The 72089-nt window shown below is 37.0% G+C and overlaps 1 protein-coding gene across 1 annotated transcript; it reads right to left on the bottom strand.

Moving 5' to 3' along the window:
• Positions 1–20137: 20137 nt before the first annotated feature.
• Positions 20138–65271, bottom strand: barx2 (BARX homeobox 2). Its single transcript, XM_028810344.2, has 4 exons — positions 64677–65271; positions 29539–29848; positions 22720–22804; positions 20138–21591 (listed from the first exon to the last, which is right to left on the bottom strand). The coding sequence occupies exons 1-4, from the start codon at positions 64861–64863 to the stop codon at positions 21313–21315; spliced, it is 861 nt and encodes a 286-aa protein (XP_028666177.1). The 5' UTR covers positions 64864–65271; the 3' UTR covers positions 20138–21312.
• Positions 65272–72089: the final 6818 nt, after the last annotated feature.

Raw genomic sequence — 72089 nt, 5'->3', positions numbered from 1 at the left:
TTTCAATGTATTAATTTACCTTATTGCACAATATTACATTTCATTTTATAGAGCTTCTAGTTGTATTAGTGACCACCATAACAATTTTTTTCATATTTTTGTATAGTGAAAATGGCCCAGCTATAGGTCATTTCACTGTGGGTCATGTTTTTGTATGGTATTATCATTGCATATCTGATCACACTGCTGTGTCCACCCCGTGATTAGTGGAGAGCTCTGTTTGACTGTACCCAGAGTGGCGATTTGCAGCATATGCAATTAAACATTTCACTGTACTCTGTACCGGCTTTGAACATTCTGCCAGACTCTGTATTGGAGCAGAGTACCACACACTGTCCATTCTCCCTGGCATCGGCAAATCAACATTGTGTTCATTTACATCAAGAAGATGGGGTTTGGGGTGGGTAAATTTCCAAATAATTCAGATTTAAGCTTTGAAAAGCAGATCACTTTCAACTTGCATATGACTCGATCGGATTTGGTACTGTAATAAAATTTGAACTGAATAAAATATTGACTACAAAAGTGTGATTCCATTTGTTCTTTGCTGTTCAAATATCTTTAAATCAAATCTGATCTCAGACTCAACATACTGTGCCTATAAAAAATATTCACCCCTTGGATGTTTTCACATTTTATTGTCATGCAACAATGAATCATAATGAATTTAATTAGGCTTTCTTGATACCATCAAATCAGAGAAAGACCATTAAATGTCAACGTGAAAACAGATCACTGTAAAGTAGCCTAAATTACTGTAATTACAAAATATAAAGACAAAATTTAGTAGATGCACCTTTGGCAGCCATGACGGTCTTGAATTGATGTGTGCAGGCCTCTCTCTATCAGCTATAGCTGGACAATGCCATTTTACTCCACTCGCTACAGAAGTGCTTAATCTCGGTCAGGTTGCATGGAGATCATAAGCAAAACAGCCTTTTTCCAAATCCAGCCACAAATTCTCAAAGAGATTCAGACCAGGACTTTGACTTGTCCTCTTTTGAAAATTAAGAGTCATTTTAAGCAATCCTTGTGTAGCTTTGGCTATATTCTTGGAGTCATTGTCTTGTTGGAATGGAGGCTTCCTGCAGACAGCATCATGTTTTATTCTAGTATTTCCTCTGTATTTTGTTGCATTCATTTACCGTATATACTCGCGTTTAAGTTCTCCTGCAGATGAGTCTGGGCTTGATTTTACTGTATAATTTCTGGTATTTTATAATGTCAGTTGTATAATTTGAATGCGGAAAACACACGATCTTAGTCCAAGAGTTTATGATATGCTTTTTATTTCTATGTATTGTGTCTATGTGACCACACAGTAATACCCGAACTATTCCAAAGTGACGTTTACACTGTTTCGTGTTTTTTTGTATCTCACACCCTCATACACCTTTATCGTCAGAGCATCTCTTATCTACGTTCGATCAGAAGAAAATATGAAGCTGGTTTTAAATTTAAGTCGTTGAAGTAGCGAAAGAAATTGGTAACGGCGCTACTGCAACAAAATTCAATGTGTCTGAGAAACTGGTGCGAGATTGGAGGAGGCAACAAGATGTAAAAAAAAAAAATGAAGTGTCATATTTTTGAACAGGCATATAAGTCGGGGGGGGTCTGATTTTATGATCGATTTTTCGGGTTTCAAGATCTGACTTATACCGAGTATATATGGTAACTCTCTACACTCACAAGCCTGCTGCAGAAAAACATCCCTACAGCTTGATGCTGCCACCACCATGTTTCACATTGGGAATGATGTGTTTTTGGTAGTGTGCAATGTAACATGGAATTTAGTCTGTCGGCCAAAAAGCTCAAACTTGATCTCATTAGATCACAGAACTTTCTTCCAACTGACTTCATAGTCTCCCGTGTGCCTTCTGATAAACCCTCTGTGAAAGCAGAGTGGCACTGGACTTCTCATTGCTATTCTCCCATGAAGCTGTGCCTGGTGAAATACTCGGGCAACAGTTGTTGGCTACACAGTCTCACCAGTCTCAGCCGCTGTAGATTATAACTGCTTCAGAATACTCTTGGATCTCCTGATGACCTCCCTCACTGGTTTTCTTTTGCACCATCACTCCAGGCTTTGTGGATGACCTGTTTTAGCAGATTTACAGCTGTGTCATACTCTTTCCATTTCGTTGATTTTACTTGACTCCAAGGGATACGAGGTGAGACACAAAAATAACCGGACTGGGCTTAGGGCTTTCCTGGAAAACCGTCTGCAGGTTGGCCGGACATGAATCATAAAACTATATCCCCTCCTACATGCCCACTCAAACCACCGACTAGCTAGGTATATCCAGTGAATAGCCCAGTCAGTATTTGTACAACAATCGCTACACGAGTTGCCGTGATAATATCAGGTGAAAATATCGAACAGCAAATCAACATCAAATTCTTGTGAATTTTCTCTTTTTTCCGTAAAGCAGTTTTTGACTGACAAAAACATTTCTGTCCTCGACCATCCTCCCTATTCACCCGATTTAGCTCCCTGTGATTTTTACTTGTTCCCAAAAATCAAAAGTGACCTGAAGGGAACACATTTTTTCTTTAATGGATGAAGTGAAGACAGAAATGTTGAAGAGCCTCAAGTAAGAAGATTTCCAGCACTGTTTCAATCAATGGAACATATGTATGGAGCAGTGTAGAGATCGGGAGGGGGATTATATATATAAGGTGACAAGGTTTAGAATGCTAGAATTCATCAATAAATATTTTTTTTACCAATCTGTTTATTTTATATCTCACCTTGTATTTTGGTTATTTGGATATTTTCCTCTCTCCTTCCCCTTACTTGTGCATTTACGTAATTGTTTGTTGTATTCTTTAATCTTAAGTGTCTTCATTGAACTAATTCTGTGACTTATAAAACCAACTGACTGTACTAGTGCTTAGTTAGGCGAATAATTATGCGTCAGTGACTTTGTATTTTATATCTGTAATTAATTTAGACCACTTTGCAGTGATCTGTTTTTACTTTGACATTAGAGTCTTTTTCTATAGATCAGTGTGAAAAAAGCCAGATGAAATAAACGGTAACTCAATGTTACATAACAACACAATGTGAAAACTTTGAAGGGGTTGAATACTTTTTAAAGCCACGGTAGTTTATAGATCCTTTAAATTGCTCTTCATTTTCCTACCTCTGTAATCTTTCTTCTGTATTTCAGAAGCATTTTGCCACCCAAAATGAGTCTTTCAGCCTCACTTGCCACCACAAACCGTATGTGCATTGCTTTTACTTATTTGTAATCTTAGAGGGAAAAAAAGTTCATGTTGAGTATGTATTTTGAAATTTTCAAAAAATGATCAAACTTGCATTTGGACTTCCTGAAAATATGAACTTCATTTGTGGCCACACTCTGGCTGCATCCCTTTACATGGTAGAGACAATCAATGTACTCTTAGAGTAACTCAAGCTTCTGTTTCTAAGCTGGGTAACTTGTGATTCTGCCAGGAACTGCAAGTCTATTTACAATTTATAGAACATGAAATTGTCTGTATTAGCTGTTCTTGTGATATTTTAGTGAAGAAGTATCTACTTGTTTGCAAAGTGCTTTACCATGTCCATGTCCGCCCAGGTCACCAAGTTTCGGAAAAAGAAAAAGTGGAATGTAGGAACCACCTTAAGATGAGATGGCAGTCCATTGTGTAGTACCCACATACCCACTCACTAAAACATTATACATGGCATCTTCCTGTTGATCAGTTTGGACTAAAGATCATTAAAGGTTGTTCTCTGCAGGAAATACCCATATAAACATCAGTCTGTCCCGTGTCATACTGTCTAAACCATTCATCTGAGGGTAAAGCCACAGTAATGAGTTACTGTCAAAGCAGAGTAACAATATCCAGCTGATGTGAAACTGATCTTGATAACCCACTTGTCACTAACAGAATGTCTTTCCATATCCACATTCAGTACTTTGTTTTTATGGTAGTGGCTGCCATCTGCCTGACAGACAGCTTATTAGCAGCGGAACTGTTTCAGGCAAAGCACTTCCATTATTCTGAACCTGAAGAGTGTTGGATGAGCTGATCGACTTTAGCCAAAGGCTATAAGGCATGAAAGACTGACTTGTTTGTATCTCCCCATGAAACACCTCCTCAACCCAGGGCACAAACTGATATAAATCTTGCAATAAGCCCGTTATTATGTGTTGAGAAATAGATGATCCTAGAGTGACTACTGTCAGGTACTTCCTTTTGATTAATGGGACATATTTACAGTAACGCCGTAGGAACAGGGTATGTTTTTTTTATTATTATTGTTGGGTATTTGGGGGAGGGGAGGGTGGATTTTTTTGGATGTGGCACAGACCATTACCAGTACCTTTCTTAGTAGCAAGGATGCCTTTACGCTAACACACCGCATTCCAACAGCTGGAAAAACAAAGGTGTGCCGTGATCTGTAATAATGCTTTTTTTTATGTATTGTTTTTCAGTGTCATTACTTGTGAGTCTCTCTTCACTTTTTCAGGTCATCCCATACATCCATCCATCAATCCATCAATCCATCCATTTGCTCATCCTGCTTGTTCCAATTAAAGAGTCACAGAGTTTACCCCTTGAAGATTTACCTAAACTTCACGGCTTTGGGATATGGGAGAAAAGACATGCAGTAAAGGCCACAGCAATATGGGGAGAACATGCAGACTCCAAACAGGATAGGACTTACACCAATTCTCATTCAGCTTGAGTTGCCAGTGGTAACTGTGGCACAAACGTGCCACCCCCTCATCTAGTAGACTACAAATCTGAACAATCCAATGCAATTCAGAGTGTCCTGGGAAGCATATCAGGGACCAACAAGGAACCAGTTCATCACATGGCACACCACAAATTTTGAAATTTAAAGTAGCATCATCTCAAATACATTATACTACAGACAGATGAAAATGGATATTATCCAAAAATAAGCTGTAAACTATCCACCCAGCCATCCATTTCCTTTAATCCTTTACTGACATTTTTTAAAATAAAATTATTGTTATTATTATTTTTTTTTAAATATCATTCACTAGAAAAGGTTCACATAGCAGGGCAGGTTGTGGTTCTGATACCACACAAGCATTAAAAAAGCAAAATAAAAAGCTTAAGAGAGAAGGTACTTTGGGGATCTTTGGCGCTAATTACTCGTAGGTATCAGAACTGACAGCTGAAAGAATGCAATACCTCCCTCCTCAAGAAGAACTTTTCGTTGTTCGTATTTTGACCGCAGCATGAACTTCTGCCTCAGAGAAAATTACAGGGTTTCCAATGAGACAACAGATATCGCTGCAGGCTTTCTCGGCAACATGCCATTTACCAAACATTAACAGGACAATTACTTAGGTGGAGATAGCATTTTCCTGCTAAAACCTGTAGTTCTAAACTATACGTTACTGGGCTACAGCAGTATAATAACAAAAAAATGTTCCATTTGTATCTCAAAATGGCAAACAATCCTGCTCATTCATGGAGAGTTAATAGTAACTTATATCATTATTCCGATGAGAGTGTGAAACTTCAAACAGTTGGCTTACAAACTCATATAGACACTGCATCACCATTTAATCCACGGGGTCAGACAGACAGCAAGTGACCAAACCAAGATATAATCTGATATATTCGTGTGAAACAGACGCTCCGTTTTGAGTGACAAGGCCCACACACTCAGGTAATCAGTAATGACAGTGTAGCTAGAACTTAACTTTGGGCCTGCCAATTTAACATATCCTCTTTTGGACCACCAGTAAGAAGTAGAGAAACATAGACATCTCATAGTCTTGAAAGGAGTCAGTGACATGGAATCTGAACAAGATGGCCACCAGTGTTAAACTCTTCACAGTTTGTCTTGATTTCAAAAAAGCTGACATTTTTACTCACTCGGATCCACCTGCTTTCAGGTTCAGGTTCAGGTTCAAAGCCTCTTAACCAATAAGCAACTTCTGTATGTTCAGAGAAGTTTTTCATCTTATCACACTTGATTGTACTAAGATATGAGCTGGTAACATACTAGTTGTAAACCTATTAACCTGCAGGTATGCAGCATCTTCATTGTGTGAAGTGGATCATTTTTAATTGTTTATTATTATTATTTTTGTGTCACCTTGGTGATGATGTCATTTTGTTACATCATGCCATCTGTCTACATATAGTTACATGTTGGCGTGGTGCCTTTGTGAATGTGTCAATTGACACCATGATTGCTACATGGTTAATCTGTGAATAGTGATTAACAAAACTGACACATTTAATTTTGCATGTAATTTTTATGATACTGATGTTAAAATTTATTTTGTATGTGATATTACAATCATATTTTTTTTTAGTTTTGGGGTAGAAAACAAAGACTATTGCTCCAGATGGCCTCATTCACCCTTCTGTTTTTATTTGTGTTTTTTCAGCAGCTGCATAGGACACCAGTCAAATCAGTTCTAGACAATCGCATATCATTATGGAGGAGTGCAGTGTGTTTATAAAAAGTGTGACATGCTGCATAACTTCAACATGAAGACACACCGCAAAAACACACGCTGGAAAATTGAGTAATTGGAAAATAACCCTCATATCCACCTCAAACCACCACCAAGGCTACCAAGAAATGACCCTTTCATGTTTCTGGATACATGCAAATGAAGATATTCACATTGTAAGCACCTATGGATCTTCAAGTTTTGTTTCTGTCCTAGACTCATCTTTAGGATTGGCAAAGTGGGCATTGAAAGTCTAGAACAATCACAACACATATCTCATGGCTCAGCTTCTTCTGTTTTGTTGTCATTTTTGAACATTTTCTTTTTTCCATTAGAGGGTTTTGAACATTGTTTTTGCACTCGAATTTCACATGGGGATATTAAACGACCTTGATTTTAGTTTGGGTCTTTTCCAAAACATTTACAAGGGAACCATTTTCTAGGATCTTTGTATATCGTTGCTTAGGCTGTTGTCACCAAAGGATGACCGAAAGTTGTGACCTGTGATGTCATCATGTCCGCAGTTCAAATGTCATCTCTACTCACCTTCCTGGTATCTGAGTTTGGATTAAAACGAAAGACTTCTTCATTGGTGTATGGATACCATGTTTGATATTCTGGTACTAAAAATTCTTGCTTTGTTTTCCTACTTTGAATTTTTGATTATGATTAACTGCTTTGTTGAAAGATGAGATGTCCTTTGGTTATCAGATTTAGGCAATTTCATGTTTAATGTTTTTTTGGTCATTATTTGTCTCTGTGTCTGTTTAACTGCAAACATAACAGTTTATACAATGGCACAAAATGAGTTCAGTGATTGTTTCTTATTTTTTCCCCCCAGTTTGAATTCTTTTGGCACTAAATGCAGACAAGGATTAAAACTTTAATCCTATCTCAATTGCTCAAAACACCATTTATTATGTATTTATCTTTATTGTAACTGAAAACTTTGAGTTTTGCTATGAATTTAATTTTACACAAATTGTTTCATTCCATCAACATCTATAAACAAACGGCTGCTGTAATGTTTCTCAGAAATTTACAAAAAATGTAAAGGATAAACTATCTGCATACAGAAAACGTACACCTACAGTTCCTGTTTGTGTTCAGACCTCTGGCACTGAGCTCGATTTGCTGTCATTTATGAAGATGTTCTCCCTATGCTCACAACTCCTACCTGATGAGTCACATTACATTACAGCGAGCATACCATCATACAAGAGTTTGTGGTCAGAAAGTGACACCCTTGTTACTGTCCAACATTTACTAATGTCATAAAAGGTATGTTGCGCTGATCACTCAGAGTCATCTTCCAACTCATCATAATAGTAGCTCAACAGGATTGCCTCTTAGGAGATCTGAATCTGAATTTTAGAAACACAACATGTTCACACTGAAGCTCAACTCTGAGTTTCATTATTTATTTATTTAGATCTGATATTTTTAAGAGAAGTATGAATAGCAAAAAAACACACATGTAATCACACATTTTTAGGTTGGATTCAGACAACGTTTTTATGTAGTACCAAATCTGATACAGACATTTGCAACTTGAATGTCACCTTTGTTTGAATCTGAATCGTCTGGAAATTTATGTTTCCCCAACTGGACATTCCAAAGATCATCATCTTGTGGCTGCCTGATGTAAATGAACAGACGCAGTGTTGATTTGCTGACAAAAAGAGAAAAGCTAAGCGAGAGTATGGCCCTCTGCTCCAATGCAGTGTCTTGAAGACAGATGTTGGCACAAGTAATCGAATGCCCCCATCAACATTCTAAAATTGTTACACCAAGTTGTCCAGATCTACCCCCGCATCCCTCCCTCTTGTGTCCACATGGAATCTATGTACAGTACACATAACATATATGGCAATGATAACTGCCACTCAAACAACAGTTGTTAATTTTCTACTTCTCATCCCTGAAATTACGAGCTGATGAATTAGCAGACATCTTGCACTGGAAACTGGTGTTCATGTTGGTCTAATAGGGACACATTTCTCTGACATTTTTTTTTAATTAATTTAACGTATACAGGGGTACTCCCAGGATAGATAACTGTTCATAGTGTGGCGCATGGGACCCGGCCAGGATGCCCCTTCACTGTATATTCAGGGGGAGCAGCCCTGGACAGTGCAATACCTCCCCCTGAATGCTGGATGGCCGCCCCATTGGGTTGGAGCGGTGCCTCAGCTTCCCGCAGGGCTCATGGGAGATGGAGTTCTCCACAGCTCTGTTGGAATCTGGCGGTGGCCGCCAGGGGGCACTGCATGGGGCCCTGAGCTTGGCTGGACAAATCTTCAGTCCCCACCCGGAAATGCAACCGGAAACAGGTGGTCAAGCACCTGGAGCACTTACGGGTGGGATATAAAAGGGGCCAGCAACCACCACTCAGTGGCCAGAGTCGGGAGGAGGAGGACGAAGCTTGCTGGGAGGAGTGGTGGTGCCAGAAGGGAGTTTTGTATTGGTGGATTGTGCTTTTTGGGACTGTGTGGACGCAATATAGCACCTCTATTACAATAGTCATATTGAATTTGAATCGCGTGAAAAGATCCAAAGAAAAAAAACAGATTTCATCCAAAAATCAGAATTTTAGCTATAGTGGCCTCTACATTTGGCTTGGAACAGCATTTCTATGTAAAGACTGCACTCCATGACGTGTAGGGAGTACATTATATGGAAGTTACCTAATGGTTATGTCAGTGTGTATGACAGCTGTTAGAAAATGGCTGGTAGTAGGTCTCTAATCAGTAACAGCTCAATTCATCTTATTACACAGTTGTTCAACTGATGTTTAGATGTGAGGCCTCTGCACTGTCTGCCTTAAGCAGAATTCATTGTAATGTTCCAAAAGCATTGTAAGAATTTCTGAACATTTTTGCCAGTATTATCCTGCTGAAAATGTAAATTCTGAGAATAAGCACACTTCAGCAATGAAGGGATATACATAATGAGTAACAGTACTGTGGAAGAGTAATTTTAGGGTAACCATAGCATTCCTCTTAAAAGAAATAGCAATAACAGGCTTAATAAATGTCAGAAACCTGTTCAGCCACACCAGGAAATCAGATAAAGGTCAAGTGAACAACAAAATGTACACTGAAATATAAGAATTGGCTTAGGAAAAATGCTGAGATGGTCAAGTAAATAATGTACCAGAAGAAAAGGCTGATGTAATATACAAAATGCACTAAAGGATGACTAAGCGATGACTAAGAAATCAGCAGATGTCCTATTAACAATGAGAATGAACAATTGTTATATACACAGAAATTTCAAGGGTGGTAGCTCTTCTCAAAGGTATAAGAAGAACCAGAATCTTATATATAAACGTCTATGTGTGGAAGTGTATGTGTCTGTCTGGCCCGAAAGTGAGAGGTGGAGTCAGGGTAAAGGTTCCACCTCTGAGGAAACAGAAAACTAAACATCTACACATGGAAGTGTGTGTGTGTGTCTGTCCGGCCCCAGAAGTGTGAGGCTACTACATCATGAAGCTCAGAGAGCCAGCTAAGACTGCCCCAAGTTAATGAGTTGGAAGAAGAAAGATACTCTGTTGCCAAGTAAAACCGCAGAGAAAGAGAGAATCTTTAATGCAAGCCAGACGAGCACATCGGCAATGTGGTATCCCTTTTACTTTTCCTTCTGCCGCTAATACACAAGCGAGGCAAGCAAGTCAGCAAAACGAAACCTAAATGGCACCCAGAGTAGTTCCTTTCAATTACCTGACATCTCTACATTTCAATTTTTTTTCTGACGATTTCAATAGTTTCTAGGACCCAGGGCTTTTTACAGCACGGGCTTACACAGCTAGTATAATATAATAGAAATTTATTTTATACTAGGGGGTTCTCCCCCTGATCTCTTCGCTCGCCAACCCCCCTGGCCTGCGCTATGGGCCAGCCACTTCGCATCTTTGCCGCTCGCATTTTGAAGAGGGGGGATGAATGCACCCCAAGGAGACACTGTTGCTCCTCTGGAACCCCCTCGTAAATGGTGATACAATGGGAAACAAATAGTTTTTGTTACCTCCTCTTTGCTCAATCAGCTGCTGGATTGCTGCTGCTGTGCCGCTGCTGTACCGCGTGATCTGCATCTTGCACTACGATTCGAAAATTTAAAAGCTTGTACAACAGCTGTCCTACTCTTTGTCTTTTATTTCCGGCCCCGGGTGTGGTTAAATCTCTTAACACAAAGTTTCGTCTCGCGGGACGTGAGTTCTTGATATTTTTTAGTTTATTATTTAAAAAAATAAGAATAAAAAAAAAAAAATAAGAATCTGAAAATCTAGCAACATCACATTATAGTTCGATAAATTCTAAAAAGAATGATACCAAACATATATATGTAGGTTTTAAAATAAGCCCAATTTAAAGCGTGACAAAAAAACGTGACAAAACAGTGACATAAAAAGTCACATAAAATCGTTGCACAAAATTGTTGCACTTTAAGACTTAGGATTTTATATATATATATAGAGTAGATAAATCATTTGGGTGTAAACCAATGAACCAGCCAGAGTAACATATATGCATTGATTGACACTGCTAGGTGAATTCAACACTTTATAAAATGAACTTATATTCTTAGTTTCTCTGACCATGCTGTAACGGACTGCTTTTGAAGAACGCTCCTTCCAAGGCATCTTGCTGAGGAGTAATTAAAAGATACAATGAGCAACTTTTCTCCTGCTGATTAATGAATTGTCTTGTTAGAGGACATTTCTTTCTTTAATTAATGTTAAATTTCAACCAGTGTGTACTGTTATTATCTTGAGGCATTCAAGAGTTGGCGTGTTCATAATAAAAGACCAAACATGTGCCACAAAAACCCAATTGACATGATTAAACTAAATTGCCAGCTTTCATTAAGGACACATCAGGATAAAGGATTCATTGAAACAGACCATACTGCCCTGATCAGTAGTTCTGTTCTCGCTGACGTGTGTGGAACTCTTTTAGGTCATTGGCTACCATATTCCATCTATTACCAACTATGATGAGCGGTGTGTTCGGATAAGTCTCTTTTAACACCACTGATGTGCTTATCTGTTAATTACAACATACAAATGTAAGACCATAACAGTTTTAATGGAAACAAGACATGGCTTGCTATTTCTTACTCATCTAATGTTTCCAAAATATTGTCCAATTAAGATTTTAATGTCTCAAAGCTGTTTCTTTCAGTTATGCCCCTTGTAATGTGTTTGTTATATGTATTCTTTCATTTTTTCCTGTGAAGAAATATCAATCTATGTATGTGAAAAATTTAGCTTTAAGCAATTTACATGTGTGCCCTAAGAAAAGAATTTTAAAATAACAATTAGCTTGCATCCATAATTTCAAGTTCAAAACCATTTTAGGGTTGCCTAGGGGCCTGAGCTTATTCCATCTGTAAACAACCCTGGATGGGTCCATTCACACTCACACACTGCAAATTTAGCACTGCTATTTAACTTAGCACTCCAATGTTTGGGACGTGAGAGGAACGAACGAACAAATAACTGGAGAGAAACCCAGGCAGGCTTTGCAAAGTCCGCACAAGTAGCAACAGCGCATATAATTCAAACCCAGAAAGCAGGATCTGTGACTCAGCATTGCTAACAACTACACCCTTGTTCTGCCTCCATCTTACTTGTGGCTTTCATAATTTAATCGTGTCACTTCTTAATCTCCATTTTACTTAAGATGATAAGATCCATCTCTTTCTGTCTTACCTAAATACTTACCCTGGAATATGTCTAATGCTTCTCACTGTTAATCTTTCCAGCATAGTTAAATCATTCATACAGAACAAAATATTCTGGATGTGGCTTCAGACATTCGGTATGTTGCTCGGCTTAGCTATCATGGTCCTTGGCCTTGTGCTCCACACAATATGCTATATAACCCTGCATTCCAAACCCTTTAATGAATTACCGTATTTTTTGCACCATAAGACGCACCAGACCATTAGACGCACTAGGTTTAGAGGAGGAAAACAAGAAGAAAAATATTCTGAACCAAATGGTGTACTAATATGTTTAATAAAATATAGTAGAATAATATTTCAACCATGTAAATTCAACAGCGGTATTAAGAAACATCATCACTGTCATTAACAAATAAGGAAGAGACTTTAAGGTTCAAGCACTCTTCTAGTTTTATGGAAACCCCAAGAACTCCTCATCGCTAGTGTCAGAATTTTATGAAGCTCAGTTGCTCACAAATCACTTTGCAGGAGCACGTACCTATCATCACATGGCATAACCTATCCAAAGCCACCAGGGGACAAAGCACGTTTGGACCAATGCTCCCTGAAGTTATATCGCCAGTCTAGTACCATCTATATTTGTGCAAGCACAGCCCTCGATTCAAAAAATTGTTCTGCATACCTGTTTGTCTCGTCTGACAGTAGCTGAAAGGCAGCTTCAGGAAAGAACAGCCTGAAGTAGTCCAGCGGCTGGTAATCTGTCGAGTCCAACAGCAAAGTCATACTGTCTTGTGAAGTCCGGTAGCCAGTTTGGCTCCCACGGATCAATATCTAGGTATTCCTCCCACACAAACCTTGCCATAGGTGCACGAATGCGCTCAGGCTGGGGCGGCAATCGGCTGGTGTCCGATCAGCTGATGCCAGTTCCTCATTCTCTTGTTCGATCTCCTGATCACTCTCAACAAAAGTCCGACTCAGTGATAATGCGCAAAACATCTGTTTTCTGCACTCGCTTCGCTCCCTCGTGAGATGTCGATGCCATCTTGCCATTATTTACATTTGTTTACATTTCGCAACTTACGCACACGCAAGGATTAGATGCCAAGTCAATGAGCTCTAACATTCCTCCAAGCACAGAGGGAATGCCTGTAACGTAACAGTGAGTTTTGTCGCCCTCTACCCCTGGATGTCGACACATCTTGGTCTGTGACGCAATATTCGCTCCATAAGACGCACAGACATTTCCAACCTTCTTTTGGGGAAAAAAAAACTGCGTCTTATGGTGCGAAAAATACGGTACTTGTTTAGATTAGGTTTAAATTATCTATATATGTAATTCACAAAAGTCGCCGCCATAGGGGGAAGACACCCATGAAAGCCACGCACACCAAAACAAGACACCCATGAAAGCACGCAGGAAGAGGCGTGGATTCACTAAGCTGCCGACAAGTAGGAAAGAGCCTTGCCCACCAACTCTATGACCATTGGATACGACGACAACTCGCAGAGCCACACCCACTAACTGGAACGCGACGCCTCGGAAAAAACGGCGTAATTTATGTTCATCTGTTGTACGCTACACATGGACCACTGAGCCACCTTGAGTTGGGGGCAGCAAGTTTTTGATAGGCTGCAACAAAATAATGAAAGTACGGGCGCATTTTTTTCACACAAGCTGTGTGTGTGTGGGTGGGTGTTAGTTAATTTGTTACTCGAAGGATTTCAAGATTTAATATGCACAGGCGGTAACACTGCAAACGCAGCACAAACTAACCCAAAATCTTTCCACAGTCTCCTTACTGTAAAGCAGCAACACTACCACTGCGCTACAAGACAGAGAATGCAGTTAAAGAATGCACCAGGCTCGATTTTACTTTCACTTCTGTTTGGACAACTGTGTTGTTCAGAAAGTGTTCACCCAATCAATACATTATTATGTGACATATGATACGCCGTGAGTTGGCAAGAGCCACGAGTGTTCAGCGGTGTTTCCCAAACTCGGTCCTGCCTGAACCCCTGTGGCTGCAGTGTTTTGTTCCAACCAGATTCCTAATCATTAATGCCGGTGAAACTCATCAGGGATAAGTCGGTTATTCAAACGCAGTCGTGTAGCAGATTAGCTGGATGTAATAATCCGAGATGAATGCGCACCTGCTGAGTGAAAACACAATGTATATTGCTGCAACAAAATGATGAAAGAACGGTGCGCATTTTTTTCACACAAGCTGAGTGGTGGGTGTTAGTTAGTTAATTAGTTACTCAAAAGAATTCAAGATTTAATATGCACAATCGGTAACACTGCAAAAACAGCCCAAACCAGGAAAGACAGCTGGCAAAAAGTCACCACCAAACTAAATGCGTGTGCATTGTACTTACTGAAAGCAGCGTTACGGATTTTGCAAATGTTCATTTTTTCCCTCTGCTTAAAAAACATTGAAAAAGCGGCGTATACTACACATCGGGTTGGTTTGCAGCGTGTGAAACAGTTTGTTTGTCGCGGATAATTTGCTATCCACACAAGGAGGAACCAGGAAGCGAACCCACAATCTTCCACTGTCTCCTTACTGCAAAACAGCCGTACTACTACAGCGCCACAAGGCAGTTAAAGAAGTTATATTTATATTTTTTTACACATCACACACTAGAAGCTGCTGATGAACCCTTCTGTTCGTTGTCAGTCTGTAGCTGCGAAAAAATAAAAGCAATACGAGTTTCAACAGACGTCATTGAAGTGTATCATAAGTTTCTGTAACGTTAATAAAAAATGGCCAGGAAGTGTCACTACAGAGGTGAGTGTTAAATGCTTCGAAGCTTCGATACGATTTCCGACACAATTGCTTCAAACGTGTTGATGCTTCGTGAGACTTCACTCCGCCCATCACTACTCCACAGGTTACTGAACGAGAAATCAGCAGACTAGCATGACGGATGGGGCGTAATGGGCATCCTTCCCCTCTCCTCCAGATTTTTCCAATGTTAATTTTTTCCCCTGTGCTTAAAAATCATTAAAAACCCAGCCTGATTATGCGGCATATGGTACACCACGGGTTGGCTAGTACTTTATATTTACCTAAGGAGAAATTAAAATTTTACAGAAGCTCAAAAAAAATGTTTATATTGTGGCCCACCAGGCTGGCAGCGCCAGCTTAACCAGACACAGACAAGCATGGGACACAAGTTCAAGGCACACATGTTTTATTTTTTATTTTTTTCCCTCGTGGGAAACCGCCTACCCCCGTTTCCCACAAGCACAACACAGTGCGAAGCACAAGCACAGCACAAACACAATAGTCTTCCTGCACTCTTTTCCTTTTCACTACTCTGGTCAAGCTTCATCTTCCTCCTTCCGACTCTGGCTACCTGAGTAGTGGCTGCTGCCTCCTTTTATAAAGCACCCGGAAGTGCTCAGGGTGCTTGATTACTCATTTTCGGCAGCACTTCCGGGTTGTGGTGGAAGAACTGCCCATAAGGGCTCAGCAGCACCCTCTTGGCAGAGCCTGCGGATCCCAACAGGGCTGCACCAAACTCCAACTCCCATGAAGCCCTGAATCCGAGGCACCACTGCATCCCAGGAGGGTTGCCATCTAGCGACCCAAGAGAGGTAATACTCCGGCCAAGCTTCCTTCCCCAGTCTTCCCAGTGTGGAGGCGCCCTGGCTGCACGCTACAATATATATTATATACATTGATATAGATGTTACTTTGACACAGACCACCTACCTAAAGATTGTTGCCATCCACATACTCCTCTTCAAGGCAACAGTATTCCCTGATGGCAATGGCCTCTTTCAACAAGGTAATGTACCTGCCACACTGCAGAAATTGTTTAGGAATGAAATGACGAAAACGACAAAGAGTTGAAAGTGTTGACGTGGCCCTCCAAATTCTTCCCAGCTCTCAGTTCTGATCAAGCATCTGTGGGATGTGCTGGAAAAGCAAATCTGATCCATGGACGCCCAACCTTGTCAAGACTTAAAGGATCTGCTACTAATGTCTCGGCATCATTTACCACAGGACACCTTTGGGGGTATTGTGAAGTCCATGCCTTGATGGTTAAGAGCTGTTTTGGCAGCACAAGGCGTACCTACACGATATCAGACAGGTAGTTTTAATGTTGTGGCTGACCGGTATATAGTAGTAGTACTACTCCCTTGTCTTCGTTTTTTGATCATGTTGACTGCTGCTTTTGATGCACGCACCTTCTAATCATTCTTGTATGTATTATAACTTGCTTCGCTTTGATTAAAAGTGCCTGCTAAATAAATACATAATATTTATTATTGTTATGTTACATTTCTAATCTTTCATTTTTATGCTACATATTATACCATCCTGGTTTTTTGCTTCCACTGTTCGCTGTAACCGGTCTGTGAGAAATGTATTTCTTGACCTCTTCCAGGGGGAAATGCTAAGAAAGTACTCTGTTTCCAGAGATTTCTAGAAAAGGGTGCAAAACTTCTAGTTAAACACTAATTGGTTTATCATATTATTTTTCAAGTTTTAAAAAGTGTTACAATAATTGCTAGACACCCTGTACATTGTGAACTGACAGAAAGTCAGCTGCATTCATCCTGCCGAATTTCAAATGGGTTTACCCAGAATGCCTGATCTTGTTTGTACATTAAATAATTATTTATTTCTCATTTTTTATCATTGTTGTTTTTAGAGCTTTGATGCAGTACTGTAAGCAGAAGTGCCATTCCACAGTGCATTTCTCAGCAGTGAATCTGGACGATTCATGAAGGTAATCGCTACCTGCTGGACACAAGGTTGTTCAAGAGGTTCTTTCTTAACTCCATAACAAATCCACTGAGGAGATCTGTTATGTTTTCTGCTGTTTTAGGTTTTTGGTATAAACCATCTAAGGTCTAAGCCATTCACTCGTACTACAAAAAAATAATTTTTTGTTTGCTACTGTGAACTTCAGACCAGCTCTTTATGAAGTTTTTACATTGATTTCATACATAACATTAGAATTAAGCTAGCACGTCAGATTTTTGAGATACACATCATTGCTGTTTTGACACTTTTGAATATCAATATAATATATCAACACAATATCTAGAGTTTGCACTATGTCCCACCAAAATTGTTTTGAATGTGTTTATTCTGAAAACAAACCAGAACACGATACCAGAGACACTTTAAAACAAGTTTATGTCAATTTACCTCAATGTAAAAGTGAGGTCAGCATGCTCAAAAAATTTTTGAGGCAATTGCTCTTGCACCTGTACTGCACATCTGTCTCTCCTTGCAAGAACCAACAGCAGTCACTCATCATGCTCGGAGTAAATTTTCCCTGATATCGGTTTTTCCATCACCTTTATATCTTGATGAAATCTTTCCCCCATGCTCATTGCTGACATTGCTTAGATTTGGTGGAAAAAAGTCGAGATGAAAATGTAAAAAAATGTGTCTTCAGTGACATTCTGGCTCCCGTAAGCTAAGCAGCATATTCTCCACAGGCTCAGCATAATTTTCTACTCTGTGACTGTCAAAAATATTCTGGACAACCTGCACGGATGAAGTTGCCTTATTCAGTTGGCTTCAGTTTCTTTTTGAAGTCATCATCAAGCATCAGTTCACGGACTTCAGGACCAGCAAAAACACCTTTCTTAATTTACCAAACTTATTTCTTAAATGCTGAAACGCATCGCCTTTACTGTCTAGTCAACCTAGTTGTCCAAGACCTTGAACATCATAACTTAAAAACGGGACGTGCTGGATGAAAATGGTCTTCAGATTTGGAGTCAGCAAGTGGAATTTGTTAAAGTAAAAGTGAAAGACTCTTAGTAGCAAAATGCCTGTTGACCAGTGTATTTTGCAGTATTTTTTGAAGTTTGCCTGTTTATTGCATGAAATTGAATTTTCCCCCAAGTGTTATATATCTTTTTTTTAGTAGAAGTTGTATTTTTCAGTAATGACTAGTAGAGCCATTTATGTAAAATATAGTTTAGGTAAGAATCTTATATATAAACTTCTACATGTGGATGTGTGTGTGTCTGTCCATCCGGCCTGGTAGTGTGAGGTGTGGACGAAAAAGGCACACTGAAAGCAGGCAGATAATATTTCTTCAGTTCTCTTTATTATTCATTCGGAGTCACAGTAAGTAGAGATTCAAAAGAGCATAACTTATTGCCACAAAGCTCAATTTTGAACACCGAGAAAAAATTAGGAGGGGTTTTTATACTTCAGCATCTCATGATTAATAAGACAGAAAGAACATCCTTATCAAAACAGTAAAGTTAAACAATATGTCTGTTGAGCTAAGCATTATCTGTGTTCTCAAAGCTAAGCACAGGAGAGACGCCTTTGCATAAACTACATGTACTTTCTGCAGCCTTGTGACCCTTGTCCCTGAAACATTCACTCTGAGAAAGGGAAAACAAGAAACAGCTTAGATTTTATTCATGTGGACACTATTCTCCTGAACCCTGGAATAACATATTTTTTGTTAGTTCATAAGCCAAAGTGTCTCTCACTGGCAAGTTACAAAATAGTTATTATAAAAATTCTAATTTACTAAACGCACAAAATACCTGGTGCTGAGGAGAACATTCTTCTTCTACAGAGGCTACAGCATGAAGCTCAAAGAGCCGGCAAGGCAGTCCCAAGTTAATGAGTCGGAAAAGAAAGAAGTTCGAGGCTACAGCATGAGCTGAAAGAAAGCGACTCCATCGCCAAAGTGAAACCACCGAGGAAAGACAAATGAGAGACAAACTCGCTTAGCCACTGATAGACAAAGAGGGGGAGCACGTCTGCAAAACGAAACCTCCGACTCTGCATTTCAATTTTTTTTCTGACGATTTTGGTAGTTTCTAGGAGCCGGGCTTTTTGCAGCACATAGTTTGGTGTAAATGGCCAAAAATTGGTCAAACACCTTTCAAATGTTCAGTTCGTCATTGAAAAAAATACAAAACATTGACAGATCTAACAGTTTTCAGAAATAAAATTACAAAGATGTGCCTTCAGCATGTTTCTTTTCATTCAAACCTCAAAAAATTTTATACATTTATTTAAAAAAATTATTTACATGCCCAAGTGTTGAAAACAGTGCCTGTCCAGAATGATACAAAGTGGCACATTACATTCCTTGCATTGCCAAGTAGTTTCCTGCTAGTAGTTCACACAATTCTTCTCCCAGATGTGCCCTTTGTACTGAGACCAACAAACACATGAAAGGAGTGGGAGGAATCTGCAGAGACGCACCGCATTATTGAGCTGCTGAGTCCGCCACACAGTTGTTGTGTTTCATTGGCTCTGTGTCCTTTGCTTTGCAGATCTCATTTTGAAGAATATAACAATTAGTGTTACCCAAGTCAATAAAATGAACATATAATTTGCAGTACTATATTAGAATTAGGTGATGGCTGATGTAAATACTAAGTATGTTTATCAGAAGGATTAATCCCACTCATTTATATATTGTAATTGAATTACTGGTTTCTGGCATCGAATATCTTTTATAGCTCACTGTCCCATTACCACCCTTCACTCTCCTTTTCATTGTCCCCTGGATGACACTCATGTATAGTATTAATAAAAATGTCAATGTGTGAGTAAATGCAAAACAAAATATTTTAGGTGTTTACTTATCTTCACATAGATCTAACCCCTCCTGAAAATGCAATTGTTCATTCAATGCCAAACTATCAAGTTGGGACAAACTGTCAGCAGAATCATCACTTTCAAAATAACAAAAAAAAATCTCTTTGGTCACACTATTTTAATAACGATGTGCACCGTCTCTCCGTGTAAATGATTGTTGGTCCATTTATTCTGCGGTAATCTGAGCCCTTTTTCTGACCTATAAAACATGCAGACGGTTTAAGAAGACGATCCGGAGCTTTACAAAAGATGATTCTACCTGACAACTCTGCGATTGGGAGCACCTCTTACTTACACTTGTATATCTTAGCCTCTGATTCGTCTAGGAAGTCAATTCCGAGTTTGATTGGCTTTCTAAAATGGTGAATGAGCAGATGTCAAAAAATTTGATGGAATTCGTATTTTTTTTTATTAAATTCATTTAAATATACAAACTCACACATATACAGTATACAGTAAAAATGGCAGCAACACTGTGAGAAATAATACATTTTAACTTTTTCTTGTCAAAAAACATACTTTTTCATTGTTTTAGCTTCACCAAACTGTTAATTATTTACACCAAATTAAAATATATATTAAAACACAATAAAAAAATGCCTAGGGGCAGGCATGTATTTAGTAGTCATTTCACTCATTGTTATTTTTTCTTTGCTGGTTTCTTGTCATCAATCATAAAACATAAAGATTATGAATAAGCCACATCTTAGACAGTCGGCCTTTTAAACCTGCTCATCGCAAATCCCGAAAATTTGTGTTCAAAAGCAAATTTCAGAAGGCAGCACTTAGTAAATAAAATGACATTTTATAAATGATTTTACAACTAGTTTTAAACTTTTTCATTTCTTAAATGATAACTTGAAAAGTAAAATAATTCATGATAAAAACATACAACCGTTTGCAATTTTACAAATTTACACATTTATCAACCTCTGGCATTGTATACAGCATGAACTGAATGGCAACAGAGCTCCATTGTAAACACAGTGACAGTCTGTTTTCTTAGCGTGCATTACAAAACTTGTTACATTTCTCTTTGGTTGCATGAGTGCGTCAGGGTAAGTGAGCGGTACCATCACCCCAACATGGACAAAATTGCGACAACTGTTTTTTTTCTGTCTATTGTAAGGCATAAGATCCATCTGAGTGGGTTGCTCCATGAATTTTTCTTGTTAAAGGGTTAAAATTTCCCTCTCTAGTCAGCTACAGCATGTCAAATCCAGGATAATTTCCAAACATTCCTGCCTGCCATGGATAGTTGGCATTTTGGTTTTATCTTGGCATAGGAAGAATTGCTTGTCTGACACTGCTATGCAATGTCTCTTCAGTTTCAGTAGGAACTTGAGATAGTCATGATATTTTTGTAACTTTTTTTCTCCTGATCCTGGTAGAATCCACACTTACCCCCCACCAAATGTCTGAGCCTTCAGGACATAACTTGATTTATAGACCAGCATTGCAAAGCAACAGGAAATCAGAAGCGCACTGCAATGCGTTCAAGTGACAGGAAGCGGTTCGTTTCAGAGTTCTGTCTTGTTTGTCTATGGCGTGGTACTTCAGCTCACAGGCTGGTTGTCTTGCTGAGCTGAGGGTGCCTCTTCTGGTGTGGTGCACACTGGGCTTGAGGGCTGGCTTGTTTGTGATGGCTGTACATTGAGGGTCTGGGGCTGGCTATTTGACAAGTCAGTCAGGGTTGGTATGGCCTGGCATTCCTGTTTCTGCTTGGCAAATTGGGCTAACCTCTCTTCTGCTTCAATTTCTTCTGTTGTGGGAATGGAGTTTTTCTTGGGCCGCCCCTTGGGCTTTGTTGGAGCTTCTTGGCCCCCCTTCAACACCTGCAAGAAAAGCAGAAGCAAATGTAATCGGTTTATTCTACTCATGGACCATTTCTTATTATCAGTCTGAAATTCATAACTAAGAACTGGTACAATCTGACATCTCATGATAATATAGTGAAAGAAAACATTATAGTCCTACAGCCATGTTGCCTTTTAGGATGAAACTTGTGAAAACACCACATAATTACAGAGAAACTTTCAAAAACTAATATCTACAGAACTTTCAATGACACTAGATACTAGCTGCTAGATGTTTTCTAGACAGCTTGCAATTAAAGACTAAATGACACTAATAAACCTATATATAACTGATATTTAATTTATGAAGGCTTCCAGGCCTTGCTTAATCAAACAAAATAAACTTAGTTAATCATTTGTGACAGGCACACTGAATGTTTTCTTTTTTTCCTTGCACTGCACATTGTGAGAAATGTGTCAGCAATCTGAAGTAGAAAGTGGATGGTATGGTGGTACAGAAATGACCACTGCTGTCTCACAACTCTAAAGTCCTAAGTTCAGATCGCAACCCATGCACTGCCTAAGTGGAGTGTACACATACCCCTTAGGTTGGCATCGTTTTCCTTTGAGTACTCCAGCTGTCCTTGCACATCTCATAGATGTATGTGTTTACTGGCTACCACAAACTGCCCTTGGATAAATGAGCATGGGTATGTGAGCATGCCCTGTGACAGACAGCACCCTCGCCTACTCTTGCCAGGATTGGCACTAGCTCTTCCTGACCCAGAACTGAATAAGAAGAATTAAGAATTGGATGGGTGGATGGATGGATGGATGGATGATGGATGGATGGATGGATGGATGGATGGATTGAACAATTGATGGATATAAAATGCCAAGGCTCATTTTTCACCATATCTAATTTAAAACAATGTGTGTCCTTCATAGAATGTAACTTGAGCTTTTTATTGCCACTCATTAATAAGCCATTCAGTATTGATTGTATGCAATAACCGGTCATGTAATCAATATATTTTAACAGATTAAGTATTCAAAAACAGAATGCAGCAGCCTGATTATGACACCTTGTTCCCAGTATACATCATATATTACTATGTTTCCATATTACAGCACATACAGTATCTGACCCTTGACAATCAGCCTTACCATTTTTTTCCATTTCATACGGCGATTTTGGTACCAGGTCTTCACTTGCAGTTGAGTAAGCCCTAGAGATTGTGCCAGATCCAGCCTAGAAGACAGTTCATTAAAATAAACAGATTATTATGGTATTCGGTATATTAGCCTTCAAGTTAAACATTTTAAACATTGTGCATTGAAGTTTAATAAATGCATCCACTAAGATTTAAAGGAGTAAGATCTCTAGGCTGTATAGTAGTTGATTCCCCTTCTGCCTTCTGCTGTTATGCACCTAAAATCTGAGATAGCTTACCGATAGAAATTTGCCAGGCTAATACGGTGGAGTACTTTAAACAAACTGCTAAACCCCATTATTTTAATGTGCTTTCTCCTAGCTTAATTTAAGTGTTACCCTGATATTCTGTATATACATTTAATTATCATTTTTTATCATGGCTCCTCAATCCGTACTAACCCCTACTTTCTCTGCTGTTCTTTTTCCATTTTTTTGTGGTGGCAATCTGCACCACCACCACCTGATCAAAGTACCATGCAGTCCCTACATTGATGGATTGAAGCCCAGAGGTCCACATGACCATCATTATCTAACTCTTCCACATGAAGCCTGTAAACCATGAGGACTGATTGAGATCATTTATGTTAGGTAGAATGCCCATTGGGGGCTGGGAGGTCTTGTGGCCTCGGACACCCCTGCAGATTTTGTTTTTTCTGTCCTCCCTGGCCATTGGACTTTACTTTATTCTTTGTTACTTAGTATTGCCTAATTTTATTTTTATATTTTTTTCTTTTTTCTTTCATCATCTTGTAAAGCACTTTGAGCCACATCATTTGTATAAAAACATGCTATATACTGTAAATAAATGTTGTTGTTGTTGTTGTACTATATCCCAATATGTTTGATCTATCAAGATTAATGCTTTAATTAACTAATATTTACAGAATATCACTTTAGTGCCATTTTGAGGAAGAAAACAAGACAAAAGTGGACAAGTATTCTTAAATCTAAAATGCGATTCATAAATTAATTGATGAAGTGATTGGCTTAAATTATTGCATTTGTTCATATTTTACTTCTTAGTGGGACAGTGGTTGGCAAAGCTAACTCACAGCTATACGGTATTGGGTGCTATTATGAACTCAGGCAACTTCTGTGTGGAGTTTCCATGTTCTTTGCACATGTATACATCCAAAAGCTGTGCATTATTTTCAGATTGGAAATGGTAAATTGGCCCTGTGTATGGAGGAGTTGTGTATACATGTGCAATACAGTGAACTTGTTTTGAATGATAAGTTCTGCTGATAGACTTTTCAATTATTCAATAAAAAAGGATCATAAAGTAGATGGATCACCGTGAAATGCACAAACCACCTGTCTGTGCCACTATGCTGCCCTTGTTTGAAACATTAACATAATAATGGGCTGCAACCTGTTCGTAAGACACAAGAACTGCACCTATCTGTGTATTATACAGATATAAAACATAGTATTAGGTCTTAAATAATTTCTAAATAGTTAATATTTTCTATGTAATTAATAGCATGAGGTGGCTAACTCTACTGCATCACAATGCCAGCATGCCGGGTTCAAATCTCGAAACATCTGGTCACCTTCTGTGTGTATTTGACATGGTCTTAGCGTGTCTATCTGGGTTTTTCTTTTGATTCTCTGGCCTTCATCCCAAAGAAATACCAGAAGGTTTTAATGCCAATTTAAAATTCACCCTGTATGTGAGCATGTGCTGGACTGACTGCAATCCTAAAATGAGTTAAAAAATGGATGGATGGAAAGATAGAATTTTATTTGTCCACAGATGAAATATGGCATGAATAATCATTTGACATACATATAGTATTCTTTCTTTCTTTCTTTCTTTCTTTCTTTCTTTCTTTCTTTCTTTCTTTCTTTCTTTCTTTCTTTCTTTCTTTCTTTCTTTCTTTCTTTCTTTCTTTCTTTCTTTCTTTCTTTGTGTAACATTGTACACTTCTTGCATCCCAAAAGATGTTCACAATACTTTGTAGAACTAGCCATGATAGAATTTTGGGCAATGGAAGTCTAAACTCCCTGCTGCTCCCACATTTTCTGAATTCACTTCCTCCATTACAGGGTGGACAGAAGATTACAATCTTTTCTGGCACTTTGAGCATAAGGCAGATGCTGACCCTCAATAAGATTCCAGTCCATTGCAGTCACCTACACTTGTACTTATCTGATTCATTCAGAGGCCACTAGACAAATATTATGTCAATCCATTTTCCAAAAAATGCTCTTTCCATTCCTGTATTCTGAGAAAACAGAGCACTGGTTGCATAACACTCTGACCTTGGACAAGTTGCCAGTCTGTCACAGGACATTCGCACATCTCCACACACATGCATACACTACCAGGAGAATAAAGAGTCACTAATCAATGCAGACATGCGTAGAAAGTGAAAACTCCACAAAAACAATGACCATGCCAAGATTCAGCAAAAGCCTTCTAAAGTTGGTAGATGGCAATCTTATCTACTTCTCTACTATAATGCTATCAAAATAAAAAATTAAATAAAATCTTGTCCCTGAAAATTGGTAAAAGGCAGTTAAATGTTCAATTATGTGTAAAAATTAGATCGGTCCATGACTGGATCAAATGTCATTCAATAAAGAATTAGGTAATCTTACTATCATTTACCTCTGCTTTGAAATATGAATGCAATAATCTCTCTCTCTCTTTGAGTACATTTTTCCTTTTTATTTGTTAATTGTCACTTTTATTACTGTTCAATGTGTTCATCATTGTCTTACATTACGGCATGACTAAAAAGAAAGAAACTCATAAAGAAAAAAGAAAAAAAAATCAAGCTTCAAATTTAAAAAGCAAGGAAATCCAACATCTTACATCTCTCATGTTTCTCCAGGGTACTTTTGCCTTAATTATCTCATTAGAATTGGGTCAGATTTGTATGTGACATTACCTGCCACCGTGCAACCGCTTATCACAAAGCCTTATACTGTGTCAGATTTGGTATTAGTTTATTAGTTGATATAACATACGTGCATATGAGGCTTTTGGAATCAGCTACTATTGTTAGATTGTGGTGTTTTTGGAAGCCAAAGCAAAAAAGATCCTGAGTGCTGTAGAAACAAGGGCAACAAATCCACTGTTGAAATTCATAGTTAAACGAGTGGGAACTGTCAGCATTGAAATTTACTTCATTTAATATAGTGCCTTTTCTAGTGGCAAAAAAATGAAAAACATTTAATTTTATAATGAAATATAATCACACTTGCCTATCTTTGCATTCTTTTTAGGTCTTCTGCTTCTTTGAAGGAAATCTTTACAGTGCAATCACAGAGAACGTGCTTATTTTTTTTTTTTTTTTCACTTACAAAGATTAAAAACAGACATTCTGATGAACGCTTTCAAACTGTGAGGTGTTTTTGCCTTTCTTTAGTCAGCTATCACAGGAATGGCCACTCAGGGCTGGTTATCACTTTGTTTTTCAAGTCTTCATTTTCTTGACCAGCATGCAACAGCATTGGAGGTGAATTGTTACTTCCTCATTAACTTTATTAGCTGAGCAGCCAGTACCATTTTAAAATATTTTATAAATATACTGAATGAAAAAGTGTCACATATAAGAGAAAGTTCACCCGTATCACATCTATGATTTTACATATCAGGGCCTAACTAAAAGTTACTTATCCAGCTCTTTAAGCCCTAAAATGGGATCAATCTAACCTCAGATAACAAACAATACATACAATATTATAGTGTGTCCTTATTTCTTCAAGAAAAAAAATACACCCATGTGTGAAAAAATAAGTACATTCTGTGATTCAGAGGCACCTTCACTAGCAGTAACTTAGCTATAAGCCAGCTATTTTCTGGTAAAATGCATCATTATTTATCATCTCTTACAGTTTGGAATTATTTTTGGCTCCACTGCTTCAGTTCATTCATGTTTTAAGTCTTTCATTTACGCACAACTCATCTCAAGGTAAGGTCTAGGCTTCCTCTTCTCTTTCAAAACCTTGACTTTTTTATTTTTCAACAATGCACTTGTGGATTTTAATGGTATCTTTGGTTTTACTCTACTCTAGCAAGATCTAATTTTGACCATTTTTTATCTGTCAGATAAGTGTCCTCAAACTGTATTTTCTTCCAAAACATTTAAGTTAAAAGGGGAGAACTCAAGAACTCGATAATTGCAAAGTGGCTGCAAACCTGCCATAATCATCAACCACAATTCTTTTAATAGGCTCTACTTAGCTGTTACTAGAAAATTTCTGTCTCTCTGTGCTTGTCTTCAAAAGGTCATTGCACTTTGCAATCCTAAGCTATATTTCTAAGTCTGTGTTTTTAAACTTGGGTTTTCTCTTGCATGCTTTTAGAAACCCAGAAGTTTATTACATGTTAGAGTCATGAACTTAAATATTTAAAAAAGCCAATGCCAAATTAAGCAACTTCTATTTAGAGGAGCTGTCAAACTTGACATCTGTAATTGGGATTGTATAATATGCCTTTCTTCATGAAACTACCTCCTGCACCACTTAGATATAGTTTAATTATTATTTTTATTTTCTTAGCCAGGTAGATAAAGTACATTAACTTCTTAATGGTCACATACAGTGACCAAGAAGTATGCTTTACTTCAGTCCAATTTCTTAGCTGATAGGTTTCATTATCTCTCTAAGGCTTAAATAGTATAAATTATTATACATTTGGCAGACACCGTGATCCATGGTGATTTACAAGTTTAGGATTTTTTACAACTGACATTTCTTTGTAGCTGAAGTATAAACAGATTATTAAGTGACCTGCTCATGATGTAGGCCCTCCAACCTGCAGGGAAAAACCTTGGTTTGGTAACAGAATTGGCACTCCAGCCACCATAAAAAACCGCACACTCTTCCATTCCATCTGAACTAGTGTGGTGCAGAGGTGTCACCCATTGCATGGCTGCACTCGGGTCCTAATCTAGGATCCTGATTTGGTTTGTCATGTGGTGGGTGCGACAATGTCCTGTATCAACGTGTGCTCCTAACCTCCTCTATCTCTCATGGTCACCCAGTGAATCGCAGGCAAAAAATGAACCAGCAGACTTGGGATGTAATGCCCAGTGCCTTAACTATTATACCACATATAGAACTGCTTTTAAACAACAGAAATAGAAGGCAGATACTGTACATGTTCAATTAGATTTTAATAACATTATCAACAGTGACAGAACTGAAAAATGTAAACCATGCAATTTAGTGATATTATCAGCAGTGATGGAAGCTTAAATCTGAGTGGAAACCTTTGTGGACCTTCAGCAATGACACCAGCATGTAGCCCCCTCCTGGACTTTAGTAACTCTATTGGTCAGCACAAGATAGCATGGAGCCAATTTTGGTACTGACCATAGTAAAAATGAGTACACATCAAGTTGCAAATTATTGTAGCCACTACAATATAAAAATAAAGTGATTCAGTGTTTAGGACCATGCAGTAAGTTCAAATCTCATCACAGTCATCAAAGTTTGAATATTGGACTGACTGCTGACTTCATGTTGGCCTACTATTAGCGAGTGTAGGTCTTCTGGAGTGGACTGGTATCAGTTCCTGTTTTGTACACAATGCTGACAGGACAGACAGCCTGGAAACTTTAATGGAATAAGCCAAATCAGAAAATTAATGAATAGATAGATAATACAAAAAACATTATTGATAGTTATTAATAATAAATTTGTGTTTTAAGACATGCATGTTATCTTTATATTTCAGAGGTATAAAGATGTATAAGATGAAAAATTATAAATTTTGCACACAGAGACTTTGTTAAAAACCTTTCAGATTCAACCTTTTTGGAATGCCTCGCAAGTCTGCCTATCATAGTATTCAAAAATTTGAATTAGTGTAATCTGCACTTATTCTCTCTTTGAACTGCCTTTCCCAAGGTTTCTTCCATTTTTTCCTTGTCTTGGGAGTCTTTCCTTGTCTTCATAGAGAGTCAAGGCTGGGGGGCTGTCAAGAGGCAGGGCCTGTTAAAGCTCATTGCGGCACTTCCAGTGTGATTTTGGGCTATACAAAACTAAATTGTATTGTATTGTATTGTATTCTTGGTGTTCATAAGAAATGTAATGTATTACTTCATGAGGTATAAGTACAGAAGAAACAAGAGTAGTTGCAATAAATATTTGAAATATTAAAGTGTGTTCTTTAATTTCAATATTTAAAGTCTAAAATATTCTTTATTGTAAGAGAAAAAAATTATACCTATTATATTAATATTCATAATCACTGACCTTGAAATAGTCTAAAATGACACCAAACATGCTTCTGTTTGAAATTTGTCATTTTTGACCTTCTGGGCAGGGCTCTAAGAGGGCTAGGACCACCCATAAAGAATCAAATATCAAATAAATTATATTTGTGATCAGCATCCTCTAAAAAGCATTAAACGATATTCCATGTTACCTATATTACCAATCCCCTTTTTTTTGAAGTTGTGTGAAAAGGAGTAACTTTGACCCCTCATCCCAGTGGTGGTTGGGGTTGGGGAGGTCATTGGGGTAAGGTGATGTGGAGTGCACAACTTAAAGTTTTTCTGACTGCTCCTGATGGAGACACATATCGGTTTACTCTTCATCATAAAAGTGCAATATCCCGCACAAAATATATTTCAAAAATTGCCTAAAAAATGAGTGTTTGGGGGTTTTCTCATACTGGTGAGTCGGGACAGGAGGTGCTGGGAAAAAAAAAAAGCTGAAGTGATTTCAAAGCGTTCATAAGTAATTCTTATGAACCCAGGTAGATAAATCTGCTTACAATCACATTAGACAATTCTCTGGCCCTTGCTCACCTGTCTGGAGTAGAAAGGTATTTCTGTTTCTGGAATTTCTTCTCCAGACCCATAAGCTGCAGTTCAGTGAAGATTGTCCGACTACGACGGGGCTTTTTCACCCTAGAGATGTTCTGCTCCACATCTGATTCACTGCTGATGCTCAGAGGTGTCTCGCTGTTTGCTGTTTCAGCCCGTGAGTTGGATACTTGCAGTGGAGAAAGCAATGGAATGACATGCGAGGAGGGTGAAGGCTGTGAGAGTTGAGACAGGCCAGGAGGCTGCCGTGTGATCACTGAGATCAGGGGGTAGGCTCGTAATGAGGAGGAACCTGCAAAAAGCAAGATCATCATCAATTCAGGGATGGAAAACGGACATATGAGAAAAAAAAAACATATTGCTTAAAGTTGCTACCTTTTAGCCATTTACAGAGGAGATGTATAAGAAACCCTTGGTGTTCTATTTTATAGACTGGGACAGAGGACTGTCTATGTTTCTGTGTGTCTAAGATGACTGAGTTTCAAAGAAGCATAAATAATTTTTAACTCTCCAGTAGTAAATGAAATGGTCGATGTGGTGGTGAGGGAGGTCAGTTCCTTTGAAATATCGGTCCTGTAAACTCTGAAATCCCACTGGGATAACAATCACCACTCTGGCAGTCATCCCAAATCTTTTACTACTTTTATAGGCCACCAAATCCCATCATTGCCTATAGTTATCCTTATAAATGATTTTGTGCCACCTGTTCCATTTTGCTGGCAAGACATTACAGTTGCAGTCTGTCGCTCTTATGGCTGCTGTTTCTGAGGCATGGACAGTGCCTAAAAGTCTAAAAAATGGCAGCAGCTGTCTAATATAGCAGACTGTCAGGACAGCTGAAATGCTGACTGAAAATGATTTGCAGCAGAATAAGGATTGTGGACAACACAAGCAAGTGGCATCTAAAATGCATTGGTGGTGAATGATTGCTATCTTCTGTATGTACAATATTCCTTTTGAAAATTAATGGTAAGCATTTGTGAGTTTCTTTGTTGCTGTGAAAAAAAGCATGCCATTACATTGCATTATATGGTACTTTAAATTAACAAAATAATTGTAAAACTACACAGTAAACAAGATTCAAATTATTACCAAATTGTAGTTTTGAGACTAAATGATACAGAGATTTTCATGCTGTCATCTATTCTTCCCTTTTCTAAATACACCTTCTTCTGGTCAAGGTTACAGAATTTCACTTCACTAAAGAATTTACAAAGCAAATTGTGTTTCATCACAAGCAAAATTCACACCATTAGCATATATGTTTTAATTTCAACTGAAACCTTTCTCTTCATGTGTACAAGCATGGCACAGTTTATTCTGAGGGCATGGTGAGAGGGCACCTATCTACAGAAATTGCTAAAACCCATTGGCCTGGGTAAGTAGCTGCTGAAGATCCTCCAGAAGGATTCTATTCTGCACTGACTTATGGAGTTGGGGAAAGTGAGCATAGAGTTACCTCTGAACCCAAAAGAGAAGTGTTTTGGCTACAGAATGATGCTTGGGAAGCAATATTTCATGCTTTCCACCCCCAACAAATATATTAGTGAGTTTCACATTTTGCAATTGCAAAATCACAAGCAAAATTAATTTTAGGTCAATTTTGCAAAGCTATTCAAAACAAAACTCTGCTGATCTGTTCCTTAGTGATAGTAATGATGAATATTCGCTATTATAGTTACTCCACATTCCTGTCCACTGGAATGCCAGCAATAGGATTGTTTCATACTGTACCCTGGGAGTTCAAAGATCAGAGAGCTGCAGTCAGAGCTTTATATATTTTCACTTGTCTGCCGAATTTACATAAATACAACAATACAATTATTGTATAAGATTACTGGTAACAAAAGCCATGAATATATTTGAAATGCTGTCAGTTAAGCGTAAAAATCCGAAGCCTGTACATGTCCACAAATTGTACTTAATACTGTGTAAGTTGTTATTAGTAAGACAAGTTGGAAATTCAAAGCCACATTATCTTGACAACTGCTTTTCGGAAAAAATCCAAAAAGAGAATACATAAAGAGACAAAAAGCAACTGTAATTAACAAGACAAGGGATTGATGAGCTATTTATGGAAATAAAACAATTCCAAAATCTCATAATTCACTGTGTTGTAAGATCGCCACCCCTTCCCCAGAGGGAATGTGCAGATGACTCAGTCTGTGTTGCAGCCTGCAGTTTCTAAACTCTTGCTCTCAGCAACAGAGTAAAGACTGTCTGCACTGTGACATCACTAGCTGGATGATCTCATCTTTACCGCACTGTGCTGGAGTGCAGTTCAGAGCAACAAGTCACAGCACATGTCTCGTTGACTTCACCGAGCACTGATGTACAGCTGGAGGGATCAGTGTTTCCTAACCTTTTAATATCATTGCTTCAGAGGCCGTGTAACACCAATGAGGTAAGCTCCTCCCACAACACCCCTGCACCCAAAACAAACCCTCTCAGGTCCCAAGAGAGGAATATGTTAAAAGCACTAAAGTGAAGGGAAGAGTTAGCAGAAAATCGAAAAAGAATAGTGTGCCCTATAGCTGGTTGATCACTTAGCAAATGCCCAGGTTCCATCACTAGATTTAAAAATAACAACACCTTGCGAGCAAGCTGGCAAATTCCATGGTTATTCACTCAGTCCACTATACAGAAATACAGAAATGCCTGCTGTATGGGCTGCCCAGTGCTAACTGGAGGATGTATATTGATTGATTGATCTCCTCAGTCAATTTTATCTCCGCTCCTTCAACACCAAAAACATGTTCAGAAAATGGCCTGATGATTTCTTATTGTAGATTTAAACATTAAATGAGATGTATTCAATATACAATTTGTGTGTGTGTGTATGTAACTCAGGTGGGTGTTTGTGCATGTGTGGCTCCTTCAGCATGCCAAGTCCTGTTTATTTGGACTACTACCAATTTGCTGCTCCCTTGATCCATAATGGGCTAATTTTAGTTTTGCTGGCGGTCTGAACTGTGAAAATACTTCAATAAAAATAATAATTACAGTATTATCATTTTATGGAAGCTCAGCAAATTGGCCTATGGCCACTGACATGTTTCATCTTTGAAGTTTTAATTATTGGGATAAGACAGTATTATTATTCAATATGTTAATAATAATGATTATTATTGCTGTTTTATCATTATTATCATTAACGTTGCTGAGGGAAAATTACATTGTAGTTTCTGAGCCGTCTCCCCCATATGTCCTACTTACTTATCTACCACTGAGAGAATAGGCTGGAAACAGCATGACTTACATTTTGTATTAAGAGACCAAATGTGTTCCAATAAAACATTCCCAACAACAACACACTCGCACTACCAGGCTGTGCAATTGACAGCCATCAGGATCAGTCCATTGATTCATGCCATGTATGCCAAATTCAATCCCTGCCATTTACACTTTACAACAGAAATTAAGGTCTGTCAAGTCCAGGTGATATTTTTCCAATTTTAATTTGAACATGTGCTCACTGTTGCTTCATCTTACTATTCTTAGCTAACAGGAGTTGAACACAATGTGATCTTAGGCTGCTGTTGCTCATCCATTTTGAGGTCTGATGCACTGTGTTCTCACAGATGCCTGTCAGCACACCACTGTTGTAATGTGCTACTATTTCAGTATTTGGATAATTTCTATTTGCTTGGTCAAAATTGGCCATTATCTTCTGACGTCACTCATTAACAAGATATTTTCATTCACAGAACCGCTGATCAATGGATGTTTTTGGTTATTACATCATTCCTTGGAAGCTGTAGAGACTGTGCTGCATGAACATCCCTGGAGGGGAGCAGTTTCTGAGATGTGGCACCAACATTGATATCACTATTAAAGTCTCTTACATCACAGGTTTTGTTTTACAAACAGCCTCACAAGTTTGTCCCTAAAAATCCCCTCTCTCATGCAATGGTAAAATTTACTAAAATGAGGTTTTTAGGGTTTGTAAAGTTTAACGGGGGTAGGATGCAAGAGTTAATCCATAGCCAAAAACACAGTCTTCTTTCTCTGCCTTATGATCTTCCACAGCTCCTTCCATGCAGCTTCACGCCTTGGATTTTAGGAGTGGCTTTGTATTATCAACCTCCTATTCACGCTTTGCACCATAAAAAACTGTACCATGCTTTGTCAGCTGGAGAAAGGGTTTCAAATGAGATGAAAAATGTATGTAGTGTATGCTTGTGCCGAAGTTTGCTCCACAAATTTTTTTATGAAGCAAAGCTACGTTTTTTGCAAATTGTTTCACTTATCACTACTCTTGACAATGTCTTTATACTGATATGAAAGTTTTATTTTGATATTTTTTTCTCCTTTTCTGTGGTGAATATCTATAATCAGACACTCTTTACTTGGGTTTTTGAGGTCAGAGAATCTGTTTATTGTATCAGAATTAAATTTCTGTGTTGCTCTGCTCATTAAAAGCTGAATATACAAACTTGTATACTGAGCTGTAACTATATCATTGGCTATTTGGAAGAGCAGGCAATTTGATTTAATAAAGAGATGTACCCTAATGTGCCACCCAAATGCATATGTCTTTGTCCCTAAATTTAAACTTAATCATTCAGGCAGTGTAGTGTGCGTGTGTGTCACACACACACGCACACGCACACGCACACACACACACACACACACACACACACATATATATATATATATATATATATATATCACACATGTGCGCCTTGGGGATAGCTTAAAGTTTCTGGAGGTGGATCTGCAGGGTGTTGCTGTGTACTAACACCTCTTCACTTCTTCCCTCTGCTGACCAGATAATTAACAACCTTGCCACTTCTGATGTTACTTCTGATGTTCGTCCACCTGGACCCACCTCTTCCTGACTGGCTTATATTTAATAACCGAAAGTGTCTCAATCTGGGAGGACTCACTCTTGAGACTTACCTCTGTAAAGATGTTTCTTTTCCTTCTTAACACATTTATACTTCGTGTTTTGTTTTTATTTATATAGGGTTTGCCTGCAGGTGCCCCAACTCTTTATAATTGTCAGTTTCTTAATATATCACATTTGGGCATGCGAGTTGCAGAAAATATGTACAGGTATATTTATACAAGGTTATTTATCCATGATTTGAAAGGTACAGAGGTTAAGAATTTAAAGGCTGCTAAGCAGTCTAACTGTTGTCCACTATGTCTTCAGCCCAAAATAAGCTGACCAACCGGAGGATCCTTGACATCAACACAGTCCCGTCACCCTATTCCCACCATTTCTAGTCTCTCACCTTTAAATAGTAATCCAAACAGGAAGATGTTGCATTTTAAGGTTCAGCTCAGGAGCGAAGCACATACACTTTGCCAAAGCCTGTGTTGCAATTTATCTAAAACTATTATCATTACATGGTGTAGTTTGTTATGCCCCAGCCTTTTGTATGGTATTCCTCCTTTTTATCCATCCATCCATCCATTTTCCAACCCGCTGAATCCGAACACAGGGTCACGGGGGTCTGCTGGAGCCAATCCCAGCCAACACAGGGCACAAGGCAGGAACCAATCCTGGGCAGGGTGCCAACCCACCGCAGGACACACACAAACACACCCACACACCAAGCACACACTAGGGCCAATTTAGAATCGCCAATCCACCTAACCTGCATGTCTTTGGACTGTGGGAGGAAACCGGAGCGCCCGGAGGAAACCCACGCAGACACGGGGAGAACATGCAAACTCCACGCAGAGAGGACCCGGGAAGCGAACCCGGGTCCCCAGGTCTCCCAACTGCGAGGCAGCAGCGCTACCCACTGCGCCACCGTGCCGCCCCCTCCTTTTTATATCTTACTATATACTATTTCTTGCTTTATATATAAACACATACACAGCATAAAACAATACTATTTAAAAATATAACACACTCAAAAATAATAATATTTAGCCTGCATTTGCGGTGTCCAGTTTCCAACCACTGTTCTAACACAAGTTGTAACTACTGGATAATTTATGAATTTGCCTAGAATGGGTGACAGTGAAGGAGTGCTCTAGAAGATACTGTGTGATGGACTTCATTTTCCCTTTAATATGTTATTTCACATATATGACTAGAATAATTCTTAACATGAAAGTAGGAGTTTAACAATTCTATAAATAAAAAGAGAGTGTGATGGACAGATACTCCATGCCAGGCTGGTTGCTGCCGCTTTTCCATTTCCATCAGGTTTGGTCATGACCCTGAACTGGATTAAAAGTGCTTGATAATTTATATAATATGATTCTGTATTCTGAAATATGTATTTAATTGTGTGTTTTTACCAATTTGCTTCAACAGAAAATCTTGCCCCTCTTCTTTTTGTTAAGTGCTGTCTTTTAAGCTCAAAGACCAAAGGCCATTAATTCTTTTTCTAATGCCTTTGTGGCAGGTGCTAGGAATAAGCAAGTTAGAGCATTTGTGCTTAGCACAACTGAGCCTTGCTGCCCGTCAAAGCTTCTCCTTCAGGAGTGAGGAGCACATGAGTCATCCCTCAACCAATGCCAAACTGGGATTAAAGTATAAAACATATATTCATTACAGCTGCTCTTGAAATCACTTTATGACTTCGATATATGTGGAATAAAATCCAAAATTTAGGACATGTCAGTAATTTTAACAAATAAATAAGAAGTTTAAATGAATTTCAAGTTTTAGTGTTAATTACAGACTGTCTCATGCACCTTTAGATGCCATAAATAATTTTGCTTTTAGTTTCAGGCAACATTCTATTAAAATCCTTCCAACTTTTTATACCTCACTTTACAGTCAATGCTGATTAACTGATAAACCACAGCCAAGAACAAAGAAACAGTCTTTCCCACTGTCTTTAGAGAGTGATTGAGCATTTAACATGTACAAATAGCTTTGATGAGTGGGATTTGGCTCCACCCTGCAGGAGGAAAGGTGCTTCAGATCACACATTTGCTCAGGTAAATACAGTGCACAAAAAAGCAAAGCTAAGCCACAAGCATTAGCTGATGAGATATAATGAGGTTAGATAACAGCATATTCCCATTTTATATCTAAAAAACATCCCACCATTTAAGGCTGGTGATTGAAGCTACCTACCTACATCTATTAGTTATTGGTGTGTAACAAGACCTGAACTCGCATATTACAAAGCACCACTGACAAATTCACAGAATGGTAAAGTGACTTATTGCTACATAACAAGATTGTAGCAAAGGCTTTGTTTGTATTTTGCAGCAATAAATAAGTAATTCATGCACTAGAGCCAGACTTTTACATACCCCATTCCTAAAGCACTACTTTAAATTTTACACAAACCACATAAACGGTGGGAAACACGAGACTCTGTCGAACAAACTGTGAAAAATCCCTGTACAGACTAAATACACATTCAAAATGAGGGTCAACAATGAACTTGTACGGCTGCTTTTTTTGACCACAGTATGAGGAGTAATTCAGTTATAGCTCATTAGCTACCTGGAATTGAGGAACCGCCTGTGAAGGAAAATTTCACAAAGCCTTTTTGTATGTCATGATATCATGTGGTGGGTTGGCACCCTGCCCAGGATTGTTTCCTGCCTTGTGCCCTGTGTTGGCTGGGATTGGCTCCAGCAGACCCCCGTGACCCTGTGTTCGGATTCAGCGGGTTGGAAAATGGATGGATGGATGGATGGATGATATCAACTTCTAACTGGCTCAGTGCTTAGAACTGCTACCTCATCCTTGGCCTGCTCACTGTTTGTCTGGAGTTTCCTGTAGGTCTTTCTCCTGGTATCCCAGGTTGGTCTTAAAGTTAATTGGTGACCTTAATCTAGCCTTTGCATGAGTGAGTATTAGTTTGTGTGTGCTATGTAAAGGAATTACACCTTACACAGTCTTGGATCCTATTTTATGTCAGATACTGCCAGGATAGGTTTTGGCCCACCAAAAATGGCATTACAAAAAGTAGATTTGAAAATAAGGGCAATAACTTTTGAATGCACTTTATACTTGCAGAGATTGTAACAACAGGATTAATGGAGTTGGTAAAGTGAGTGTTACATTCTAGAACCATGAAAAGAAAGTGAGATCATCATCAAGGGTGGAAGATGTGAGAGGATACATTACTAATTACCAATGATTATGTACCTCAGGAATAAATAAAGCATTCAAAGGAAAGCAAAACATTAACTTAGGAAAACCATGCTTCATTGTGATGTGGGTCTGTAGAAAAAAGAAGACTGGGCATCAAAAGAAGGCACTCCAAATATGAAATATTCATTCATTCATCTACTTGTTTTCAAAGTCATCTGATTTCGGCACATGATGTTGTTGAGTTTGAGCAAGGCCTGGAGTGACCACAAGTCTATAACATGGCATACTTACCCACTCATTCAGGTCCATTTAAAATTGACAGTCAACCCAATCTTTGAGATATTCAATTAAATCAGAAAGCTTTAGGCAAACCTAAATACAGTGAAGTACTAGAAAGAAGTTTCAAATGATATGGGCGTATATTGAGATGAGTGGTTAACAAGGTGGGGAGAAGAATCATAACAGAGGAGAAGAGGACATCCAAAGAAAAATTGGATGGACTGAGTGAAGGAGGATCTTAGAGAGAAAGGGGTGTCAGGCGAGGAAGAGTTCAACAGATTAGAGCAGAAGAGGACAGTCAAACAAAACGATCCCATATGAAAATGGGAAAAGCTTTAGAAGAAGAAGCTTTAGGAAAACCTATTATACAGTATAAGGGCATGAAGAGAATGTGCAAACTCCACCGAGACAGGGTCAAGGGTAAGATTTGAACTATGCTCTCCAAATTGAGATGGAAGGTGAGAATGGTGGCACAGATGAGAGCAGAGGATTTAAAAATAAACGTCACCTTTTGTGTTCTCCATATAGCAAATAACATGTTTAGCCAAGAGTGGAATGGTCCAGATGTGAAGAAACTGGATGCAAGGCCACAAGCTGAAGAATCAGAGGCTAAACTTGGGCCAGTGTCCGAACCGGATCATACCAATTACACTGTAATTCCTACTGGGCAGCACAATGGTTAATACTGTTTAAGTTAGAATTTCAACTCCTGCCCACATAGAGTTTATTTGTTCTTCCTGTGTCTGTGTTTTTCTACTGGCATTCTGATTTTCCACCCACATACCCAATGATGTACAAGTTAGGTTAGAAAAGATAAATTAATCTTTTTGCAGGCCAACTAACAGGAAGTAGGTTTACCCGTCAATATGTCACTTTCAAATTTTGTGAAAAGGGCGAATTGGCAGTTCAAAACTGGCCTTTGTGTGAGTAAGAGTGTGAGGGTTTGTGTGTGTGTGTGTGTGTGTGTCCAGGACTCCAATCTGCCATGAAATACAACCAGAATAGACCTGTGGACCCTGATCATGAACAGTATTAAAGTACTTATATTTTTGTTAGATGTTATTTTACATACTATGTATTATGTACAGTAAATAGGTGTTGTAGGGTTGTGGTTAAGGCTTTTGACCTCAAACCCTGTGGTTATGAGTTCATATCTTGCTACTGACACTGTGAGAATATGAGGAAATCACTTCACCTGCCTGGGGTCCAATTAGAAAAAACAAAGAAATGTATTTAGTTGTACTTCATATGTTGTAAGCTGCCTTGATTTAGGCAGCAGTCAAGTAATATATAATTTTACATTAGCTAATATCTACATGAAGTACTCCACTTGAATGCAAAATGGAGTTTGTGCTATATTTAAAATTCATTATTATAAACGGTAGTGCCGAAATGGCCAATTTGAAATGAAAGTAATGAGATTAAGCAAAATGTTTTATAGAAAGTTACAGAATAAGTGAGTCATGATGATGGATGGATGGACAGTATTAGAACTATCCACCTATATCATATATTTCCATCAGTTACCTTCAGGAGTGTTACTGCGGATTTCAAACACTTTCTGAATCTGATAATTCAGGTTAGCAAAGCTTCTTCACTATGAGTAGGTGTTTCTCAAATAACTATAGTACCCAGTTCATATCTTTAAAGTAAATGTTAGATTTTCAGTATCTTTACACTGCACTGCCCAAGACTGTATTTCTGTGTAAAACATATACATGCCTCCATGAAAGTTTCACCCTGCAGATGTTAATGTGCATAACTTTTTCTTTCTTTCTTTCTTTCTTTCTTTCTTTCTTTCTTTCTTTCTTTCTTTCTTTCTTTCTTTCTTTCTTTCTTTCTTTCTTTCTTTCATGTAGCCCTCCTTTAACATTCCAGCTTAACTGTTGATGACTTATTAAGAAGTCCAGATACTTTTGGTATAACATATGAATACCCCCTAATTCATCAAAGGGATAAGAGATTTTAAAAGCACATAAATATATATAAGCCTTTTTGACACTTGGTCTTCAACTTTTTAAGCCGCTTATAAAGCAGCCATTTCTGTCTCTCTGTTAGGACATTTGTTGCCTTTCAGCAATCTGTCATATTAGGTTTCTGAAAACCAGTTCAACTGTCATCAGTATGTCAGCAGACGAGTTTGAAAAACGGGGGAGTTCACGCACACGATAGCTGAAGAGTCGCGACGGGTTCTGCGGCACAGGAGCGGCACGGTAGCGAGTCGTCCCAGCTCAGCAGCGCCAATGTGCAGTAAAATACAATCGTCTACTGTTCAGTTCTGCCCAGGGAGGCCACGGTGTTTGCTTAAGGTGCGAATGTCAAGCCAGACCAAGACAAACCGGTCTTAAGTATGTGTGTAAGTTGCAGCTGTGCAAACAGCTTGTGCTGCAGACTGCGCGATCTGTCACCGCTGCGAAAACAAAGGCAGCGATTGGGAGTCTTCATAGAAAGAGAGAAGGAAAGAGAGAAAAGATAGAAAAAAGAAAGAAAGAGTTCGCCTTATAAATGCATCATCTCATTATTCGTTTATCCTTTTACAATATACTGTATGTAATCTTGGAGGAGCAACAGGTGCAGACCAGGACTGCAGTCAGAAACACAGATTCATCCATCCATCTATCTCCCTAACCCACTTATCCAAAGCAGTACCGCGGAATATATCCCAGCAATCATAGGGTGCAAGGAAGGAACACCTTGACAGGGTACCTGTCCATATTAGGGTGAACGCACATACACACATACACACACACGCATACCCAGTTCACCTAGTCTGCATGCCTTTACAATGTGGAAGGAAACCAAAGCACACAGAGGAAACCCACATGGACATGAAGAGAATATGCAGGGACCAAAACCCTGGTTTACTGTGAGCCTGCAGCACTACACTATGCCACATATACATAAGCAATAACTTAAAGTTTGGAGAGGTGAAGATATGCTTTAGAGAGGAGAGGAATGAAGGTCAGTAGGATCAAGACAGAATGCATGTGTGTGAACGAGAGTGATGTCAGTGGAATGGTGAGGATGCAGGGAGTAGAGTTTGCGAAGGTGGATGAGTTTAAATACTTGGGATCAACAGTACACAGCAACAGGGATTGTGGAAGAGAGGTGAAAAGGAGAGTGCAGGCAGGGTGGAATGGGTGGAGTAGAGTGTCAGGAGTGATTTGTGACAGACGGGTATCAGCAAGAGTGAAAGGGAAAGTCTACAGGACAGTAGTGAGACCAGCTATGTTATATGGGTTGGAGACAGTGGCACTGATCAAAAAACAGGAGACAGAGGTGGAGGTGGCAGAGTTAAAGATGCTAAGATTTGCATTGGGTGTGGCGAGGATGGATAGGATTAGAAATGAGTACATTAGAGGGTCAGCTCAAGTTGAACGGTTGGGAGACAAAGTCAGAGAGGCGAGATTGCAGTGGTGAGATGCTGAGTATATTTGGAAAAGGATGCTAGAGCTGCCAGGCAAGAGGAAATGAGGAAGGCCTAAGAGAGAGTTTATGGATGTCGTGCAAGAGAACATGAAGGTGGTGGGTATAACAGAGAAAGATGCAGAGGACAGGAAGATATGGAAAAAGATTATCCACTGTGGCAATCTTTAATGGGAGCAGCCGAAAGAAGAAGTTAAATTGTTAATGAAACAGTTATCCGGTCAACAGTGAAAGGAAAACAGAGACAGAGACCAGTCAGATAGAGGCTATTACACAGCTAATCACCATATTAACCCAAAATTAACTCAACTTCAAAATAAAATTAGTAAACATAATTCCACCAACTCCTACAAAATGCTTCATAAAATATGGACAATTGGCATTGAAGAAATGAAAACATAGCTGCTTGGAAGGGAAAAGGCCATGACAGGTTCTGTGTAAAAAAAAGATTGATTGACTGATAGTGCTTTATATTGAGTCTTGTCTAAGGTGAGGCTGGGTGGTCTTGATCTACAAGGTGCCTTAATTTATTCAAAATCAATTCTTATATCAAATGGAGCTGTAATTTCTTGCAGTCTTTTTCCCAAGTGAGAAGCTCTCATAGTGGATGGAGAAAAAGGATGGATAGGCTTCCCAGCCAAAATGGATGGTGTTCATCCTGGTTGAGATGACACAATGGAAGGACCATGTGTTGACCCCCACCCAAATACACCAGGTGGCAGCATTTTCTGGCTGTGACTTCCATGTGCACATCTGTTGTGTTCTTTGTATACTACTAGGAAGAGTGTTAGGAGAGGACTTCCCTGTTTTAAGGAGTTTCTGCCTGACCTGGAATTGCTTCCAAGATGTAATATTGTAGTACTTGGCTCTATTATGAATGAAGCCACTGAGAATCAATCAAGCAACTTGGAGTCAGTAGAGGAGGACAATGATGCTACCACTGCGACTGCATCTGCTACAGACAATGACTACAAAAACAAGCCTCCCCTGGGGTGGAGTGGAGGAGAACAAAGAATTGGAAAAGAATTATATTGCAGAAGCAAAAAGCCTGTCTGAAGGTGATATCTTTAATAAAAATAAGTCTTTTGAACTCAGGACTTAAGTCTTTGTGAGTGTGTCTAGGGTTTGTGATTTAGAGATGCCACGTAGTGATCATAATAAACAGTATGTTTTCTGGTGGTTGTCAAAGCCTCATGGCTTTCATTATAAAATGCTAGGATAGACTCTGGATTTTTTCAAACTTATAGAAAACGCTTAAGTTTAGAACAGTTTTGTGTTGCAAATGCATATATGCCATGCTTGTAAAGAAATAAGTTTGACTTGCCAAACTTATCTCTTACTCCAATTCAGGTTCAGGGTGACTGAAGCCCATCTAAGCAGCACTGGGTACAAGGCAGGAAACAGGGCACCAGTCCATTAAAGAGCCACTTCTCACCCACACTTGGGTACATTTGGAATTATCCAATCATAAGAAGTCAAATTAAATCATTTGGGTACATTTCACACCCTCTTAATTCAACTGAGGTGCACAGGGACTGGAGCTGATCTGAGCAGCACAGGGCTCAGTGCAGGAAACTGGGTGTCAGTCTCTCACCCACCCTTGGGTACATTTGAAATCACCAGTTAACCTAACCTGCACATCTTTAAGAATGTGGGAGGAAGACCAGAGTACCACAGGAAAACCAGCACAGACATTTGGAGACCAGGTGAAGTCCAAACAGAGAACATCTGAGTGGAGGATTTGGAAATAGGATGCTTGAGTCATGAGGGGACAGTGCTAACCTCGGTGCCATCATACCACCCTCCTTCTAACATGATCAGATTCCTTAGTTAGGAATATTTACATTTTAACAGTAATTTAATCACTAAGCCTCACTACCTGTCAAAGGGTTAACATTTGTAATTAGATGTCAACTTTTCTTAATCTGCTACCATGCCACCTATTTTTAAGAAAATGAAAATAAAAATACAGGTACATTTAACTTTCATAATGCTCCATTCTGAAGAAGGTATATGTCTCCTCTTCTGCATAATCACATCTTTTAAGTAGAAAAAAATACTTTTTCATTGACATTTCAATTATAATTCCCACCTTCAGCTTCCAGGCAAAATTCCTAGAATAACTTTGATTCTACAGTTCAATTCATCTTGAAACCTATTCATTCAGTCATTTCTTTTTTTACAGCAAAAGAGTTTGTTTTCTAAAACTCCTCCAAAATTTGTTGTTTATCTGCTTAACATTTAGCACACATATCACCTGTTATATCAGAAAAAAACTTACCAAGACTAAAAAGCTCTGATTTAGGATCATCATGGAAATAATCATATTGCCATTAGATATGGAATTGGCAGGCCATTAATAGGTAATTTGCCAACTGAACCTGAACTGGTGTCTGTCTGCAGAGACCTGGATGTATTAAAAATGTGGATGTTTTCATTTATTCATTCATTCTTCAAATCTGCATATTCCAATATAGAGTTGTAGGGAATTACAGTATATTTCAGAATCATAAGGTACAAGACACTGTTGGTTATTTTATCACAGGACAAACTCACACTCATTCATATAAGGTCAATTTTGATTGACTAACTGAACTAACTCATATAGATAAAGCTAAGTACTGGGCAAAAAACAACACAGTCACAACAGTGTTCAAAATCCATACAGACAGTGTGTTAGGACTTAAACTCAGCGGTCTGTGAAGCAGAAGTGTCAATGATTGTACTACCAGCTTTTATTCTGACAATCTAAAAGTACCACTTAACATCTTCATTGGTGCAGTGGCTGCTTATAGGCAGTACACAGTACAAGTTCACACTAACTGATAAAATCTCAAAAACATATGACACTCTGTTACTAGTGGGTAGAATACGAACACTTGCCGTTAAATTAGGATGTGAACTGACTTTAGATAATTTGAGTGTGTAAGATGTATAAGATGCAAAGTGATTTATTAACTTCTGTAAAATAGTGGTCTGTATGAATAGTTTTAATTTCTCCTTAGTGTTTTGGCTTCTATTGTCACCCAATGCTTCTACTTTCACTCAATGGCCATACCCATTAAGCTGCTTGTATAATATACATGATAAAGGCAACCAATATATGAAAATAAAATAAATAAATAAATAAAGAGTAGGTTTTAAAAGTAAAGTTGAAATCTAATAAAACTATGTTCATTTTGAAGGACTTCTTTGCTACAGTCTTGATCTTCCAATCAATGCAATCTTTAATTAGATTTTTTTTAGTTAAATGCACTCACTTTTCTCTGACTATCCAAGAAAGATATTATAGTATCAATCCTATATTGCATACAATAGACCATTACAGTGAATAGATTTGTAAGATTCAGTAAAAGGCATAAAATTAATAATGATCCCCAGTGTTCACCACTATTGGAGGATGTTGATGCTGGTATAAGTAGTGTTTGTTATCAATGACAAAATTGATGCTAAGGTAAATTTAACTTAAATTGAGAATGTGGGGTCATTTAGTTAGCCATGTGACACCTGTATTGTCTACAGCTACATTACAGCAACCACCAGGCCCTAACAACCACAGTAAGCTGCAATACTGTGGTCAGGTTTGCAAAGAGCAGAGGATATGAAAGATTTCATAGAATAACGACACAAATTCTTCCAATATAAAATGTTCAGTTAGTAATATTCCCTAGGAAATGTCTAATGGTTAAGGTTTTGGACTTCAAACACTTAGTTTAAGGGTTCAAATCCAACTACTGAAACTGTGTGACCATGAGCAAGTCACTTGACCTGCCTGTGATCCAACTGGAAAACCAAAAGAAATGTAACCAATTGTATTACAAATGTTGTATGTTGCCTTGGATAAAGGTGTGAGACAAATAAGTAAATATCAATGTAAATGTAATGTTTTGACAAAAAATGTTCAGTGAGTAATACAGATTGAAGTGATATATTTTTATATACAGGCATATTTCAGGTTATTATGGTTTCAGGTTATGAAAATTCCATAGATACGAGCAAACGCATACAACCATCAATTTTTTCTTTTCAACTAAATTCTAATTAATTTTCACTTACAAAAAAGCAAGCTAGATTTGACAAGGATTAGCAAGTGTCAGCTGTCAGTAACAGTGAAGAATATTACTTCAAAATAACAGTACACTTCAGATTCTGTCACCATTTTCCAAATATTTTGTGCTTTTACATGCATACATAGCTGAATGTAACTGCAGCACACTAAGCTCAGTCAACAATAAGCAGCTTGATCAGCAGCTGGCTGTTTATATAGGTAGTAGAAACTGTTGCTTATCATTCCCAGCATCCTCATTCCCAGCATCCCAGCTGGGAGAGGGAGGTGACACTCTGAGTGATGCCTCAGAAAAGACAGTATGTCTCTGCTGATGGATCAATTATCAGTTAGTGGTGGGTTTTCATGCCATCCTTATGCCTTTAACATAATATAATTATTAAAAACTGTAGAAAGTTTAAACATAAGGTCAACATACTGTTGTTTTACTTTAAATTATTTTAAATACTAGGGGGCTCTGCCCCCTGTTCACTTCGCTCGCCAACTCCTGGGTTTGGTTAACCAGATATACAATTTAAAGAGAAATTTTAAAGAGATTGTTTTTTCATTCATTTTCATGCATTTCTTATTTCTTGATATTTGCCAGTAATAAAACTATAGTGAATAAGTTATGTCCTTAAAGCCAGCTGCTGCTTGATCCGTTCTGGGTACTCTGCATGCCGCGCTGCGTATTGATAATTTAAAAGCCTGTACAGTATCTGCCCTTTTGTCTCACTTCCTTGTCTCACAGGACGTTAAAGTGTCTCCGAGAAATTGTTTGTAAGTAGGACGTGACGTGCAAGTAGTCTCGCGGGAGTTCAAAATGTCTTCCGAGAAGATCACATCTCGACCCAAGTTTTTTTGTTATAATAGAGAGATTTTTCTGTAAAATAAGTAATAATTCATTGTGAACTATTTTCATTAATGGACATTTTCAATGTAAGGTCCAACTTAAATAGCAAATTGGTTTATGAACATCAACAGGAACAGAACTCATTCGTAACCTGTGAGCTACATGTATTTAACTAACAACTAAATGCTAAAGTAAATGTTACTGATTTTCAAATACTATATCAATATATAGTAATTTAAATATCAATAAATATAACATATTCATGGAAAGTAATGCTGTTAGCCAAGTCCCTTTGTCACACACAATATTAAACAGATCTGGCTTCCTCGTCATATTGTGTAGACTCACTGGAAATTGTTCTAGTGATATCCCATTTTCACTAAAAACAAGTTTTTGTTTTTTTTTAAGACAGTGGCCTTTTTCAACAGTCTGTACACTGTGTTCTTTTGCTTCTACTTTTACCTAATCTGGTTCTCTCTTTAACAAAATTGTATTCCTCAGTTCTGGTTTTATTCCATTGACCAGCTCATTTTTGCTATCTCCTTCTTACTTTTTACTTTGATTCAATTCAACAATGCTTGCTAATTAACAGGACTATGAACAAAAAGAAATTACTGCAAAAGCATTGTATATGACCATGTGTGCTGATTATTTTTCAATAATCTCAATCACAGTCAGCTTTATTTATTAAAATGTGGGAGTTAAGTTGGTGGTACATTAAATGATATCTAGTCAGAGAGGATGTCAAATTTGACGAATGAGTTGCTTTTCTTGTTGCTTGAGTACATCAGATTACGCAACTAGAATTTGCAGGGCATGAAAATTACACAACTCTGTACTAACTTTCCAGCACAGTTTCACTTTTCCAATGTATCATGAGCTCACCCTTTTTTCTGAAAGCCAATAATGTGATCCCTGACAGAGCTGGTGCTTTCCAGGCTACAGAAAATTGAACCACAATCTCAGTCCTATTTTTCTATTCTGTCATGATACATAAAACACAAGACTAATCTTCTATTTGCATGGTCCAAAGCACCTGCAGTGTTTACTCCTCATAGCTGCATAGTATACACTGTATTTTCAGCTGAGTGCTCATTGATCCTCCCCACTCGCATACACACAGCTCACTGCTACAACTGAAGACAAAATCAGACCTGTTTTTTTGGGGTGAGTTGCAGACTGATTAGACTGAGATGCTGGGTACATTACACTACGCAAATGGTGGTCATGGAAGTATGTTCTGACTGCTTCCGGTTTGCTAAAAGTATGTAAAGTGTGCGACTGGGGCATTGGGATCCACATTCAGACAACAGGGTAAAGGCTGTCTTCTGGCCTCACCAACACATCTTCCAGTGGCAACCCAGGATTTTCCCAGATTGTCTCCCATTCAAGTACTGGCTGGGCCCAAACCTACTTAGCTTCAGGTGGATAACCTCTTCTGAAGTGCATGTGAAGAACAATTTCCCATTGGGATTAATAAAGTATCTATCTATCTATCTATCTATCTATCTATCTATCTATCTATCTATCTATCTATCTATCTATCTATCTATCTATCTATCTATCTATCTATCTATCTATCTATCTATCTATCTATCTATCTATCTATCTATCTATCTATCTATCTATGTGGTATGGCTGCTAGCCATAGTAAATAGTAAATAGTAAATCACATCTGTTTTACTGATAAAACAGCCAGAGAGGGAAAAAGCTTATTGAGAGAAAAAGTGATGCCTTCTTTACCAATAAAACAGTAAGATAAGAATGAAACTGATCAAGATTAAAACTAAAAAAAATTTTGCTAGTAAAGAGCAAAAAGATATTGGAAAAGAAAACTGACCTGGGAGCTCAAACATAATTTGGAGTCATGGCACCTTCTTGACATATAAGCAAAGCTCCTGACAAACACTGAAAACTTGCAATAGAACATAACAGTGTATTAATGAATAAACATTCAAATAAAATAAAAGAAATAGATAGAAAATAGAACAAAATGCAAGTAAAGTAAATTAGTCTGGGGACTCTGAGTCTATGACATACTATCACAAATTAGGCAGTAGAGATTGCTGTTATCATTGTGGAAAGTTTTTGAATAACATTAACTTCTGCAAATGTGAAGTTTTAATGCACCATCCAGTGTGAAGCCAATACTTGCTTGATAGCTTAATAGGCTTAAATTGTCCAGCCTTTAAGACATTCTCCTTCATTATCAAAATAAATATAAATGGTTTGGGCATACGGGTGGTGTAACACATTTCACAGTCTAAGGAGCTTCAAAAATGTGAAATGAGCATTGTTCCATTTCCACTAAAAGTCTTTCTGGTATCATATTTTAAAAGATTCCCCTGATCTTTTTTCACCCCATGAAATTTGACTTGCTCTCTAAAGAGGCAGATTAGTCAAACCTTACAATCAGATCTCCCACATAATACAAAAATGGTTGACCAGCTTGTAGGAAAATGTCTCTTTCACTTTTCTTACATCCCTTTGTGTATTATTTTTTACACACACACACTTTTTCCATCTCACACAGTCTCCTACTGTCCCACCTTTCTTTAAACATTTTTTCCATCTTAACGATTTCTTTATTTCATTCACTAACAGTTCTGGCACCCCCCCCCCTCACCCCCCCCACCCCAATTTCTCTTCTAGCTCTCTCCTAGCTCTCTCTGTCTCTATTTCTCCTAACACTGTTACTTCTTTTTGCAGCCACCCCCAAACCTGCCCTTCCCTTCATTTCTAAAGCCAGAGAAATTGATTCAAACCCAAAGACTGCACTTTTTTGTTTGGACATCTTTCATCAGGCTGTCATGTTACTTATCTTCAGTGTTGATCTTATCTCCATCACTGCTTTTTCCAGCAATCCTTTTAAAAGGTTTGACCTAGGTTCTGATGAGAGATGAATTTCCAAATGAAAAATTATCGTCAACTGTTCTGCTGTGAGATTGCTCTGTAAGATTGTTAATGATTGAGGGGGGTGATCGTTTCCAGGTTTCTAATGCACTGTTTATCAGTGCATCAAAATGAAAACAGCAGGCTTCTTGTAAAACATGGGGCAGTCTTCTGAAAACTGGCTTCTGTTCCCACATTCATTGTAATTTGCAAGGAAAACAACCCAGCATTTTCAATTAGATGTACAGAGGAGGAGAATTCATGGGTTGCATTAAATTATCAACTGTCAACAGCTTTTTTTAATGGGAGACATTTGTATTACATAACAATTGTCGTTAGCCCAATGTATAAAGTGTATCAGAATACATACTTTCTGAGAAATTACTTTTTTAGGCTCAAAGAAAGTGCTGACAGTTGAGATCAGGTCATGAGACGAAATTATTTTAGATCTGGGCTATGAAAGGTAGCCTTAGGTATCAGTAGCTTCTGCAATGAGCAAAGCTGAAGCCTATGGCTTATACATAGTCTAATCTCCTGAAAGCCCAAAAGTGAGATTCTCAACAAACTGAATTAATGGCAAACTGATGCACATGAAAACAAGTATGAACGTGAATTAGGAGTAAAGATGAAGCATCTCTCTGAACCTGAATAGACAAGAATAATTAAGAATAGCATGGTCCTTTCTGTAATACCAAGAATGGTTATTTCCTAACACCCCCCCCCAAAGAGACTATAACTGCACTTAGGTAATTTTCTTAAGATATTACAGAGTCCATGAGAGCGATTTCGTCTGAAGAAGAATTTGTGTATTTTTTTGCCATTGAATCCAGTGGTCATCAAATGGCCTGTTATGTTCAAAATCTCTCTCCCATTGTACATTAGAGTGAAGACTCATTTTTCTTATCATTTCTGAGAGCATTTAGAATGTATGGGGTTATGGTATACTGTATGAATACAGCTGCTGTGTGAAATTTTCTTATTTTAAAGCCCTGCATTAAAATCCCATCCTGCATGTTCTCCTCATTTCTTCATGAGTTTCAAGGTTTTTTGCTAGGTACTTCTGTTTTCCTCCTTCATTCCAAAGGCATGCATACTAGGCTCCTGTAAAAGACACATGATTGACACCTGATGCTCTTGCACTCCTAACACCGAAAAATTAGATTATTCAGATTTGAGAAGAGATGAATGATTACAAAGATGATTGTACATGTTGTTTGTTTCTTAAATTTAATGATGACTCCAGATCTACCCTGCATAACGGAATATGTCTTGTGATGGAGTGATGCCCTATCCAGAGTTGGTTCTTTGCCTTGCACTAAATGCTGTGTAACAGCCTTCAGCCCCTGGGATCCTGAGATTGTACTAAATGTATCACATTACTGATGGATACTACAGCATTTGAACCACCAATTTGATTTGTTGATGGGCTACTTTGTCTTCTGTCAATCTTATGAGTGATTTTCCACCAACCTCAATTAACGTATGTGTGTCTAGTGTCATGAAATGAAGTCCTGTCCAGGGCTGGCTCCTCCATTATGCCATTTCTTTCAAGATACATACTCTCCAGTTTTCTGAGAAAATGAATGAGAGAATGGAAGTGTGAATGGTTGTCTCATGGTCCTGGCAAGTACAACCTTAAAGATCTTAACGTGGCTTTAGATTTATGCAGTACCTGTTACTTTACTATGATTCTGTTTTCTTATACCAGTGTTTGAAAAAATAAAAAATTGAAAAATACATTTTGATAAATTTCTAATTTAAGATAGTCAAATGTTTATTTTGGGTCAAGAATGTTACATTCCTTATAATTACAAAAATGTGCATAAAACAGCACAAATAAATGGCTGCCCATGATATGCTTATAGCTGTTGCTGTCTCAGAAGGTAAAGAAGAATTTTACTGAAAAAGAACCAGAAGATGAAACATAGTCTTAGATTCACTTCAAATTCTTAACTGAGGAGTTAGTCTTAACTTAATCTTGTATTTAAAGCAAAAAGTTCTGTAACCAATGAAACAGTAAAGACAGTCTCATACAAAGTTCTGGTGCTGTCAGTCCCAAGGATTTCCTTAGCAACCTCATGGCAATCGTAACAAAATGGTGCCAAAAAGATGCAAAAATATTTAAACTAATTTAAATAAATTTTAGATAAAAAACTTATCACTTTTGTTTTTAGTGTGCTTCAAAAACCGTAATAGGAATGAAACAAAAAAAAACAACATAAATGATTCAAAAAGGGTCACAGTGAAGTCATTCATAACAATAGGATCATTTATAGGATCATTGTTGTCATATGTACAGAGTAGAGTGCATATACTGTGCATAAAATTCATTTTATATGAATAAGTGTAAAGAATTATTCTCTTTGTAATTTTAAATGAGTTAGAAAATAAATTAATTGATAGAAAAATCGCAGCTACACAGGAATAATAAATATTTCTGTGTCAGAGCACAGTTTGCCATTTATGGGATAGACTGGGAAAGAATCTGAGACTGACAAAGTGACTTACTCTTCTTATTTTTCCCCTTCAGCCAGGAAGACCAGAACTCATAAGAAGACCAATAATCCTGCCTATGTCTCCTCCACTTCTGGTCCATCCAGCTTAAAGCAACATGACAACAGGAAATAGCTATCATTTGCAAAACCATAAATAGAAAAGAAAGTTCTCTTAACTAAGTTAATATCATCTAATTTTTTTTTCAACTGCCATCTTTTAACCAGTTGGCTAAAAAATAGGGTCATCATGTTGATAGCCCAAGCCTTTGTGATTTCTCTTTTGTTCTGTTTTCACTATATCTCCATCATCCATTTCTATGTCCATGCTTGTCCTTTGCAAGTTCAAAGGGGAGCTGGTTCCTATCCTGGCACTATTAAACACAAATTAGGAGCAAACCCTGCAAGGGATGCCAGTCCATCAAAGAATACGCTATTCTCATATCCTCTTTTGCTCACACCAGGCAAATCAATCAAACATACATTACTTTGGTGCATGGAAGGGAACCAAAATACTCAGAGAAAACCAAAATGAACACAAAGAAAACATGCAGACTCCTCAGAGTCTTTGACTGGTGTAGGATTCAAGCCAGGACTGTCCTTGGGGCTGTGAAATAGCAGTTCTGACCACAGCTTTTATTATTTGAACATTAATTCTAAAGTCCCATGCATTTATCTTCTTAACCTTTCACCAACACTGTATTGTCAACCAACCGATTAAATCCATAGTTCCAAGTCTGATGTATTGTATCCATGTATTGTATCCATCCATGTATTGTCTGATTTTTGATTGTTTTGTCTGATATATGTTTAATGTTTGTGTTTAATGTTTTGCACTGGTCCCATCACACACACCCAGAGAGTGTGAGTTTAGAATAAACAATTAATGTAACAAATATAGTATATCTTTGAGAAAAGGCTGGAGTACCTGAAGAAACACCTATGGTGATGTTAGAAGAACATGCAAATACTGCATAACATCAACCAGGAGGAGGATTTGAGCCCATGATGTTGGACCGGTGAAGCAGCAGTATTTATGATACCCATAATACTTTGTTGAAATATCCTGTGCATTGTTGTTGTCCTAATAATAACATTATACATTATAATATTATTGAACTAACACTAACATTGTTTCATTCTATTTATCTGTTCATCCCTTTATCAAACCCATTCAGTCAATCATCCATTCATTTTAAGCTAATTTATTCCAATTTAAAAGAAGTGGGTAGCAGGAATGTATTCTACACAATCTGGATGCAGGTCAATCCTTAACACAACTCCAACCCCATCACATGGTAACTTCATACTCACAAATTACCAAAAATATTGTATCTTTGTAATATCCTAGGCCATTGTCCACAATATGAAAGGAGCAATAGAAAGCTTATATTGATAAATTAGAGCTTGGTTTCAGGTGGACAATACCCACCCAAAAGAACTGCCTGTCTACCCAATGAAAAAATCAATAAAAATGCAGTTTTAGCTTATTTTGACATTTAGTTGCCTTCCTTACATATCCAAATGCCCACCCCAAGATACCACCGTAATAATGCCACTGATTTGGATTATAAGGAACATTTACACAGCCATCTTATAAAAGAAAAAAGGCACATGCAGCATTATTCATATTTAGTCTTTGATACTTCTTTCAGTAATTTCTAGTTATACAGAACCCTGGCCTACATCAGACCTCCTGATATACTGACTGAGTTAAATTTTCAGAACACAGAGAAATAATACAACTGAAACTCATGTATAACATTTGTATAAAAAAATCAGGAAATATTAGAGAAGGTGTTTTATTCTTACACTTTCTTGCTTTCATTTGCAGGATCCTGCCTTTTACTGACACCTGCTGGATCCTATGATTACTACAATCACATAACACACATGTCCAATCCATTGATGAGTTTGTGGGTTGTGTATAAAATAGGCATTTTCATCCTATCTATCTATCTATGGCTGCTGTGTCATATTGAAAAGTAATTGTAACTGTCAGCAGAAATCTTAAGAAATAACATACATAAGAAGAACAAGCCAAAAAGCACCATTATTGGGGGACAGAAAGGGGATTAGTCATTTCACTAATGCGAGCAATACTGAAAAAGATCTTCTCAGCTAAGTGCAAGTCAGTTCTTTCTATTAAAAAAAAAACAGTAAACTCCATTCTTTAGATCGGAAATCTCTGAAACTGCTGTAAGCAAATGTGCAAGGTCCTGTCATACTGATCACACCCTGTTAAATATTTTAAGATTCCTTTAGGGATGTAAGCAACAAAATGATTAGTTTTATGTTACCAACCTTGGAAATAAAAAGGCTTCTACAAAAAATGAAATCAATCAGTTTGTCAACTCAAGCATATGTCTTTATCCATTGCTAAATAACATGTGCTCAGCAAACAACTTTTTCTATATAAGCTTTTAAACTTTCTAGAACAAATTAATATATGTGGCATTCCTAGACCTGGAGAAAGCATTTAAGGTGGTTCCATATGAACTTACCTGACACACCTTCCAATCACATACTCTCTCTGAAACATACGTGCCTTGGATCTGACTCCTTTATCATAATGTCTCAAGAACCATACCCAGCTAGAGTGTCACCAGCTTGGTCCTTTTGCTTCTATTGTTTATGTTTAGTATGGACCCAGCAACCACTGGTATCCAAACCCCATTCATACACTCTTCTTTATGCTGACTATGGCTTTCTCGTAAAAGAAACACACCAGAATCTTGATGGTGGCATCAATATTACCAGAGGGGGCCATATCAAGACCATACAATTTAAATACCTCAGCTCACTTGTCTGCAATGATGGTAAAACACTCCCCAGCACTCACGCACATGCCAAAGCTGCATGGCTAAAATGGCACCAAGTCACTGTGGTTGTCTGTGACTGCAGGATGCCCAATCATTTCAAAGAAAAGGCCTATAAGACTGTGGTATGCTCGGTCACCTTCTCTGGTGTGGAATGCTGGTCAGTGTCTACTAAACACAAAAGAGTGAGGATGAAAATGTTACCCTGGTCACATGATCTGACTTGACTCAACCACATCACAAATGTGGATGTCTGAAAAATTACGAGAGTCCCTCCAGTTGCAGAATAGGTGCGCAAAGCTTGTCTTCATGTGCGCTGTAGAACACAACATTCAGTAGCAAAGGTGGCTCTGTGTTTGTCCCCACCAGATGAAAGAAGATATTAGGATACCTTGAAATAAGCAGAGAATACCTGCATTTACATACATACATACATGTATATATACTAACATACAGTGTGTGTATGTGTATATGTATATATGCAAGACATGGCTGATCCATGAAAAGGATGCCAGCCTATCATATGTTGAATACACACAAACATCAGGAATCAATTTAGAAGTTCCAGTCTTCCTAACCTGTGTGTCCTTGGACTGTGGGAGGAAACCTAAACACCAACAGAAAATGGAGCTTCCAGAACCTGATCCTCAAGTCTCCTTTCTACCACTGTATAACCATACCTGTCTTTATATATCAATATCTGGAGCCACTGGAGCGATTTTGCTCAAAATCAATTTGCTTGTAGCATTTTACAATTGCAATAATAAATCTACCAAACTGATTTGTTTTTGAGTTATTCTATTGTGACACACATCAGTCTGGAAGTGGTCACATCATTTTCAAGGATACCTAAACTGTGAAAATCCATTAACATTTGGCCACAATACAACACTTTTCCTATACAGTATATACTGGAATAGATACTTTATAATAAATGTAGGGAAAGTAAAAAGACTTTTCAGTGATTCTTTATATAGGAGAAGGACATCACCAAAAAACAAGGCACTATCTTTTTCTCAGCCATGGAGTTTCACTGTTCTAAACTCAAGAAATGTTTATCCCGGTCAGGGGGCAATTTGGTGTCTTTTAAGCATCTGACTCTGAGTATATATATACTATCATATACTTCAGAAAAATACAGCATACAACTTGTGCATGTTTTTCTGTATAGTGCATGGTACATGCTGTATAATACAGCATGATATGATAAGACACTATCAACATTTTCATCTTGTCATTCATTTCCTTAGTCTGCTTATTGTAAGATAGGGTGGAAGAAAATGAATGTCTGTTCAGCTACACAAGGGACAAACAAAGACCAATCTGTGGATAGGCTGCTACTACCTTCAGCCTATCCTCTGCTCATAGTCGTAATAATCAAAAGATGTCAATAATAGGACACTGGGAATAAATGCCACATTCTTCATTATGAACAAGGAATTGCAGATTTGTGGGTCAAATCTTGCTTATTTCATTTTATTAGTTTAGCACAGAGCTTTTGTTGATTTGAATCCATAACTTACACCCACCATCTATAATATATTTAAACATACAATGTTAATGACCACTAAACATTCAATTTTGTTTCTCTGACAATGCCACTTATTCCAGTCTAGGATAAGGAGGAGCCTTACAGTGTTAATAACAATATAACATTTTCAAATACACTTAACCTAGGTCAGGATCACATGGGCTACAGCCTATCCCTGCCACACTGGCAGCAAAGTAGGAAACAGTCCTGGATAGGATGCCAGTCTTTCACAGGGCACACAATTTAGAATTTCCAATCATCGTAACCAAAATATCTCTGGGGAAATGAGCAGGCATGAGAATCAGATCCAGGATACTGGATCTGTGAGGTGGCAGGGCTAACTGCTGCACCAGTAAATGGTAATAATTTGAATGATGTAGCATTTTGTAATTGATTTCAGTTATTTTGATGAAAATTGACTTCATTTTTTATATATTTTTCTCTATAATATTCTGCCTTGTTTTATAATAGTTCTTAGCTTGAATGTTGATGTACAAAATCAACACCAATTTACTATAAAAATTACACATCTCTCTGCAAACACTCTAGTTTACCTCACACTCTGCATGTGCATGAAGACTCAAACTTGAGACATAGTTAATACTGACATGTCTCAATCCCCTGTTGCTTTACTCCTACAATGAATGTTGGTACGTGAGGCGGAGAGGAATATGACCATCACCAGCCATAAAACTTAGCCCAATTCCATCGTGTCCCACCTAGATGAATACTTTGCAAGTTGTATAGTTATTGATCAATCATAGGCTACTTCAGCACAAACTCACTTACTGAGCAGAGCAGATACAGTATTCTGGGATATGAGCTCTCGAACATCGGTGGTGAAAAGGAAATCTGTATCTGTCGTACTAATTGTCACTGTACATAAACTTAATTGAAATGCTAGACGAAATTAAAATAATAAACAGTGAATTTGACAGTATAGCACAATGTTTAGCACAGCTGCACAACAGATACATTGTTGTGGGTTTCAATTTTTTTTCCATTTGCTGGTTGTGTGATGTTCACATATTCCCTCCCCTTTTAACAATTTTTTCCCCAGACACTCCAGTTTTCCCTCACATTTCAGAAGTGTACATGTACAGCAAATTGGCAGTTTAAAATAAGCCCCGTGTGGGTGTGTGTCAGAAGGATCTGTGATCGTATCCAGCAGTGATGAGCGACAAAGTCAAATTCTGATTTGCACATAGTTTTGGGAAAACTGACACTAAAATTCATTTTATTGGCAATTTTGCAAAAAACAGATTTTGGGGGGGGGGGGGGGTTGGTGTAGAAAATAATGAATGCTGCTTCCTGAAGACTCATTCACACTTTCATGTTTATCTGTGAAGCTACATAATACGGGTAAATGCCTGCACACCAGTAAAATTAATTCTATGTATACTTCATGTTTACTGGGCCAAGAAGGTGCAGTGTGTTTTTTTAAATGTTATGTGGTAGTTATTTTTGACACAAAGACACACCAAAATGCACCATTGTTCACATTACTGCTTTCTCCTACACAGAAAACCATTTGGAGCCCCCTTCCTGCCACCCTGCTATAACCCTTACTTAGCAACTGCCATTTCCTTTTTCTTGATTTCTACATCATAGAGTTTCATTTCTGTCTCTGATGCATCTTTATGACTGTGATCACAAACACTGTCCATGTAATTGGCAAAGTATGCATCCTCTTACCAGTACAAACACAACGCACGGCTGTTGGTTAAAAAAATGTCTTCATGTCACAGTAAATTAGGTGATTTTTTTTCTTAATAGATATCTTTATCTAAGTAATAAATGACAGGCAAATGCATGCAGAATGAATGCATGGTAACGTTTCTAGAAAGGAAGCAATTGTGTCAATGGTGCAAATTTTATAGGAAGTAAATGACCATGTGAAATATGATTTAAATTCAATTGTACGCAAATCATTTCACTTATCACTACTGTCCAGAAATGGTTCCTGCCTTATATCATTATATTGTGAGGATAGGCTCTGGTCCCAGTCAACTTTGTGAAGGATCAAGCTAATCTGAGAATGCTATGTTCTGAGGTTTAATATCAGTCCAGCAAAACAATCAACTCACTTTGTGACACTGAGCAAATGTGTTGATCTTCCCATTTTATTATAGCATAAAAAGGTGAAAAACAGTTATTAGGTCTACAAAAAAACATGAATGTATCAGGTTATAGCCCAATTATATACAGTAAGTGCACTTGTGCAAATTTTCATTACACTTATATCTGGACTGTGTGGTGAATGGATGAATGCTGTTGTTTGATAAGCAGTTTGATAAGCAGTTAATCCTTATTTTTTCTTCACTATTAAATTATTTGTTTTTTGTAAATATTGAGAATAGCTTTTTAAATTTAATTTGTATGTTTAATATATTTTTCATCTCACCCTGTATAATAATGCTTTTATAAATAAAGAATTTGGTCACATGAAAATAAGGTGCAGAAAGTTTATTTGGAAACTGCTTCTATGACTATTATGGTAATTTGTACTATAAAGTTATGTGGTAGTAGTATTAGTCATGGTAGAATTGTCACATGTGTAAATAAAATTATTACTTGCATGTTTCTGGCCAACATGCAATGTCAGTAGTGCGCAGTAATACTGATTATTTTATTCATAATCAATTTAATAATTTATTATTTAATCTCTGTTTCTCTGTAATATGTGCACTGTATATTGATTGTTAAATTTTCATAAGTAATCATTATTTTTTTCCATTTTATTATTTTAATATTATAATTATTAACTTCAATGTTGTGCAAGCATCAGAGTAAAATGTATATTGCATATGACAATAAGTATTAATTCATTTCCTTTCTGTTAACTTGCACTACTGGAGATGTGCAATTTTGGACAATTTCTAAACAAAGAAAAGCAGCTCTGTAGATGAAGACTATTCAATGGATAGAAAATTACATTGTCTAGCAGAGGCCTCCTCCAGCCATCAGGTCTTTTGAGATGTAGGAAAAGAGGTCATCTATTAGTCAACTCAGCTGTGAGCATTGAACACGATGGAAAATATTAAATAGGGCAAATCAAAATGTACAAAAAAAAATGATTAATACTATTGTAAAACCTTCAAAAGTTACAACAGGTCTCTCTGCCCACCCTGTAAAATCTACAGAACGGAAATGAATTTGCTTAAAACATGCCCCAGGAAAACAAAAGATGTCTATCAACAATTTTAAACTTGCTTGTCAAATTTCTGCCTCCTGGCATGTTCAAGTTTTTTCACAATAAAAACAATTCTAAAGATGTCTCGGTAGTGATAAGATCACACAAGTTTCGGTGACCATGTAACATTGACATGCGTACTCAGTTCTACAAAATTGTTTGCACAGACGGTGGCTCTATTACTAGAAAGGCAACTGAAATAAATGACAAAAACATTTTCCGGTTTGCAGGACTTAGCAATGATAGATAGATAGATAGATAGATAGATAGATAGATAGATAGATAGATAGATAGATAGATAGATAGATAGATAGATAGATAGATAGATAGATAGATAGATAGATAGATAGATAGATAGATAGATAGATAGATAGATAGATAGATATGACACTGTTTTAAAATGCAGGCAATTCATGAGCTTGTTCTTTCACATGACAGGTCATCCATGTATCATAACATTCTCAAACATATTTAATCTGTTTCAACATCATCTGGAGTTGAACTTTATCATACCAGCCCCAGGCACATGGAATGAATCAGTTCTGTACAGAACACCAGTGCACGCACTCCCTCACACAAGGCAAATTTAGAGTTACCAATTCATCTAATATGCAAGTTTTTTACATGCAGTACACAATCTACAGTATATTACTTAAAAAAAGTTCATGTAGACATGAGTAAAACCTGTAAACTCCATACAGATAACAGAGACTGGTAAAATTCAAACTCATTAAACTGAATGCACGAGGCATAAAACGTTAACCACCATGCTACTGTGTCACCCCTGCCCACTTTATTATACTTCAGTTTACATATGAACATGTAGATTATTTTCTTTAGACAGTATACAATGATGTATGAAAAAAGGGTTGTAATCTACATTAAGAATATTTTTTTAACATTTTCTCCAACATTTATTCTGCTGATGAGAAGGAAACATAAAATGCAGTAATGTAGTAATAATGCTTTTATAAAGGCATTTTAGTGGTTTTTGTTATGAAAGGAGCAATATAATGTAAATAAAGATAAATTAAATAAATGAATACATTAAAAGATGAAATCTTTTCATAAAAAATATTGATTGAGTGATTGATTGATTGATTGATTGTAGCTTAACAGCATACTCTGTGGAGGTTAAGATCAATTACAAGAAAAGAGTCATAGAGCAATGTAAAATGATGTATTTCATTTTTATGCACAGCTGTATTCCCTCTGCCACCTTTGCCTCCAGGGCAAAACATTAACTGTAAAAAGAATAATTTTGTTACCTTTTTAAAGAATATAGTTTGCAACTCAAAAAGTATGACATTTTGGCTTTGTGTATTGCTGTACCTCTATCCTTGTGTTTCTTGAGTTAAAGACTAAGCGTAGGATGAGGAAGTTTAAACTCCAGTAAAACTGAGTGAACTGGATATGGGAAGAATGTATGTGGCTTATCAAAGCCACAATGGTGAACTCTTACTGCAATAAACAGTTTAACCTAAATAGTCAAAATATGAAAGAAAAAAAAAAACAAGAAATACGATTCATTAACATCATGTTGCGGTTAGTTATTCAGTGAGTAAGAAACAAGTTCTGTTCATACTTAATGCGAAATTTACTGTATTCTTTATTATACTGAGGGACTTAAACATCACTTAATTAATAGTTACTTTACTATTAAAATTTGCTCAGGTGATTAAGTTGTCACATAAAACTGTTCCACTAGATACAGACTTTCCTTTTTTCTTCAGAAGAGCTACTAACAGTATAATTGTCATACATTAACACTTTGTCACAAAGCCTATTTTGAGTACAACTGTACAGGCAGAGTGGCTTACTGGTTAACACTTTTGTCTTACAGCTAGAGGAAGCTGTAGTCAAATTGTCTCTCTGCTCATTACATTTGTGGAGCCTACACATTCACTCCATCATTACATTTTTTCTTGAAAGTTTCCCTTTCACTTACCAAACATATTTGTGTTAGGCTAATTGGTCCAGTGTGAGTTATTGTGGACTGGTGTGTGAATGTGCTCTGTGATGAATTGGTACCTCATTCGAGGTTCTACCATTTACTAATTCCACCAGAGTTATCTCTATCTCCCATGACCCTAAATTGATTAAAGGAGGTGCAGTTAACGAATGAATAAATATATAAGCATATTCTAAATATCTAAAATATCAAAACCTAACAAGAACAATATCCAATTAGTTCCAGTGTCTGTTTGTTCACACCACTGTAGAAAGTAACATTGTTTCATTTATGCATGCTGTAAATGTACCACACATTGGTTTATATAACTTTGCTGTAAGACTGTTTTTATAAAAATGCAATGCAAGTACATTTTTTGAAAAGTGCTTCAAGATAGATAGATAGATAGATAGATAGATAGATAGATAGATAGATAGATAGCATTCATGTATACCAATGTTAATATGTTAAATATATCCTGTTGTGTATTCCTGTACTTACTGAAGACCACTACGTTTTTAGTTTGTGGTGGCCTGAAGCAGTTTGGCTTTTGAATTTAAGCCTCACTTCTTAGCAGCCATACCACTGAGCTCTTTAGACTCTTTCTAATTGATACATGATCATTGGAAAGTTATTTTTAATATTCCATATAAATGATATTACAGTATACTTACAACCACTTCAGTGTTTCTGTTTCAAGATTATCATGAAATAAATAAAGCATTATATACAAATGTAGGCTTTAAATGGTAAGAAATCATAAATATTTCAGCGCATTATCAAAAACACTGCTTTCATTTTTTAGTTTAATACATACTCACTCATCTATCTATTTTCTCAAACCACTTTTTTCATGACAGACTGTGTGGTGTAGGGGTTAGGGCACTACACATTAATTGGGCCATCAGGTTGATCATAACCCTCCACGAAATCTGTGTTATCCTAAGCAAGTCTACCATGTGCTCTAACTACAGAAATACATGTTAGAAACTATATTCTATCCTGACATTGTATGTCACCTTATTTAAGGCTATCCACCATGTGTCATAATAATAATGTTTCCAAAGTCACAGCAAGCTAGAACCTATTCCAGCAGCATTAGCAACACTAGACAAGACACTTACTTTACAATAAAAAGTTAATAATAATCCTAATAAGATGACTTTGGACAGTGAGGGAAAGCACACAAATTTCATTTTGACATTGGACATTCCTTGTACCTGGAACAGTGAGGCAGCAGCACTAACCACTGCATTGCGATGCTGCCTATAATTCATTGACATATGCTGTAAATCTTCAGTAAATTGTCTGACACAGATGTTGTTTCATAACACTGATATTGCACCATCACTTTTAAATAAAAAGTTTCCATTGTTTTAAGGAGTAAATATGTGTAATTACACTGAGCACCTGAAAAACAGAGTTTGTCATCTCTGCTAAAAATATGTTTAGACACGTTCTGTCAAACTGCACAATCTAAAAGATTTTTGAACTTTGTTTATTTCCTGATGATGCTCAGAAAAGAAAAGTTTAACAGCATAGCACCACAATAACTTAACAGAACAAAAAGACGTTCCCTGAATTAGCTCATTTCTGGTTAACAATTTATAAAATATTTATAGTTTTAAAAGAAAAATAGAGAGTCCATATCAGTGTTAAAAGGGTTGAGCAAACAGTCCAATCTACACCATCCTCAAATGCAATACACCACACTTTTACAGAAAGCAGAGGACCGTCAGGTTCAGTGACCAGCTAAGAGAGGTGAAATTGGAAACTGAGCCTTTAAAGTTGCCATTCTGCCACACTGTCTACCAACTTATGCATTTGAACGAAACATATTACAGTAGGGTGATATATTACATTAGGCTGTGTATTAATATTTTTCTTTATTGTACTCATTTTGCTATAATGAATGGAAATCTTTAATCTTAATGAGTCTAAAGCAAGAGTTACTGCTATACAGAGACACTGAGTCTTTCATTAGAGTTGTAGCTTTTGGCAGACGGCTTCATGATTGAGAGGGTATGTCAAGTGTAATTTCAAGTGTAATAGTGGTTTGTTTGTTTTTAATTTTCCTAATTTGGTTAGGGAGAGACTTGTTTTTATAATCATGATACATCAGGCAATAGTTTTATGTGACTTGCACTCAAAGAAAGTGAATCATCATTTGTAGGGTCTGTGCCCAGTTTTGAACATGTTGTTGCTCTGATGTTTGCAAATTACTTTACTGGGGACGAACATTTCACATCAAGATGACTCTAAACTTATCTAGAGATTCACATAAATGTTTATGTTTATTGTTGATTGTAATAAGAATTAGATTTCATGTATCCACTTTGTATATTCACTTTCTAATTCATAATCACATAATTATAGTTTAGGTATTATAAATGTTAATATCATTATCAGAGATAAAGGTAAATAAAGTAGGGATATGTTGCTGCTCAATTAATTTTAGTGACCAAACAGAACAGATTACCACATACAAACATAAATCAGATTTTTACAATTAAACTCAATCTAGAAATTTTTGTGATTTTCTATAATTATACTGTAAACTAATTTTATTACTAAGAATAAATCCCCACCAAACGGAATTTTTGTTTGGTGCATAATCAGTGTATATTGATAGTGAAGAACATATTATGATCTCCGATGACTGTACAACTGTAATAATAATACTAATAATAAACCTTAATCATATATGAACATCTAAGATAAACTCGCTTATAAACATGTGTTTGCAAAGTGTGATATTAAATTGTGATTCTGGTCAAAAACTTTCATTGACAGCTGTTGAAGATAATATATTATTCGAAACAACTTTAAAATTAATCAGAGATCTTGGCATGTCTTAAATGTATTTGAGTTAGCATTTAAAGAGTTGCTTGTAATCTGTAATCGCAAAAGCACCTGACCTCTAAAATTAGAATCGTTAAGGGATAAGTGTGCTTCACCGCCCTGAAAGTAAAGAAACACATTTCCTCGAGAATGTAATAAATAAAATGTATTCAAAAAGACCGGATCACACACCTAACAGTAAGTGAACACACATTATATAAAATATACAGCAATGAAAGTATTTTCATATTTTTACACGGAGAAATCCATTGTACGATACAGAGAACTCCTTCTACAGTTCTGTCACTTTCCTCTTTTATAAGAATTCCTAAGACACTGTGCAAAGAATCGACCCTAATGTAACACCTAGTGCAATGATTACGATCCTAACCTCATTCTGCACTTCACATTTTACGAGATTCGCCCAGACGAAGCGCAGACGGATCAATCGATTTCAAATTCTAAACCTGTGATTTAAGTGCTCAGCTTCATAGCCACTGGACCACGCCGATTCCTCTCTACGAAATTACCATTTACAAAACCAACAGAAAGACCATAGGACACTCTACCTTATGGACGATATTTCAAATTTTAATAGACATTTATTTGAGTCTATGGAAATATCAATTTCTGACAAACAGATGGCGTGCCCGTTTCTGGCTGTCAATTTTACCTTTAATTATAATACAAAGTTTAAAGGAGAAGCATCATTGTTTGAACCTCTGGTGGGAGTTCACTGAGGTGAGCAAATATTGATGCTAAAAGCCTGACTTACCTGTACATGAATGAAGAGGCTTGGGTCTGACAAGCAGAGAAGGGCACACGGAATATAAGGAAAGTTTTTCAAAATAGTCGCAGGTCTCTTTGGACAGAATTTCGTCAATCATGAAGGTCTTGTAGCGCCGCCTGGCTGTTTTAAGGTTGCCCGTCGAAGGCATCCTTGACTCGGTTTGGCAGTGCATGATGAGTCGCTGCAGCCGTAGTGACAGGCTCAACTTTATTGAAGACCAGGTGAGACCAAAGTAAAACAAAATTCAGAAATTTCTTAAAAGTACTGGTTATATATATATAACGATTTAAATATACAAGTTGAATAGAGGCAGAAAAAAGACTTTCTCCAGTCCAGTTTTGCAGCAAGAACGTCCTAAGTGTTAAAACACTTGTAAGATCTTTTATATAGTAGCGTGTGCTGTTGAGACGTTATAAAGTGAACTGGAGTTGAGAATGCCCCCGAGCCTCTCCTATATAAACCGTCCCCAGATAAACATCTTCACGATCCCGACTCAGGACAGTGAGGCTGTCAATCAAGTGCTCTGCTTACTCCGGAGGGGCTGCGCCGCACGCTGCTGAGCCGCTCTGTCTAATTACCGCGGCGCGTCAGGCTGCACGGCTCGCACCAAATAAAGCAGCGCGCCCTTTCTTTTCCCTCCCCACCCCTCCCTCTCTCTCTCTCTCTCTCTCTCTCTCTCTCTCTCTCTCTCTCTCTCTCTCTCTCTCTCTCTCTCTCTCCCACTGTACTCTCTTATTTCTTCGGAGATCGTTTCTTTAAACTAGTTATTATTCGCGAACATCCAATATAAATCCACATTTCTCACACATCATTTCTGAACATACACCTGTATGAATTTTACTTAATAAACAAAACATTTCATAAACAGAATTTACCATTCCGAACTAAAATGGTAAGGCAAGGTTGACTGCGTACAATTGAACGGGACTTGGCTAAAACTGCTCTATAGAAAAGTAGAATAGTAGAAAAGTTACTAGATATTCGTTCAGATTAATTATTTTAATACATTGTTCTTAAAATTCAGAAAATGTGCTTTTAAGAACAGACTTATTGCTGTTTTCGAAAGAGGTTTTATTATGTTTTTCAATTGTAATTACATGTGTATCATGGAAATATGTTTCTGTGAACTCCTGGTGTTACTGTATACATTAACCATGGTGTTTAGACATTGAAAACTGATAGATTGAACGTTTTTATTAACCTTGTTAAATATATCAAAACGTTCTAAAAATCGAAAGCAATGTTTATCGACATTGACATAAACGAATTTAACTGTTACATATGTTTTGTAGAGTTATTTTATTTCTCCATGCTCTATAATCCCAGCAGAAGATGGGAATTCAAATTACTTACACTGTGTGAAGGACAAGTCTGCAATGCAGTTGTGATCAGTTCATTTATTTGTTGAAATCTGTTAAATTCTGTACATCTATCTTAAAGAAAATGAAAGATTCAAAAAGAAATTACACCTACATTAACCATTTAATACCCTTGTGAAATGAGCCATAGATAGATAGATAGATAGATAGATAGATAGATAGATAGATAGATAGATAGATAGATAGATAGATAGATAGATAGATAGATATTTTATCGACGTATCCTTCAATAATTTTCACACTTCATTCTTACCTGTCAATGACGTATGTAAGCTGACCGCAAGCTGTACTTAACAATAAGAATATGCTCTGTGCCTGTTTTTGTCATTATTATTATTATTATTATTATTATTATTATTATTATTATTATTATTATTATTATTATTATTATGTAAACAATAGTAAGGCTAAATCTTTATTTTGTTGATAATGATATAGTAGATTTAGTACTGCACTCAGTGGTGGCTCTGAGGCTAGGGATCTGCTGCACTGGCAATCGGAAAGTTGCCGGTTCGAATCCCGTAAATGCCAATAGAGACTCTGCTCTGTTGGGCCCTTGAGCAAGGCCCTTAACCTGCAATTGCTGAGCGCTTTGAGTAATGAGAAAAGCGCTATATAAATGCAAAAGAATTATTATTTTGGTTCTGTATTGTGTGGTTCCTCGTAAAACCATTGCTCGAAAAAGAACCATTTTGTTCTATAAAGAGTAATGTACATGTGAAATTTGTTCTTTGAGGTTTGAAAAAGTTGTTAATATGTGAGCAAAACAGAACAATATAATGTATAGCAGACAACTAATAGGATAGTAACGGATCAAGAAAATTTGATCTTAGCAGGTGTAAAAATGTGCAGTGAGAGCCATTTAAAATCACAAATTTACTGGTATTTTATAAATCAGTTACCATCTATTCATGAGTATGTGTGTAACTTATTACGGACTTAAACAAACAATGCTCCTTTCTGGATCCTTCAGGTGGATGGCTCTTTTGGTAGCCAAAATGGTTCCCCTATATGGCTGCGTTCTGCGTTGGCACATTTAATAATGTAGTACCTAATGTTTCTTTTGTAACTGTTTTGACAGAGTATTTATTGCTTTATTTACGTATAATTTAAATTATATATATTATATATAATAATAATAATAATAATAGTAATAATAATAATAATTATAATTATAATTATAATAATTCATCCATAATTGCTTTACAATTACAGATTCTTAACACTTTTTTTGGACACAGTCTGAGGGTATTAAAAAAGCAATATACGACTTAAAGACTAGTCAGTCCTTCTTCGTTATGATGTTCTCTTATTTACATGATCAAGTTATTTGTGCAAAACATCGTAAATATATAATGGTTATTGTAATACATATATGCATTGCGCCTTTACTCTCAATAAAATAATGACAGCATGTAATTATTGATTTTTCAATATTTTATCATTACATATTTCAATTGTATATTTATCATACGAATACTGTATACAAAATTCCAAAATGTATCTTTATTGTTACTTCATAAATATAACAAGAAAGCTATCTTTATATATAAAATGTTGTTGATTTTATTGTCATTTTGTATCGTTTTTTTTTTTTCGTAAATCATATATAGCATTTTACAATTTAACTTCTACTCTCAATATTTTAAGGAAAAAGTGAGTTTTTCTCGAATAAAATTGATGAAATAATATTTTATTCTTTTACTATCTGGTGTAATCATTTTTGTTTTGGCCTAATTTAAATTCTCTCTTCGATCTTTCAAAATATTTTTTTTTATTTCAGAATAAAAATTATTTTATTCTCATTTTACTATCAGCTGCAATCATTTTACTTTTGATCTAATATATATTTATCTATGTGTTATTCTTTTACAACTAATGTTTCTTTGAATTTGCAATATTAAAGTTGGCACTTGCTAAATTGCTGACATTAAAACGATATATATATATATATATATATATATATATATATATATATATATATATATATATATATATATATATATATTCACGGCATTCGAAGTCTGTGTCACAATCTGATTGTATAGGTGGTTACCTATATATATATATATATATATATATATATATATATATATATATATATATATATATATATATATATATATATATATATATATATGTATGTATATATATATATATATATGTATGTATATATATATATATATATATATATATATATATATATATATATATATACACACATTTTATGAGAGACATGACATTTGTATTAGAACTGTCGCCTCAGAAGAAATGACCGAAATATATTGCACCTGTACACTTTTAAACAAATCATGTGTAAAACCCTGAACATTACAGATGTTTCTTGATGACAACTTTAAGTTGATGTTCTTTTCCGCAAGGAGAAATGTAAAAGGCTGTTAATGCGGGTTTTAATAGTGTTTTGTCTATCTGCAGGTTTTTATTATTAATTAGCTGATTGAACGCAGCGCGCGCTGTCAAAACATCTCTCCAAACGACTGTCTCCGAGTTGAAATATGAGTCGCTGCTTCGCCCCTAATTACCCTCACAATCCTGTGAATTTCATCTTCAGTCAGTTCATATAAAGAAGCCCTATTTATAATCTGTCTCTGAACGGCTTCGTATGGATTTCCTGAGATTTTAAATGGAAATCTTACTGTGGCAACTTGTGCTCTAAATATTCGAAGCGTTTGGTACAGCAAACAGGTGGATGAGTTTCTCAGCTAACAGGTGGATAAGTTTATCATCGTTTCGCCTGTTCGAAAGTTAAAGCATTTAAAAAAAAACATTAAAAGAAGTAAAAGTGGGATAGATAGATAGATAGATAGATAGATAGATAGATAGATAGATAGATAGATAGATAGATAGATAATCAAGCGTTATTAGAAAACCGTGCATAACCGTGCATTTATTCAGGTGTTGATTACATAATAGTGTTTTCCATCATTGTTTTACAAATTCTGGACTTTTATTTAAGTGCATGCTTCCTGCTGCATTGTAAAACGTCTTCGTCAACCATATATTTTCATATTGTTTTTGCATCGTCATAAAGAACTTAAAGATCTGTAAGCTCTTTAAAATTAAAGGCCAGTAAGTAAAATACCGACTAAAGGCTCGCAGTATGTTGTTGATTTATAAATTCTATGAATATACCTTTTTCACCGTGCAACGTATGTATTTTAGAAGTCTTTAAGGAAATCTAATATTCTCGAAGATAAACGTTTTTACTCGGAAGCTTAGCTTTTCGCTATACGGGGTGTAGATCCCTCATTATTTAACCTATTCTTCCCGTAGGGCGTTTCGTGTGTTAATTGAATTTCCCTTTTGCTCTCTCGTGAGATGGATGTATGAACAGAGCAAAGTGAGAAAAAGAGAGAGATGAAAAAGGAAATTGCACGCAAACTGCACGCAAATGTGAAAACGAGTATACTATAGAAAGATGTAACTGATATTTGTTATTTTACTGTTTAAAAGTGGTTACAGTATACAGTTTTCAGAATAAATACAAAACTTTTAACAGTCTCTCACGTGCATATCATTTTAATTCATGATTTTTCTAGCATTAAAAATCAACAGCTTAGATTAGTTGCGAGCAATTTAATTAAATTAGAATATTAAGACAGAACGATATCCAGTGATGTGCAACTGGACTAAATGTTCCTAACACTCCCCGCACACGTCGCCCGGGTGTTCGTTTTATATTTAATACCGCGCACATTCTCGTCATTTATTCCAGCCAAAGCCTCACCGAGACTTGTAAAAACTTTAGCCTTGACTTGAGCGCATGAGTGACGACTATAATTTAAGAGAAACGAAAAGTGTGATAGCTCGCTATAAGGTACAAGTTTTGGTTCACAGTGAAGTAAAAAATGCAGCAGTCTCGCTTATAGCAGTGTAGCAGTGGCATAGTCTGAACACTTTTCTCGATTTGCAGGGCACCGGTTTGTTTTTGCTCAGCACAAACTGCTTTCTTCGTAAAGTGGTGTATTCTCTTCAGATGCTGTAATGTTTACTTTTGCAGAAGACTAAACAGTGAATTGCTCGGAGAGGATAGTTCGTCTACAAGGGGTTCGTTTCGTGTATTTTTGAGTAGGCTGTGTGTGTTTTGCCTTACAAGTTGTTTTACAGATTTTTATATAACCTGACTGAGCCCATCCAGACTTGAAATCCGCATGACACTCTGATGACAGCAAAGAAGCACAAATATCCTTTAGTACATTTCTGCTTTTATTATTGTTTTTATTCAGTAAGGTTTCACTGAAATCATTGATAATATGCAATGAGAGATTTCGTAATAAGTGGTGCATTCAATTCAAGTTAGAAATAAGAATAATAAAGTATCTTGCATATAATAATTATAGTATACAATAGCCAGCTAAACCATTCAGTAACACCTAAAGGGAATACAAACACCTGGGATTTTAAGGATTTAACCAGAGGGTAAGTATTACAATATATTCTTCACTGTTAGCCAAAAACTTGACATCATTTTTTTTTTTTTTTTTTTTTTTTTTTGTGGACACGCATGAAACCTCCGATTAGAGAATGCATCACCTTACTTAGGAATAAGAGGGCTAGTGCAGAGGTGTATAAGCTTCTTGTAGCGGAGATGCAAAAACTCTTAACATTTGAGTGCAAATATTGAAGACATTTATTTTGAAATTTGTTTTACAATTTATGGGGAAAAAAATGAGCAGAGACCATATTTGTGGCCATCTTCAAAAGAACGCATACGTATTTATAATTAATGGTTCTTAAAAAGGCATTTGACTGGGTTGTGTGATTCCTTGGAAGCATTACTTGGCAAAGAATTGTTATGTTCTGAGAAGTGCTTTTTCCATATGAAATTAGTTCTTTGGGCTTTGAAAAGGTTCCTGACATGTGGAAAAAAACAAATCTTTAACATATAGTCACCTAACAAGATACTGACAGATCAAGAAAACCTGAACTTATTCTATCCTTTTAAAATCATGAACTCATGGGTATTTCAGAAATCTGCTATCATCTGTTCATTATTACTTCAGGAGCTTGTGGATATTTTTTTTGTTTGTTATGTTTTTGTTTTTAAAGCATCACTATAAAAGACCACACTGGCAGCTTTGCTTGTAAGAGTGGCAGGTCTCTTAGAGCTTCTGTCCTGGACAACCATAGTTTCAATGGAGTCAATTAATATTGCACAAGCAGTTACAGCTTGACATGTTAGTGCTTCATGTTATTGACATGCTTGTTTAGATTCCCAACATTTAATATCTTCTTTTCAAAATACCTGCCTTCACCATTTTTATGTTCTTCTTGTGGTCTTAACCAGCTGCTAATCAACAATGAGATGCAAATACAAAAAAGAAAACAGCAACTTGTCCAAAATGGAACTGTTTACTCTTCTGAGTGTTAGTTGTGACATATATTTTAAAAAAGTATTTGGAAAGAAACAGAAGACCTGATTTGGCAGAATGAAAGCCATTGCATTAAATACCAAATTTTGATATTGATAAAGGTGGTCTTCTAATTTAGCAATTGGGTTGCAGCAATAAACTACAGCCTTCCTGGACAGAGCTTGTACAGAGTCTTCATGAGGTGCATAAATGATGCAGATGTTTAAAACATTGAGTTTCTTTCTTTCTTTCTTTCTTTCTTTCTTTCTTTCTTTCTTTCTTTCTTTCTTTCTTTCTTTCTTTCTTTCTTTCTTTCTTTCTTTCTTTTGGTAACATTTCACCAAAAATACATATTCCCAAGTTATTCCCATATTAACAAATGCTATTTGTAATCACTTTTTCAACCCCCATAACCATATACAGTACTGCATTAAACATGTTAGATAATGGATAGATAGATACATTTAAAGGGTATTTCTCTGACAAAGATTGTATTGTTAAATATTATCATCATATGAAATGTTATGTGCAGAATTATTAAGTCAGTAAAACAACTCAGTTTTTTACAGAATTATGCATCATTACAAATACCTTTACAGAACAATCAAGATTATGATTAAGTCTTGTAGCATATGATTCATCTACGT

This window comes from Erpetoichthys calabaricus, chromosome 9, assembly GCF_900747795.2.
Source record: "Erpetoichthys calabaricus chromosome 9, fErpCal1.3, whole genome shotgun sequence".
Lineage (NCBI taxonomy): Eukaryota > Metazoa > Chordata > Cladistia > Polypteriformes > Polypteridae > Erpetoichthys > Erpetoichthys calabaricus.
The sequence above is the reverse complement of the archived record's forward strand: the minus strand, read 5'-3'. Positions and strand labels throughout refer to the sequence as shown.

Excerpts from the sequence above, each read along its gene's own strand:
- barx2 (XM_028810344.2), bottom strand. The coding sequence starts at position 64,863 with ATGCACTGCCAAACCGAGTCAAGGATGCCTTCGACGGGCAACCTTAAA. Across the intron at positions 29,849-64,676 it reads GCCTCTTCATTCATGTACAG|GTTCCTCCTCATTACGAGCC; the intron begins GTAAGTCAGGCT and ends TGCTTTTTGCAG. Across the intron at positions 22,805-29,538 it reads TACCTTTCTACTCCAGACAG|GCTGGATCTGGCACAATCTC; the intron begins GTGAGCAAGGGC and ends ACTGTCTTCTAG.